Here is a 72,089-nt window from a genome sequence, read left to right as displayed (position 1 = left end):
GGCCATCGCTCTCTCACAGGGTCTACTGCTTGAGCAACGCATTTTTGGAAAAGACTAGGGCTGTTGGCCATACCTTGGGGAAGAACATTCTATTGAAATCTCTGCATAGGGCCCTGAAAATTAATGAGAGGGAGACAAAAGGCAAAATAGGATCTATCCTCAGGATGTAAAGGAATGGAAAAAAAGCAATCTTTTAAGTCAATAACCATTTTACAATAGTTTTTGGGAATAGCCATGGTGTGAGAATGCCTGGCTGTAGTGCTCCCATCGGGCACATAACTTTATTAATGGCACACATATTGTAATAGGCGGCACTTGCCTGCTTTTTTCTTGATAACAAAAATAGGAGTGTTCCATGGTGAGGTTGAGGGCTCTACATAGCCAGCTGCCAGCTGTTCCTGCAATAACATGGAGGCAGCCTCTAATTTTTCTTGTATAAGCGGCCAATGATCCATCCACAAAACAGTCTTAATCTCCCAAATAACTCTATCTCCATGGGGTACAGGAGATCAGGGACTGACACTAAAAATCAGAATACCCAAGACCATATGTATTTGCTTTTTGTATGGTTTGTATATACTCAACCAGTCCTTGTCTCAGTCTCAAAAGACCTGTACCAGGGACAAAATTCATATGAAGCATTTGATGAGTCACCATGGAATTGGGACTGGCAAGAATAACTTCCATTTGACTCAAAATATCTCAGCCCTGTAGGTTAACAGGGAGGTCAGGAACAACAAAAGGAGTGACAGTTCCCTTATTACCCTCTTTATCAGTCCAGCTAAGAGCCCTAGAGCTGACCAGAAGATTTTTGACCTTCCTAACCCTTTAAGGTCAGTCAAGGGTGGGGTGAGGGTCCAACCTGATGGCCAGTATTTTTGAGAAATTATTGTGCATCAGCTCCAGTATATAGAATTCCTTGAAATTCCTTTCCTTCAATAAATAAGGTAAGGGTGTGTCTATTGTGAGAAATGGGCTGAACCCAATATACATCAGAAGAGCCCAAGGAGGCAATTCCTGCCGTAGGTTTGGGTGGTGGAAGTGCCTGCTGAACCCAAGGGAAGGATTATTTATTATGCAAGTCTTGTTCCTTCTTGGATGGCCATAACTCAATTAATATCTGTGGCCAGGATTTTTATTTCTCCAGTGAAATCATTATCATTAATGCCAGGGAAGACCTGAACACCTTGTAAGGTAGTAGAGGTTCTTCCAAGAATAAGGGCACTCGTATGAGATGGAGGGGGACCCATAATTCCAGTGGGTATTATCTGGGGCCCTTGAAATGAGTCTCATAATGTATTGGTGGCAGCACAAAGGTCGAATCCTGCGCTGCCTGGGGTTGCTATTTGAGGGGAGGCAATTGTGGAGAAGGATTTTGAGGTAGGTTGGGAGTTTGGTAGGGAATAAACGTTATTGCCCCTGGGTTTGTCCTGGGGGAGGTCGTAGCCAGGGGCTGTCCCCACAGGAATTTTCCTGAGAAGTAGGAAGAAATAGGCTGTCCCAGTGCATTTGTCTTAGATCTACACTCACTGACCCAGTGATGACCTTTACCACATCTAGGGCAAAGTGTAGCTCGGGGAAGTTTAGTCCCAGTTTGAGGAGATGCTATTCCTAGGCTTTGTTTGCCTGTAGGACACTTGCGTGCAAAATAGCCAGGTTTTTTTTACAAGTAAAGCAAGTATGTGAGCCAGGATTGTGAAAGGCCTTGGTAAAGGCGACACCTAAAGCGAGACGCATTGCATGGGCTGCACCTACCCCTGGACAGAGTCTAATAAAGTCAGAATGTTTCACTTTATCCTTGTGTGGTCGAAGAACATCCTGACATGCCGAGTTGGCGTTTTCAAAGGCAAGATGTTTTACAAAGGTGCTTTCGCTTTCGCTTGGTCCAAGCAAGCATTCTGCAGATAGGTTAAGCCGGGGAACAAAGTCCCTATAAGGCTCGTCAGGCTCTTGTCGAATTTTTGCCAGGGAAGTAGTAGTGGAGGCCTTTTGAGGGAGGCGTCTCCAAGAATGTAAGCCAGCCACCTGAATCTGCACCAAAAGTCCAGCATGGAAAAGTGCCTGTTTAGTTTTAGTGTCAAAAGGCGCATTGCCCACTAGCTTAACATAAGTCCAGGATTTAGAGTAGGCCTTAGTTAAATTTTTATGAGCAGTTTCCTGACAGTGCTCTTGAAATCTGCATTCCATAACAGGAAGTCTCCAGCACGGAGTGTACCTTGGGCTAGAAATTTCCAATCATTGGGAGTAAGCCATTGTGTGCTGTGGCTTTCTACTAAGGCCAATGTGTAGGGCTCAGTGGGTCCATAGTGAGCACAAGCCTTTTTAAGTTTTTCAAGAAAACACAGGCTTAATTTTTTGTAGACACTTTGGGTTCCTTCCTTCAGAGGGGTGAACTCCTCATCCTATGAGTCCTGATCTCCTCGATCCATTTCCCCGGCTTCCTCCTCTTGATCCTTGTCTAAGTCTTTGACCTCAGCCTGGGCAGTCTTATCTATCTGACTGCGGGTGACTGAGAAGGCGAGAACAGGCCAATGGAGCAGCTTAGCCTTTGTATTAGACCACCTTGGGCAAGCTCGCGTTGACTCCATGCCTAAGGCAAATGAACAGAGCTCAGAGTCAAGGGATCTTAGTTATTTTAAAAGTTGGATCTGTTGCCGTCTATGTTGGAGAGACTCTCGCAAGGGAGCCAGGTTAGGCAAGGGAGGTGGGGAAAAAATATCTTGGGGGGGGGGCATTTGGCCCCTGAAGGGCCAGACCACAAAAGGCAGAAGGGATATAGGAAAGAGGTGGATGTGTGTGTCCTATAGGCTGTGGCAGGGTCCTGAGAGGTGCTGGGTCATCTGAGTGGTAGCGAGCTGCTTCCTTCTCCAAGTAGCCTCCTCCCCAGGGGTCAATGTGTCTCTGGGATTTAAAACTGGATAAAGGCAGTTGGTAACCATTGGAGCCTTATTTATTAGGGTGGTATTTTGAGGGGGACCAGGAAGTTTCCCAGGGTCCTGTGGAGAATGAGAAGGGTCTATGTCTATACTAACTAATGGGCATGCCGAGGGGGGACGAGAGGTCTTTTACATAGTCTCTTCCCCAATTCTGACAAGTTTTAAGGTACCATTGTCAAAGACTGAACTTTTACGAATTTCATTAATTAAGTTTCAGTAAGAAAAGTTGGGAACAGGCACTTTTTCTGGGCCAAAGAATTCATTAAAATCTTTTAAACAATCTCCTACTCTAAACCATCTTTTTCCATTTATGGTCCCTTCAAGGGGATACCATGGACACAATTCTCCATGTATGACAAGAAAAATTTTAAGTCCTTTTTCTTAACAGGCTCTCCCCATGTCTTGAAGTACTCCTTGAGGCCTGACAAAAACAAATCATGTGATGAAACTGCTTGTCCTGTGGTGGGTCACTCACCATGCATCATTGCCACTCTCCTCCTGGATCTGTCACTTGGTGGTATCTGCTGAGGCAATCGCGAGCTCCGCTTGACCAAGATTTCCAAAAGGACGAGGTTCCCAATCAGTCAAAAGCTCGAGCCCCAGTCGGTGGGCGACAGATGTCCCGGCCGGCAGGACACATCAACGTGGGCAGCGAACATAGATGGGGAGGAATTCAGGGACATGAGACACGAGAGATGACAGCAAGACAGCAGTTCTAATCAAGCTGCAAACTTTTATTGTTCACACAGGGGAATTTATATGCTGGAGATGGGAAACCTCTCTTATTGGCTGTTCCTGAATGTCTTCACAAGGTGAGATAACCTCAGGATGTTTCAAGAAGACAGATGGCCATAGGATGTCTCAGGGACACAGATGGAAACAGCATGTCTCCCAGACAGGATGTCTCCTTGGGGGCTGTTTCTTGTACGTGTCAGACTATTCTTTGAAGGAGAATTCCTTCTACCCCTGACAGTCAGGGATTCAGTATTTCAAATGGAAAATTGGAAAATGAATCCAATGTGTATGCAAATATGTGCTACCCAAAAATCTTCCCACTCTCATTCAGAACAATGCCTTGACATTACCTTCACCAGAAGTAAGACACAATTAGAGGGGAAGAGTTAGAAATTCTGTGAATACACATCTGGAATGAAAAATGCTCAGGAGTTCACAAACTTGGAGGTGGTAGAGGAGTTTCCAAAAGTAAGGTACATGGTAAAAACTCCACAAACATGGAGCTCTGCCAGTCTAAAGACTTCTTGAGAAACTGCCTCAGAGGTTGGGCACTTGAAATAAATGTTGTTGTCAGGAGCTTTAGCTTCCTTTGTAGTGACACCATCAAAGCTGGGTCTGCATCTATGTGACCTGGAAGACATGGTTTCTTATTTTCCAGTGAACATGAGGTAGCAGTGGTGAATTCTCTCTTTGTAGGTAAACTGTTTCCACTGGGGTCTAAGTGTCTCCCAGTACGGACTGTGAAGCCATTTAATCATCCTCCACTTTTTGTGGTGTTTCTTGCAGCTGCACTGGGAGTTTGGTATTTGCTTCAAGAAATACAAGGAGTTCAACTGGGACAAAGTGCTGGAGGGAGTTCTGTCATGTGTGGTGGGTAAGGGTCTACAGAAGAATGCACCAACCAGTCTTCTATCTCACATAGATTGACCCCTAGACCATAATAATCTGATTCTAAACATTTCACTGAAACCTCTCCATATAACAAGATGCCTTTACATAGAAGGGACTGGGGGCTGCCCCATGTCAGTCAGAAACCATTTGAAAGCTAATGGAAGATCCATATGACCCCACCACAGATGTTTTAACACACATTTCAAACCACTACTCTAATCTGACTACTCAGCAAGCTCCAAATTACAGGCCTCTCTGTTCTACACCATTTTCATGAAACCCAGTCAATCAAGGCACTGTCTGTTACACTCATGATCATCAATAGGACATCAAACGGTTCTCCAGTGCCACCTGTTCATGGGAATTTCAAAAATTTAATAGTATTTATCTAGAGATTTTTCAAGGATGAAGTTGGAGGCACTGTGAGTTTCAATTTATTCAGGAACCATTAAATGGAGAGGAAGCTCATTTCAATGAAAGCTCTGGAGAACACTAACAGGCAAGGTTTTCCAAAGACAGGCCAAAAGGTCACATGAAGCCAGGCCCATTGAGGTCTACAATGTGAGGTCCATGTGTGCTTTGACTTGCAAATATGGCTGCCAAGTCTTTTAAATAAAATCATGTGATATCCTGTCTGAGATTCCCAATGTTCTGTGAAAAGCCACCCTGGGCCTAGATCTCATTTTCCAAGCGTGACTCTCATGCATGGACTCCTAAAATCCCAACTCAATACAAAGCAATACTTCTTTGAGGACAGTTCCAGAACACAGTCTCTAGGGGAATCACACCAGTGTTCAAGCCCAGGTGGACCCAGTTATCTCTTCCTACAGCCACAAAAATGACCACAATTAAAACCAAAACACTCCCACATGGCCCTAATCTTCTTCCATATAGACACTCATTATATCCTCAGGCTGTAGCTTTTCATGAGGGGCACAGCCAAAACAGTGTCGAAAATAATCTCCCTTGCCCCATTTGCCTAAAGTCAGTGTGGCCAGGACACCCTTCCTGTGAACCAGGAGTGATCAAAGAGGCCTGCCATTAATACTGCTCTGATTCTCCATTTTGAGGCCTACCGACTGTGGGGTTTAAAATCTTTATGTTAATTGGAGTCATGAGAAAACCCAAGCATCTATGGCCTACTCCCTGCAGGGCTTTGAAGAACTCATTTAACCCAAAGGATCTCTATTCTCAATGATGGAGGTCAGGAACCTTACAGAGGAAGGTGAGACTTCATCCACAATAACTGCTCTTTTGGCTAATTTGGTTTTGGATGTACACATGGGATTTTTCTTTAGATCCATCTGGTGCTGAGAATCTAAGCCACTTCCTCACACAGGGCCAAAAGGCTGATTAAGACACATCCCTTTCCAAAGAAATTAAGCAAAGAGCCACAGGTAATGCCCATACGTTTCCATTTGAAAACTGTTTTCTTAATGCTTCACAAAGGGGTGGCCTGAGGCAAAGACCTTCCTGACATTCAGGGCAACAGAAGAATTGGTAAGCAAAAGGCCCAAAGCAGGGTTTCTCCACTGAGACTTTCCTGGTCACACTGATATCTGAGTTTTCTCAGATGCTCACCATTCTCTTCAGCTATCCAGTACATGGCCATGTCACAGAGCTTGGAGGTGGTACATAACATGGAAACAAAACCATGATACTATTCTAGAGATTGGCCAGAATTCAGGAAGAAAACAGGAACTTAGGAAGATATTAGGTGTTGCCCATCCATAAGGCAAGCCGCAGACCATTCATAAATTGGGCAGGATAAATGCTGGGAAGATTTCTACTAGACAGGACACGTGTATTGGTGCATTCTCTTTTCTAATGTCTACAACCACTAACACAGTGGAATACACAGACATAGAAACCCTCGCCTTGTCAAACAACTTACAAGAAACAATTCACACCAAACCAAACAAACCGACTTTCCTACCTACTCTCAGAATATGAGACAAAACCACAAACCCACACCCACACCCACACAGACCCCCAAGTAGGTTTGTGACAATACGGAGTGTCCATTGACTGGTGGGCCATAATATATTCCACAATAATGGGCTGTGCTGGTTCAGATCTGGTCTCCGTGGCCAACTCTGTGAAGCTGTCAGAGGCTAGCGGTGAGCCTCCACCTGCTTTCTCAGGAAAGGCCCCTCTTCAGACGTTCCTGGCATTTGGCCAGCCTCACATCAGTAGGTACCAAGAAAGACTGACTCTGTCCTTGGTAAACCCAAACAAGTTTGACCACTGGAACTTGGACTGGGACTGGCTCTGGGTGCCTGGCTTCCTGGATTCCAAGTTCAGAGAGTTCCATCACCAAGGAAGTGAGGTGAGGTCACTTCCTTCAGGAACTGAATGAGGTCACTACCTTGGCAACCACTATGTCCTAACAGTTGCTTCCAAGGGTCCAATGAGATGGCGACTGCACCTACTTGCTCTGATATTTTCACAATTTAGAATGGTATATCAACCATAGGCACCTGGGAACAGCTCTCCACACAGGCCTGGTTTGGTCCATCTTCTCTACATTAAGAATATAGAGGCTGATTCAGACACAACCCTTCATCCTCACCAGGTTGCTTTCCATGGAAGATGACTTTTGCTCTCTCAGGTCCTTCATAGCTGCCTACATTTTCTCCAGGGATCATTTCTGCATGGACCTTTGAGGTTCTCAGCAGGTGGAAGATCCCCTACATTCCTGTATTGTAAGACCAGCTCTGTCCCTGCTCTTCTGTAAAGTTAGGTTGAGGGAAGAGTGTATGGTAAGGGTTAATAACATGTTCAATTTGTGTTACGAATCATTCTGCTGAATGAATAATGGTATTGGGACATTGTGATATTTAGAAGAATATATAGGTGAAATATATGTATGAAAACAGAAATTTAAGATTTGAAGCCCAGAAGGGCATTAGGCCCTTCGTTGGAATACTTAGTGTTGAATATCATTCTGCACAGATGTCTCAGATAAATCCATACACAGTGGCATAGGACCTTGAAAATTGGATGATTGAATGTGGAAAGGAATATCCAGTCAGAAAGGGAGAGTTGGTAGGATTAGGAAGATAGTCGGTAGGTTTAGGAAGAAGAGTTAATATAGGATTTGGACCAAATTTCTTTAGCAAAAGGTTTTCGGTTAGAGAGTGAATGTAAATGTCAGAACATATGAAGATTTAGTCACAATGATGAACTTTGAAAAATATGTAGGAAAGCAGATAATAATAGAGACATTACAAAATCAGGCAAAGTATAAAGTGAGTTATACGATTAGACATTTTGAACAAGGATGAGTTTGAATCTATAATCTTTGGAAGAAACAAATATGTAGTCACAAATATGTTTGACATTTGAGAACATTAGCCAACCTGGACATGGATGTATTTAGTAATCCATGCTCACTTTCCTTTTAGGCTTTGGTACAATCTTAAGTGTGATCGTTGTATTTGGTGTCCAGAATATTACTGTGATAAAATGTATATGTAGATCAGGTGACATGAGTATTTCTTCCAGCATTTCCGAGAGCAATGTTTTGAAGTCCAATAAATTAGTATTGGGGGTACAAAGAGATGTATTCTGAGTCTATGAATATAGAGATAATGCATAAAGAGACCACATTGTGAATAAATAATATAACTGGTCTCACTTTAAATAATGGATTGAATTGATATCTGAAAATATATAAGAAATCGTATATTGATATACCATCATTAATTCCAACCAACAATACATCTAATGGTGTTATTAGGGTTATTGTTTTTCATGAATTGTGTGTGAGTTTTGCTTCAATAGTGATGATGGAAATCGAAAATAATGTGTTTGGAAAGAAGTCTCATGAAAAGACCAGTCAAGAAAATGGAGGAATACATGTGTTCTGAAGAATAAAATGACTGAAAGTGAAACAATAGCCTATAAATTTGCGAATTTGTGGATGAAATATATATCTTATGATGTGCAAAAAATGAAGGAATAGTAATGTTCCTGTGTTGATTAAAAATTAAGTCAAAATTCATATCATGTCCCATAGGAATCTACTTGCATTGATGTTAAACTGGGTCAGTTACTTTAGAAATATTAGGATTTGTATGCACCATTCACTGAAGTTACTTTTCAGTACTAGGATACAAATATGTATTTCAGGTGAATGAATATTTTTGAGAATACTCTTGTGAAAATTTATTTATAAATCCACATACATGAATCTGAATGAGTTTAGAGGGTGTATAATAAGACACATATTTCATATTTTGAAAAATCTGGAGACTGTATATATATATATATATATATATATATATATATATATATATATATATATATATATATATACAAACACACAGACATTAAAAATAACATAATATATGTCAATTGAAATTCATCATGAAATGTATATCATCCACAGATCCAAAAATATTTATATTATTGAACATGGATTTATGTATATTGTTGTTCAACAAGGAAACTAACTCATAGGTTGAATTTTCAGTTAAAACAGCATTTAGGCGGAGTGATCTCTTAAAATTTGTATCTGCCAAGTGAGTCACCTCATAAGAATGTACGTGGGGTATCAGGTAAAATTCTATAATTACATGTAAAAATACATGTGCTGAATAGGCTACAGAGAAAGGGAGACAGGAATTCACATATTTGTTAACTTTAAAACACACGGAGAACTATTTCAACAAATAATTGACTAGATTTATAACTCCTACCCTTTATACTGCAAAAGGCAATTCCAACTATACACCATGCCTCCTCTGAACTGCTTGTATTTCTATTCTTTTTGGGTTATTTTTCTCCATCTTATTAGAATTAGAGGTCAGAGTCTAGTAGGGTAGGTGTTAGTGTCAGCTATTCAGTATTTTGAATGGAAAATTGGAAAATGAATCCAATGTGTATGCAAATATGTGGTATACAAAATTCTTTAAACTGTCATTCAGAACACTGCCTTGAAATTACAATCTCCCACAGTAAGACACAATTAGAGGAGAAGAGTTAGAAAATCTGTGAATAAATATCTGGTATAGAATATGCTCAGGAGTCACAACTTTGCAGTTGGTAGAGGAGATTCCAAAAGTAAGGGACAGGGTAAACACTCTACAAACATGGAGCTCTGCTGGCCTTATGACAACTTGAAAAACTGCCTCTGAGGTTGGGCAGTTGAAATATATGTTGTTGTCGGGAGCTTTAGCTTCCTTTGTAGTGAGACCATCAAAGCTGGGTCTCCATTTATGTGACCTGGAGGACATGGTTTCTTATTTTCCACTGAATATGAGGCAGAAGTGCTGAATTCTCTCTTTGTAGGTAAACTGTGGACACGGGGGGCTAAGTTTATCCAAATGTGGACCATGAAGCCATTCGGTCATCCTTCACTTTTCGTGGTGTTTCTTGTTGCTGCACTGGGATTTTGGTATTTGTTTCATGAAATAAAAAGAATTCAACTGTTACCTGGTGCATGACTGAGTTCTGTCACGTGTGGTAGGTCAGGGTCTGCAGGAGAATCCACCAACCAGGCTGATATCCCACATAGCTTGCCCCCTTGACCATAGCAACCTGATTCTAAACATTGCCCTGAAACCTCTCCATGTAACAAGATGCCTTTACATATAAGGGTCTGCTGGCTGTACCATGTCAGTCACAAACCATTTGGAAGCCAATGGGAGATTCACATTGCCCCACTACAGATGTTTTATCACTCACCTCCCCACCACTCCTCTAGGCCCACTCCTCAGCAGGCTCCAACTTTCTGGCTTCTCTCTTCTGCACCATTTTCATGAAAACCACTCAATCAAGGCACTGTCTGATATACTCATGATCAGCCACAGGAAATCCAAAGATTCCACACTGCCACCTGGTCATGGGAATTTTAAAAATTTCATGGCATTTATCTACCCATTTTTCAAGGATGAAATTGGAAGCACTATGGGTTTCAATTCATTCTGGAACCATTAAATGGTGAGGAAGCTCATTTCAATGAAATCTGTGGAGAACTCTCACAGGCAAGGCTTCCAAAATAGTGGCCAAAAGATCACATGAGTCCAGGCAAATTGAGGTCTACAATGTGATTTCCATGTGTGTTTTGACTCTCAACTATGGCTGCCAAGTCTTTCAGAATAAAATCATGTGATATCCTGGCTGAGATTCCCAGTGCTCTGTGAAAAGCCACCCTGGGCCTAGATCTCAGTTTCCAAGGGCGACTCTCATGCGCAGCCTCCTAAAATCCCAACACAATTCTTGACAATACTTCTCTGAGGTCAGTTCCAGAGCTCTGTCTCTAAGGGAAATCACACCAGAGTTTAAGCCCAGGTGGACCTAGTCATCTCTTCCAACCGCCACACAAATGAACACAATTAAAACCAAAACACTCCCACATAGCCCTCATCGTCTTCCATATAGACACTCAACATAACCTCTGGCTGGAGGTTTCCATGAGGGCTGCAGCCAAAGACAGTGTCCAAAATAACCTCCGTTGCCCCTCATTTGCCTAAAGTCACGGTGGCCTGGACACCTGTCGGGGCAACAAGGAGTGATCAAATAGGCCTTCTGTTAATACTGCTCTGCTTCTCCAATTTGAGGCCTACTGACTCTCAGGTATAGATTCTTTATGTGATTTGGATTCTGGAGAAAACATAAGCACCTATGGGCTAGACTCTTCAGGGCTTTGAAGAACTCATTTGAACCAAATGTTCCTATTCTCACTTGATGGAGGTCAAGAACCTTACAGAGGAAGGCGAGAGACTTCTTCCACAATGACTGCTCTTTTGGCCTATTTAGTTTTGGATGCACACATGGGATCTTTCTTTACATCCATCATGTGCTGAGAATCTAAGCCACAGTCTCACACAGGACCTAGAGCCTGATTCAGACACATCCCTTTCCAAAGCAATTAAGCAAAGAGCCACAGGTGATGCCCATTCATTTCTATTTGAAAACTGTTTTCTTCAGGCTTTCCAAAGTGTGGCCTGAGGCAAAGACCTTTCTGACATTCAGGGCAACAGAACAATAGGTAAGCAAACAACCCAAAACAGTGTTTCTCCACTGAGACTTACCTGATCACACTTATATCTGAGTTTTCTGAGATGCTCGCCATTCCCTTCAGCTATCCAGTACATGGCCACGTCACAGACCTTGGAGATGGTACATATCTTGGAAACAAAACCTTGAGCCTGTTCTGGAGATTGGCCAGAATTCACAAAGACAACAAGAACTCAGGAAGATATCAGGGGTTGCCCATCGATAAGGCAAGCCGCAGTCCATTCATAAAATGGGAAGTATGAATGCTGGGAAGCTTTCTGCTAGACAGGACACATTCATTGAAGCATTCTCTTTTCTAATATCTACAACCACAAACACAGTGGGATACACAGACCTAGAAACACTCGCCTTGTCAAATGACTTACTAGAATCACTTCACTCCAAACCAAACAATCCGCCTTTCTTACCTATTCTCAGAACATGAGACAAAACCAAAAACCCACACCCACACCCACAAAGGCACCTCCTTACCCCAAGCAGGTCTGTAACTATCCAGAGTGTCCTCTGACAGGTGGGCCATACTATGTTCCCCTGAAATGGCCTGTCCTGTCTCAGATCTGCTTTCCTTGTCCAACTCTGTCAAGTTGACACGAGCCAGCAGTGAGCCACTACCTGGTTTCTCAGGAAAGGCCCCTCTTCAGAGCTTGTCTGGCATTTGGCCATCCTCACATCAGTAGGTACCAAGAAAGACTGACTCTGTACTTGGTAAACCCAAACAAGTGTGACCACTGGGACTGGGACTGGGACTGGCTCTGGGTGCCTCTCTTTCTGGGTCCCATGTTCCATCACCAAGGAAGTGACGTGAGGTCACTTCCTTCAGGAACTGAATGAGGTCACTGCCTTGGCAACCACATTTTCCTGACAGTTGCTTCCAAGGTTTCCATGAGATGGAGGCTGCCCTTACTTCCTGTGACACTTTCAGAAGTTAGAATGCTACATCAACCATAGGCACTCGGGAACAGCTCTCCACACAGGCATGCTTTGGTCCATCTTCTCTACATTAAGAAGAGAGAGGCTGATTCAGACACAACCTTTCATCGTGACAAGGTTTTTTGCCATGGAAAATGACTCTTACTCTCTCAGGTGCTTCATAGCTGCCTACATATTCTACAGGGATCATTTCTGCATGTACTTTTGAAGTTCTCATCAGGTGGAAGATCCCCTACATTCCTCTGTTGTAAGACCAACTCTTTCCCTGCTCTTATGTAAAGTTAGATTGAGGGAACAGTATATGGTTATGGTTAATAACATGTTTGATTTGGGTTAGTAATCATCTGCTGGATGAATAATGGTATTGGGAATCTGTGATATTTATAAGACTATAGAGGTGAAATTTAAGTATGAAAACAGAAATCTAGGAACGATTGGAATCCCAGAAGGTCATTGGGAACTTGATTTTTATACTTAGCTTCGAATAAGTTTCTGCACAGATGTTTCAAATAAATAGATAACCAAGGGCATAGGACCTTGTACCTTGGATCATTGAATGTAGAAGAGAACACCTACTCAAACAGGGATAATCAGTAGGATTAGGAAGATAGGTGGTAGGTTTCAAAAGAAGAGTGAGTAAAGCATTTGGACCCAAAGTTCTTTAGCAATGTTGATTCAGTTAGAGAGTGAATGTCAATGTCAGCACATGTGAAGAGTCATTCACAATGATTAACTGGAGAAAAGGAGTAGGAAACCAGATATCAATAGAGACAATTTGAAATCAGGCAAAGTACAAAGTGTGTGATAGGAAAAGACATTTTAACAGGGTTGAGGTTGAATTCATAATCTTAGGAAGAAACAAATATTTACTCACCAATATGAATGATATTTGAGAGCATTAGGTAACCAGAACATGGATGTTGTTAGTAATACATGGTCACATTCAATTTAGGCTTTGGTACAATCATAAGTGTGACCCTTGTATTTTGTGTCAGGAATATTACTTAGATGAAATGTATATGTATATCAGGTGAGTGGAAAATTCATCATGAAATATATATCATCCACAGATCCAAAAATATTCATTTTACTTAAGATGGATAAATAGGTCAAATATAATTATGAAAACAGAAGCCTAGGTAAGATATGAAACTCAGAAGAACATCATGCCCTTGATTGTGATACTTAGATTTGAATTATGTTCTGCAGAGGTGTCTCAGATAAATCAATATACAATGGCACAGGACCTTACACCTTGGATGGTGGAATTTCAAAGAGAACATCCAGTCAAAAAGGAATACTATGTAGGATTAGGAAAATAGTCGGTAGGATTAGAAAGAAGAATGAGTAAAGGATTTGGACAACAAGTTTGCTTCTCAATTTGAGGCCTACTGTCATGCATGGGCGATGCTCATGCGTGGCCTCCTAATATCCCAACACAATTCATGGCAATACTTTTCTGAGGTCATTTCCAAAACTCAGTATCTTCGGGGGATCACACCAGAGTTCAACCCCACGTGGTCCCAGTCATCTTTTCCAACTACCAAACAAATAACCACAATTAAAACCAAAACACTCCCACATGGCCCTCATCTTCTTCCATATAGACACTCATTATAATCTCTAGCTGGAGTTTTCCATGAGGGGCTCAGCGCAAACAGTTTCCAAAACAAGCTCCCTTGTCCCTCATTGCCCAATGTCAAGGTGGCCTGGACACCCTTCCTGTGAACCAGGTGTGATCAAATAGGCCTGCCATTAATACTGCTCTACTTCTCCAATTTGAGGCCTACTGACTGTGGGGTTTAGATTCTTTATGTGAATTGGAGTCATGAGAAAACCCAAGCACCTATGGGCAACCTTTTGCAGGGCTTGGAACAACCCATTTGAGTGATTCTATTAGTTGGACAAAAAGTTCTTTAGAAAAAGGGTTTTGGTAAGAGATTGAATGTAAATGTCAGCACATGAGAAGAATCATTCACAATGATGAACTGGAGAAAAGGTGTAGGAAAGCAGATATCAATAGAGACATTAGGAAATCAGGCAAAGTATAAAGTGTGTGATAGGAAAAGACATTTTTAACAGGGTTGAGGTTGAATACATAATCATAGGAAGAAACAAATATGTAGTCACCAATAGGAATGATATTTGAGAGCATTATGAAACAAGGACATGTATGTTTTTAGTAATACATGGTCACATTCAATTTAGGTTTTGGTTCAATCATAAGTGTGACCCTTGCATTTTGTGTCAAGAATATTACTGAAATGAAATGTATATGTATATCACGTGAGTAGAGTGTTTATTCCATCGTTTTTGAAGCAATATTTTGAAGACTTATAAATTAGTATTGCGGATACAAGTGGTGTACCCTGTGTCTATGAATATAGAGATGATGCCTTTATAGAAAGTACTGTAAATAAATAACAGAACTGGTTCCAAATTTAAAAAATGGATTGTATTGATATTTGAAAATATATAGGAAATCTTATATTGATATAAATACATTCATTCCAATCAGTTATACATCGAATTTTGACATTAGCGTTACGTTTTATCATGAAGAGTGGGTAAGTTTGGCTTCAAACGTCATTATGGAAATCGAAAATCATGTGTTTGGAACGAAGTCTCATGAATAGACCACTCAAGAAACATGGAGGAATACATGTGTTCTGAAGCACGAAGTGATTGAAAGTGAACCAAATGCCTATAAATTTTTGAACTTGTGGATGAAAGGATATATCCTATGATGTCCATAAACTGAAGAAATAGTAATGTACAAGTGTTGAATAAAAGTGACGTTCAGATATACATCATGTCCCATAGGAATGTACTTGCATTGATGTTAAACTGGGTCAGTTACTGTAGAAATATTAGGATTTGTAAGCACCATTCACCGAAGTTAGTTTTCAGTACTAGGAAATAAATATGTATTTCAGGTGGATGAATATTTCTGAGAATAATCTTGTGAAATGTTGATTATAAATCCACATATAGAAACATGAGTGAATTTAGGAAGTGTATAATAAGACACATATTTCATATTTTGAAAAATCTGGAGAATATATATATATATATATATATATATATATATATATATATATATATACAAAGACAATAAAATGTAGCAATATATGACAATCGAAATTCATCATGAAATATATATCATCCACATATCCAAAAATATTCATTTTACTGAACATGGATTTATGTATAATGTTGTTCATCTAGGATATTCACCCATAGGTTGAATTCCAGTACCATCAGTATTTAGGGGGAGTGATCTCTTTTCACAATTTGTATCTTCCAAAATCAGCGAGCTCACAAGAATATACGTGTGATACCAGGTAGGATTCTAAATATGCATAAAGTAATACATGTGCTGAATAGGCTACAGAGAAAGGGAGACAGGAATTTAGATATGTGTTAACATTGAAAACTCATGGAGAAGTATACAATGAAAAATTGACTAGATTTATAACACATACCCTTGATAAAGCAGAAGGAAAGTCACAGTATACACCAGGCTTCCTATAAATGGCCTGTATTCCTATTCTGTTAGGTTTCTTTTTGTCCATCAAATTAGGATTTGTAGTCAGAGTCTAGTAGGGTATGGGTTAGTGTCAGGGATTCAGTATTCCAAATGGAAAATAGCAAAATGAATCTAATGTGTATGCAAATATGTGCTACACAAAAATATTCCCACTCTTATCCAGAACAATGCCTTGACTATACCTTGGCCCCAAGTAAGACACAAGTAGAGGAGAAGAGTTAGACTCTGTGAATACATATGTGGAAAGGAAAATGCTCAGGATTTCACAAACTTGGAGGTGGTAGAACAGTTTCCAAAAGTAAGGGACAGGGTAAACACTACCCAAACATGGAGCTCTCCTGGCCTAATGACTTTTTGATAAACTGCTCTGAGGTTGGGCCCTTGAAATATATGTTGTTGTCAGGAGATTCAGGTTCCTTGCTAGTGAGACCATCAAAGCTGGGTCTGCATCTATGTGACCTGGAGGACATGCTTCCTTATTTTCTAATGAACATGAGGCAACAGTTCTGAATTTTCTCTTTTTAGTAAACTGTGGCCACTGGTGTCTAAGTGTCTACCCGTGTAGTCTGTGAAGCCATTTGGTCATCCTCCACTTTTCGTGGTGTTTCTTACTGCTGCACTGGGAGTTTGGTATTGACTTCATGAAATACAAGGAGTTCAACAGGGACACAGTGCTGGAGGAAGTACTCTCACGTGTGGTGGGTCAGGGTCTGCAGGAGAATGCACCAACCACGCTTCTATCCCACATAGCTTGCCACTTTGAACATAGAAACCTGATTCTGAACATTGCTCTGAAACTTCTACATATAACAAGATGCCTTTACATATAAGGGTCTGCTGGCTGCAGGGGAAGGCAAAAGAATTCATGAACAATGAATGCACTTTGGCCATTTTGGTTTTGGATGCACTCATGGGATCTTTCTTTGTTTTTAATTTTTATTGTTGGTTGTTCAAAACATTACATAGTTCTTGATATGACATATTTCCCACTTTGATTCAAGTGGGTTATGAACTAATATTTTTACCTTGTATACAAAACTCACACACCCGTCATGATAAACCATAACAATAATATTATCATTAGATGAATAACTGGTTGGAATGAATGATTATATATCAATATAAGATATTTTATATATTTTCAAACATCCATTCAATCCATTATTTAAAGCGGAACCAGTTATATTATTTATTCACAATATGGTCCATTCATGCATTACTTCTATATTCAAAGACATAGGGCACACCTCTTTGTAGCCCTAATACTAATTAATATGTCTTCAAAATATTGCTCCCAGAAATGGGGGAAGAATTACTCATGTCACGTGATCTACATATACATTTTATCACAGTAATATTCTGGACACAAAATGCAAAGTTCACACTTATGATTGTACCAAAGCCTAAATGGAAAGTGATCATGGATTAGTAAAGGGTATAGATTCTTTCTGTGAATTGGAGTCATAAGAAAACCCAAGCACCTATGTGCTTGCCTCTGCAGGTCTTTGAAGAACTCATTTGACCCAAAGGATCACTATTCTCACTTGATGGAGGTCAGAAAACTTACAGAGGAAGGCGAGAGTCTTCATACACACTGACTGATCTTTTTGGCATTTTGGTTTTGGATGCACACATGGGATCTTTCTTAGATCCATCAGGTTTTGACAATCTAAGCCACAGCCTCAAACAGGGCCAAGAGGCTGATTCTGACACATCCCTTTCCAAAACAATTAAGCAAAGAGCAACAGGTGAGGCCCATACATTTCCACTTAAAAACTGTTTTCTTCAGGCTTCACAAAGGGTTGGCCTGAGGCAAAGACCTTCCTGACATTCAGGGCAACAGAAGAATAGGTAAGCAAAATGCCCAAAGCAGGGTTTCTCCACTGAGACTTTCCTGGTCACACTGATATCTGAGTTTTCTGAGATGCTCACCATTCCCTTCAGCTATCCATTATATGGCCATGTCACAGAGCTTGGAGGCAGTGCATATCTTGGACACAAAACCATGGGCCTATTCTGGAGAGTGCCCAGAATTTAGGAAAAAAGCAGGAACTTAGGATGAAGGTAGGTGTTGCCCATGGATAAGGCAAGCCACAGTCCATTCATCAATTGGGTAGGATGAATGCTGGGAAGCTTTCTACTAAAGAGGACACACACATTGAGGCATACTTTTTTCTAATGTCTACAACCACAGAGACAGTGAGATATACAGACATAGAAACACTCGCATTGTCAAACGACTCACTAGAATCAGTCCACTCCAAACCAAACAAACCACCTGTTTTACCTTTTCTCAGAACATGAGAAAAAAACCACAAACTGTCGTCCACACACACCAAGGCACCTCCTTCCCCAAGTAGGTCTGTGACTATCCAGAGTGTCCTCTGACTGGTAGGCCATACAATGTTTCACAAAAATGTCCTTTCCTGTCACAGATTACATCTCCTTGACCAATGCTGTGAAGTTGGAAGGAGGCAGTGGTGAGCCACTATATACTTTCTCAGGAAAGGCCCCTCTTCTGAGCTTTCTTGGCATTTACCCACCCTCACATCAGTAGGTACCAAGAAAGACTGACTCTGTCCTTGGTAAATCAAAACAAGTGAGCCCACTAGGACTGTGACTGGGACTGGCTCTGGGTTCTTGGCTTCCTGGATACCAAATTCAGAGAGTTCCATCACCAAGGAAGTGAGGTGAGGTCACTTTCTTCAGGAACTGAATGAGGTCACTGCCTTGTCCACCACTTTGTCCTAAATGGTGTTTCCTAGGGTCCCATGAGATGGGACCTACTTCCTGTGACACTTTCACAGGTTAGAATAGAATACAAACTATAGGCACTTGGGAACAACTCTCCACAGAGGCCTGGTTTGGTCCATCTTCTCTATATTAAGAAGAGAGAGGCTGATTCAGACACACCCTTCATCCTGACCTGGTTGTTTGCCATGTAAGATGACTTTTGCTCTCTCAGGTCCTTTGTAACTGCCTACATCTTCTCTAGGGATTATTTCTGCATGGACTTTAGAGTTTCTCAGCAGGTGGAAGATCCCCTAACTTACATTATTGTAAGATCAACTGTGTCCCTGCTCTTCTGTAAAGTGAGATTGAGGGAAGAGTGTATGGTTAGGGTTAATAGGATGTTCGATTTGGGTTAGGAATCATTCTGCTGGATGATAATGGCATTGGGAACCTGCGATATTTATAAGAATATAGACGTGAAATATAAGTATGGAAACAGAAATCTAGGAAAGATTTGAAGCCCAGAAGGGCATTGAGCCCTTGATTGGGATACTTAGCTTGAATTATGTTCTGCACCATGGTCTCAGATAAATTGATATACAATGGCATAGGACCCTGTACCTTGGATGATTGAATGTAGAAGAGAACATCCAGTCAAAAAGGGATACTCCGTATGATTAGGAAGTTAGACAGTAGGTTATGGAAGAAGAGTGAGTCTAGGAGTTGGACCAAATGTTCTTTAGCAATAGGGTTTCGGTTAGAGAGTCAATGTAAATGTCAGCACATGTGAAGAGTCAGTCACAATGATGAACTGGGGAAAATATGTAGGAAAGCAGATATCAATAGAGACATTAGAAAATCAGGCAAAGTATAAAGTGAGTGATTGGATTAGACATTTCAACTGGCTTGAGGTTGAATATATAATCTTAGAATAAACAAATATGTAGTCACTAATAGGATTGACATTTGAGACATTTAGGCAACATGGACATGGATATTTTCAGTAATCCATGCTCACTTTCCATTTAGGATTTGGTACAATCATTAGTGTGACCTTTGAATTTTGTGTCGAGAATATTACTGTGATAAAATGTATATGTAGATCAGGAGACATGAGTATTTCTTCCACCATTTCTGGGAGAAATATTTTGAAGATGTATAAATTAGTATTGGGGGTACAAATAGGTTTACACTGTTTCTATGAATTTAGAGATAATGCATGAATAGACCATACTGTTAATAAATAATATAAATGGTTCCCACATTAAATAATGGATTGAATTGATATCTGAAAATATACAGGAAACCTTATATTGATATACATACATTCATTCCAAACATCTAATGGTAATAATAGGATTATCGTTTATTATGAAGAGTGTGTGAGTTTTGCTTCAAATTGGTTATGGAAATAGAAAATAATGTGTTTGGAAAGAAGTCTCATGAAAAGACCAGTAAAGAAAAATGGAGGAATACATGTGTTCTAAAGTAGGAAGTGATTGAGAGTGAAACAAATGCCTATAAATTCGTGAACTTGTGGATGAAATATATATCCTATTATGTGCATAATCTGAAGAAATAATTATGTACCAGTTTTGAATAAAAATGAACGTCAAAAAACACATAATTTCCCATAGGAATATACTTGCATTGATGTTAAACTGGGTCAATTACTGTAGAAATATTAGGATTTGTAAGCACCATTCAATGAAGTTAGTTTTCAGTACTAGGAAACAAATATGTATCAGGTGGATGAATATTTTTGAGAATAATCTTGTGATAAGTTGAATATTAATCCACATACATGAACATGAATGAATTTAGGGAGTGCATATAAGACATATATATTTCATATTTTGAAACATCTGAAGGGTGTAAAAAAAATATATATATATATACACACACACACACACACACACACAACACACAGAGAGACATTAAATAGTAGCAATATATATGCCAATCGAAATTCATCATGAAAAATATATCATCCACTGATGCAAAAATGTCTATTTTACTGAACATCGATTTATGTATAATGTAAGCATTTAGGAGGAGTGATCTCTTTTCACAATTTGTATCTGCCAAGTCAACCACCTCAAAACAATATACGTGTGATACCAGGTAGGATTCTATACATGCATATAAAAACACACCTGCAAATAGGCTACAGAAAAAGGGAGACAGGAATTCACATATTTGTTAACTTTAAAAACACATGGAGAACTATTTTATTTAAAAATTGACTAGATTTATAACACCTACCCTTTATAATGCAAAAGGCAAGTCCAACTATACACCATGCCTCCTCTGAACTGCTTGTATTTCTATTCTGTTTGGGTTATTTTTCTCCATCATATTAGGATTAGTAGTCAGAGAATAGTAGGGTATGGGTTATTGTCAGGTGTCCCGGCTGGCAGTACACATCATCGTGGGTGGCGAACCTATTTGGGGAGGAATGAAGGGGCAAGAGACACGTGAGATGACAGCAAGACAGGAGTTCTGATTAAGCTGCAAACTTTTATTGTTCACTCAGAGGTATTTATATGCTAGGGATGGGAAAGCTCTCTTACTGGAAATTGCTGGATGTCTTCACAAGGTGAGATAACCTCAGGATGTTTCAGGAAGACAGATGGCCGCAGGATGTCTCAGGGAGATAGATGGCTGCAAGATGTCTCCCAGGCCGGATATCTCCCAGGGGGCTCTTTCATGTAAGTGTCAGGGTATTCTTTGAAGGAGAACTTCCTTGTAGGCCCTGACCTCTCCCACTTTCTTGTATAAAATATTTGACCATACATTACTGCCCATGTTTTTAGGGGGTGATAGAGGCTCTGTTCCTCTAGGAGGCCTTAGAATATCTCCTGATCCGAGTGAGTGTCTTCACTAGGAGACTTCGCGGTGGCCTTGGCATGTTTTTGGAGGAGACGATTTTGAGGCAAAACATGCCAACTGCCATGCACCAGAGGGTGTCACTCAGAGGTCTTGGGTTTTGTGGTCCGTGCATCCATCCTCCTGCAGTCCTTCCTGCACCCCCCGTTATTATGGCCTAACGTCATCACTCCATGGGTGCGTCCTTCCCCAAACAGAGGGGCCCATGGAGGAGTGAATCCTTATGGTAAGGGCAGAAGATGGTTGGTGAGAGCTTTTACTCATACTTTTATATAAGAAAGAGAGATCTGTGGGGATTTAAACTTAAGAAATAAGCCTAGGAGAAGGGTAGAACATCCTTTTAAATGTTGGCAGTGTGGTCTTCCATCTCCAGATGATGATAGTGGACCTCTATGGGCTTAGAGGCCAAAATATTAATCTGTACTTTAATAAATTTTACCAGCTTGTTTATAATGCAAGGTCCTATGGACACCATTAAAAGTAAACCCAACAAAGGGCCTAATAGGGGAAGAAGGTAGGGTAGAAATCCATTAAGCCCAGTCCAGAGGGGATTTTCAAAAAGTTCCCTTCAACTCTTTTCTAGATCTTCTTGAAGATGCTTAATTTTAGTGCATACTATGCCTGACTTATTGGCATTAAAGCAGCATCGTTTCCCTAAGGCCAAGCAAATAACACTCTGGTTAGCTGTCAGCAAATCTAAGCCTTGACTGTTTTGAAGGAACACTTCTGACAGGGAGACTATTTGGTCCTGCAAATCTTTAATGGTTCCTGATAGAGTTTGTACATCATTTATAAGTTGTTGAGACAGGCGATGGTAAGAGTGTATAGCCGTGCCTAAGCCAGCTGTACCTGTTTCCACAGCAGCTGTTATTCCAAAGCTGGCAAGGAGTGGTAAGCTCTGTATTGCTCACCTTTGTCTTTTGACTAAGGTTTCTAGGCTACGAATGGGTAGAGGTTCGTCTCCTGGGACAATAGTTATATCAGGGAGTAATAAGGCAAGAACACAGCCACTGGGCCAATTCGCTGGAAGCCTGGGGAAGGCAAAGATTCCTCCACACATAAAAACTGTGCCATTGGGGGAAAAAAGAGATGGGGTGGGTGAGGAATAATTTTATACTGTTGAGCAATTTCCAAAGGAAGTAACTCCAACATCAATATCATAGGTATTATTCTGCATCGCGCCTAAAAGACATAATGTAAAAGTGCCTATAGGCTGTACTTTAAAAGAAAATCCGGGTTGACATGTATTATCATTGTCCATGATAGAATTAATAGGAACTGCGATAAGCATGACTGCCCTGTTGTCATGCAGAGCCAGCATTCACCAGCAAGAGTGGGGTTGGATTTATTAAGCAAATAGAAGGTAGTTTCCAAAATATCTAATGTGTTGGTATCTAAACCTGGGAGCTGGGATTTAGGCTACACTAAGGGATGATATGTAAGCTCAGGAATTTGGGGTAGCAAAAGTTTGATTATCTGAGGATGCTTGACAGCATCAGTGGGTCCTCCACTATCAGAGACCCCTGAAGGGGCCTTAATGGGCCAGCAAAAAGGTTTACCAACAGTGCCTTGGCACCCGCTGACTGTAGCTTGTTGTATTTGTGTTCTTCTCCCTGGTCAAAGAGAATGGGGGTATAATGAATAGTGGTCCCCCCTGCTGCACGAGTTTTAGTTAGGGAGGCTTCAAAAAATTATTCTCCCTGCTTGTTAACACAAATGGAGGCCGACGCATAACAAGAGACATGCATCGCTTGGATATGTGTACAAGTTGCAGAACAATTTTGGAGTGCTTTACTTGAACTAGGGGGAATAATCTTTGGCTTGCTAACCCATTCCCATTTAGGCTGATGAACTCCTCCGAGTTTATGGTCAACTTCGGCACGGAGGTAAGCGACCTTAGTAATGCAGTAAGCAGTCTGGGTCCAACTAGTGGGACCCTGAGTCTAAGATCCTCCCTTGCATTCGCAGGGGGGGCCAAAAAGGTACTCCATGATGTTGGAAGGTGGAGGGCCATGGCCTCCGTGTACAAACCTGTTTAGCAGAAACACCTTAAGCAGGATCCTTACACAGATTATTGGCTGCATAAAAAAAAAAAAAAGGAAAATTTGTCCTCAGGGGGAGGGCCTCTGGCCCTGGGTTGAGGTAAGTCATTAACCTGTTTAACCAGGCGTTTTGGTAACCATCTTGGGGATGCTTGCTCTTGGTCCAAAACACAAGCTGAGCCTTATCCCCAGATAAGAACAGGATCTGGGCCTTTCCATTTATTTGTAAAGGTAAGAAAATTAAGGGCACAAAATGCATGGTTAAGGTGATCCCTGGGATTGGTAAATACAAGGGCGGAAGCCTTAAGGCGGGTTACCCAAGTCTTTAAGGTTAGGTGCACACCTTCCACAATGCCTTGACCCTGAGGATTGTATGGAATTCCAGTAGTATGACAAATTTGCAACGTAGCACAAAACTGTTTAAACTTGCCACTGATATAAGAAGGAGAATTATCTGTTTTAATATGTATTGGTTTACACTTTATGGAAAATGCTGAAACAAGATGAGAAAGGACATCTTTGGTAGCCTCTCCAGAATGTGGTGATGCAAAAATAAAGCCACTGAAGGTATCTATAGAAACGTGTATATATTTGGTTTTTCCAAATTCAGGAAAATGAGTAACATCCATTTGCCAAACCTGATTGGGCAGTAATCCTCGGAGGTTAACTCCCAAGTGTTGAATGGGGAGGGAGACAGCACAACCAGGGCATGCTTTTACTATCTCTCGTACCTGTTGCCTGGTAATTTCACAAAGTAATCGAAGCTCTGGGAATTTAGATGGTGAAGATTGTGTAACTCCGTGGCCTTTTGAATGGAGCCAACAAAAATTGGAAAGATGGAACGAGTTGCTGCATCAGCTTGGGCATTACCTTGTGTTAGAGGGCTGGGAAGATCAGAGTGTGCCCTGATGTGTCCTAATAAAAATGGGTGTTGTCTGGTCTGAATTAGCTGCTAAAGCTGGTGAAACAGAAAGGCCGCATTGGAAGAAGCCTTAATGGCGGGTGAAATCTCCAGCAGGGGCACAGAATGAGCAATGTAGGCACTGTCTGTATAAATATTAACAGGATTATCAAAAAATATTATAAAAACTTGTGTTATGGCAAACAATTCCACAAGCTGTGCTTACTGATAGACAGTATCAAAGGTGGTAGGCTGGTTACTGACAACAAGGACTGCATGGCCAGTACTGGAATTGTCTGTAAAGACAATAAGGGTTTGAGGAATGGGAGCCTTTTGAGTAATTTTGGGAAAAATAAATGGATGTAATTGGGCAAAATGTAAAAGGGGTCATTGGGGAGGTCGTTATCAATTGTTCCCAAAAAACCAGATAGGGCAATACCCCATTCATCTCCTGTCTGTTGTAAAAATTGGATTTGGTTCTTAGTATATGGAATTAAAATATTATCAAGGTCTTTGCCAAAATGTTGTCGAGAAAGCAAGGGACATTTTATAGTTATAGAAGCTACCTAAGCAGGATTAACAGCAATAAACTTGGAGGATGTGGTGGGTAAATGGACCAAAAGCAAGGGGCAGCCTTTATTTTTAAACTGTGGATCACGCTGCCAAAATATTCCTGTGGGTGTATGAGGAGTGTGTAAAATAACCAGAACCAGAGGAAGGTTATAAGAAGTTTGTGTAACAAACTGTTGTGCAATGGCTTCTGTGACTTGATTTAATGCCTATCATGCCTCAGGAGTAAGCTTTCGAGGGGAAGAAGGGTGCGAAACACCTCTCAAAATACCTTTAAAGGGCAACAGTACACAAGTGGGTAATTTTAAATATGGTCTTAGCCATTGAATATCCCCCCAGTTTTTTTTGAAAATCATTAAGGGTGTGAAGATGGTCCACAAGTAGTTTTATTTTAGGAATTTGGATCTGATTATCTTGAAGTTTAAGGCTCAAATAGGTATAAGGTTCCTGTGTTTGAAACTTATCAGGAGCTATCTGTAGTCCCAAGATAGTGAGTGTTTTGTAAAGGTCCAGGTAACAATTATTAAGGTCATGGGTATTAGGTGCAGCAATTAACAAATCATCCATAAAATGTAAAATATAAATTTGTGGCCATCACTCTCTCACAGGGTCTACTGCTTGAGCAATGTAGTTTTGGCAAAGACTAGGGATGTTGTCCATACCTTGGGGAAGAAACTTCTTCTGAAATCTCTGCATAGGGCCCTGAAAATTAATGCGAGGGAGACTAAAGGCAAAATATGGTCTATCCTCAGGATGTAAAGGAATGGTTAAAAAGCAACCTTTAAAGTCAACAAACATTTTACAATAGTTTTTGGGAATAGCCACTGGTGTGGGAATGCCTGGCTATAGTGCTCCCATCAGGCACGTAACAATATTAATGGCACGCCAATCTTGTAAATGGTGTCACTTGCCTGATATTTTCATGATAACAAAAATAGGAGTATTCCATGGTGAGGTTGAGGGCTCTACATAGCTGGCTGTCAGCTGTTCCTGCACTAACATGGAGGAAGCCTCCAATTTTTCTTGCATAAGAGGCCACTGATCCACCCACACAGGAGTCTGAGACTCCCAAATAATTTTATCTGCATGGGGTACAGGAGGGTCAGGGACCAACACTAAAAATCCGAATACCCATGCCCATATGTATTTGTTTTCTGTATGCGTTGTATATGCTCAACCAGTCCTTGTCTCAGTTTCACAAAGCTTGTACCAGGGACAAAATTTATACAAAGCATTTCATGAGTCACCATGGAATTGGGACTGGCAAGAATAACTTCCATTTGACTCAAAATATCTCTGCCCCATAGGTTAACAGGGAGGTCAGAAAAAACGAAAGGAGTGAAAATTCCCTTATTACCCTCTTTATCAGTCCAGCTAAGAGACCTAGAGCTAACCAGAGAATTTTATGACTGTCCTATCCCTTTAAGGTCAGTCAAGGATGGTATGAGGTTCCAAACTGATGGCCAGTATTTTTGAAAAATAATTGTGGCATCAGCTCCAGAATCCAGAATTCCTTGGAATCCCTTTTATTCAATAAGTAAGGTAAGAGTGGGTCTATTGTGAGAAATGTGCTGAACCCAATACACATCAGAGGAGCCCAAGGAGGCAGTCCCCCACGGTAGGGAATGGGTGGTGGAAGTGCCTTCTGAATCTAAGGGAAGGAGTATTAATTGTGCAAGTCTTGTTCCTGCAGGGATCGCCACAACTCCATTAATAGCTGTGGCCATTATTTTTATTTCTCCAGTGAAATAATTATCATTAATGCCAGGGAAGACCTGAAGACGTTGAAAGGTAGTAGAGGCTCTTCAAAGAATAAGGACACATATATGAGATGGAAGGCTACCCATAATTCCAGTGGGTATTATCTGGGGCCCTTTCATTGAGTCTAATATTGTATCAGTGGTGGTACAGAGGTCCAATCCTGCGCTGCCTAGGGTGGCTCGTTGGAGGAATGCAATTGTGGAGAAGAATTTTGTGGTAGGTTGGGAATTTAGGAGGGAACAAACCTTATTGCCCCTGGGTTTGTCGTGGGGGAGGTAGGGGCCAGGGACTGGCCCCACAGGGAGTTTCCCGAGAAGCAGGAAGAAGTAGGCTGTCCCAGGGCATTTTTCTTAGATCTACACTCACTGGCCCAGTGATGACCTTTACCACATGTAGGGCAAAGGGTGGCTGGGGACGGTTTAGTTCCACTTTGAGGAGACGCTACCACTAGACTTTGTTTGCCTGTTGGACACTCGGGTGAAACATGGCCAGGTGGTTTACAAGTAAAGCAAGTGTGTGAGCCAGGATTTAGAAAGGCCTTGGTAAAGGCTGCACCTATGGCTAGATCAATGGCATGGCCTGCACCCACCCCGGCACAATGTCTAATAAAGTCAGAAATTTCCCCTTTATCCTTATGTGGTCAAAGAACATCCTGACATGCTGTGTTGGCGTTTTCAAATGCAAGATGTTTTACAAAGGTGCTTTCGCTTTCGCTAGGTCCGAGCAAGTATTCCGCGGCTACGTTAAGCCGGGCAACAAAGTTACTATAAGGCTCGTGGGGCCCTTGTCGAATTTTTGCCAGGGAGTGGTAGCTGAGCCCTTTTGAGGGAGTCGTCTCCAGGCATGTAAGCCAGCCATCTGAATCTGTGCCAAAAATCCAGCAGGGTAACATGTCTGTTTAGGGTTTGTGTCAAAAGGCGCATTGCCCACTAGCTTAACATAAGTCCAGTATTTAGAGGAGGCCTTAGTTAATTTTTTTTGAGCAGTTGACCCACAGTGCTCTTTGAAATCTGCATTCCACAACAGGAAGACTCTGGCACTGAGGGTAGCTCGGGTTAAAATTTTCCAATCATTGGGAGTAAGCCATTGTGCACTGTGGCTTTCTAATATAACCAACGTGTAGGGTGCAGTGGGGCCATAGTGAGCATAAGCCTTTTTAAGTTTTTCAAGAAAATGCAGGCTTAATTTTTTGTAGACACTCTGGGTTCCTTTCTCCCTACGGGTGAACTCCTCATCCTCTGAGTCCTGATCTTCCTCTTGCCATTCCCCTGATTTGTCCCCTTGATACGTTTCCCCCGCTTCCTCCTATTGATCCTCATCTAAGTCTTTGTCCTCACCCTGGGCGGGCTTATCTATCTGACTGAGGGTGACTGGAAAGGAAAGAACAGGCCGAGGGAGGAGCTTAGCCTTTGTATTAGACCACTGTGGGCCAGCTCTGTTGACTCCATGCCTAAGGCTAATGAGCAGAGCTCAGAGTCATGGGATCTTAATTCTTTTAAAATTTGGATCTGTTCCCCTCTATGTTGGAGAGACTCTCAAAAGGGAGCCAGGTTAGGCAAGGGAAGTGGGAAAAAAATATCTGGGGCAGCAGTTGGCCTCTGAAGGGTCAGAGCACAAAAGGCAGGAGGGATATATGAGGGAGGTGGATGTGTAATCCTATTGGCTGTGGCAGGGTCCTGAGAGGTGCTGGGTATTCTGAATGGTAGCAAGCTGCTTCCTTCTCCAAGGTAGCCTCCTCCCCAGGGGTCAATGTGTCTCTGGGATTTAAAACTGGATAAAGGCGGTTGGTAACCTGGAAGCCTTATTCATTAGTGTGGGTTTTTTGAGGGGGACCAGGAAGGTTCCCAGGGTCCTGGGGCGACTGAGAAGTGTCTTTGTCTCTACTATCTGAAGGGCATGCCGAGGGGGGTACGAGAGGTATTTGCATAGGCTCTTTCCCAATCCTGACATGTTTTAAGGTACCATTGTCAAAAGGTGAACTATTAAGACTTTTATTAATTAACTTCCAGTATGAAAATGTGGGAACAGGTCCCTTTTCTGTGCAAAAGGATTCATAATAATCTTTTAAACAGTCTCCTACTCTAAGCCATTATTTACCATCAATGGTCCCTTCAAGGGGAAACCATGGACAGAATTTTCCTGTGTATGAAAAGAATAATTTTAAGTTCTTTTTCTTAACACGCAAACACAATTTCTTCAGGGACTCCTTGAGGCTTGAAAAAAATGATCGCAAGCTCCGCTTGGCCAAGTCTTCCCAGAGGATGGCGTTCCCCCTCAGTCAAAGGCTCGAGCCCCAGTAGGAGGGTTCCAGATGTCCCGGCCGGCAGGACACATCAACGTGGGCGGCGAACCTAGGTGGGGAGGAATGATGGGACAAGAGACACGAGAGATGACAGCAAGATAGGAGTTCTGATCAATCTGCAAACTTTTATTGTTCACACAGGGGTATTTATATGCTGGGAATGGGAAAGCTCTCTTACCGGCAGTTGCTGGATATCTTCAGAAGGTGACATAAAGTCAGGATGTTTCAGGAAGACAGATGGCTGCAGGATGTCTCAGGGAGATAGATGGCTACAGGATGTCTCTTAGGCAGGATGTCTTCCAGGGGGCTGTTTCTTGTAAGTGTCAGGCTATTCTTTGAAGGAGAACTTCCTTCTAGCCCCGGACAGTCAGGGACTGAGTATTTGGAATGAAAAATTGGAAAATGATTCCAAAGTGTATGCAAATATGTGCTACACAAAAATCTTCTCACTCTCATTCAGAACAATGCCTTGACATTACCTTGGCACGAATTGAGACACAATTAGAGGAGAAGAGTTAAAAAATCTGTGAATACATATCCGGAATTGAAAATGCTCAGGTGTTCACAACCTTGGAAGTGGTAGAGGAGTTTCAAAAAGTAAGGAACAGGGTAAAAACTCCACAAACATGGAGCTCTGCCGGCCTAAAGACTTCTGGAGAAACAACCTCTGAGGTTTGGCACTTGAAATACATGTTGATGTTAGGAGTTTTAGGTTCCTTTCTAGTGAGACCATCAAAGCTCGGCCTGCATCTATGTGATCTGGAGGACATGGTTTCTTATTTTCCAATGAACATGAGGCAGCAGTGCTGAATTCTCTCTTTGTAGGTAAACTGTTCCCACTGGGGTATAAGTGTCTCTCCATGTGGACTGTGAAGCCATTTGGTCATCATCCAATTTTCATGGGGTTTCTTGATGCTGCACTGAGAATTTGGTATTTGCTTCATGAAATACAAGGAGTTCAACTGGGACACAGTACTGGTGAGAGTTCTGTCACGTGTGGTGGGTCAGGGTCTGCAGGAGAATGCACCAACCAGGCTTCTATCCTACATAGATTTCCCCATTGACCATAGCAACATATATCTGAACATTGCCCTGAACCTCTCATATAACAAGATGCCTTTACATACAAGGTTCTGCTTGGTGCACCATGTCAGTCACAAGCCATTTGGAAGACAATGGCAGATCCACATGACCCCACCACAGATGTATTATCACACACCTGCACACCACTGCTCTATGCCCATTACTCAGCAGGCTCCAACTTACTGGCATCTCTGTTCTACACCATTTTCATGAATCCCAGTCAATCAAGGCACTGTCTGGTACACACATGATCAGCAACAGGACATCCAAAGTTTCTCCAGTGCCACCTGGTCATGGAAATTTCAAAAATGTCATGGTATTATTCTAGCCATTTTTCAAGGATGAAGTTGGAGGCACTGTGAGTTTCAATTTATTCAGGAACCATTAAATGGTGAGGAAGCTCATTTCAATGAAAGCTCTAAAGAACCCTCACAGGCAAGACTTCCCAAAGAGTGGCCAAAATTCACATGAAGCCAGGCACATTGAGGTCTACAAGGTGAGTTCCATGTGTGTTTTGACTCTCAACTATTGCTGCCAAGTCTTTCAGAAGCCGCAGTTCATTCATAAATTAGGCAGGATGAATGCTGGGAAGCTTTCTTCTAGACAGGATTCCTCCATTAATGCATTCTATTTTTTAATGTCTACAACCATGGACACAGTGGGATACTAGACATAGAAACACTCGCCTTGTCAAACGACTTACAAGAAACAGTCCACTTGAAACCAAATAAACTGCCATTGCTACCTATTCTCAGAACACTAGACAAAATCAACAACTCACACCCACACCTACAAAGGCACCTCCTTCCCCCAAGTAGGTCTGTGATTATCCAGAGTGTCCTCTGGCTGGTGGGCCATACTATATTTCCACAAAATGGCTTGTCCTGTCTTAGATCTTGTCTCCTTGGCCAACGCTGTGAAGCTGTCAGGAGCCAGTGGTGAGCCAATACGTGCTTTCTGAGAAAAGGCCCCTCTTCAAAGCTCTCCTGGCATTTGGCCATTCTCACATCAGTAGGTACCAAGAAAGGCTGACTCTGTCCTTGGTAAAACCAAACAAGTTTGCCCACTGGGACTGGAACCAGGACAGGTTCTGGGTGCCTGGATTCCTGGATCCCAAGTTGAGAGAGTTCCATCTCCAATGAAGTGAGGTAAGTCATTTCCTTCCAGAACTGAATGAGGTCACTGCCTGGCAACCACTTTGTCCTAACAGTTGCTTCCAAGGATTCCATGAGATGGAGGCTGCCCCTACTTCCTGTTATATTTTCACAAGTTAGAATGCTATATGAACCATAGGAACCTGGGAACAGCTCTACACCCAGTTTGGTTTTGTCCTTCTTCCATACATTAAGAAGAGCGAGACTGATTCAGAATAATTCTTACATCCTGACCGGGTTGTATGCGATGGAAGATGACTTTTGCTCTCTCAGGTCCTTCATTGCTGCCCATGTCTTCTCCAGGGATCATTTCTTTATGTACCTTTGAGGTTCTCAGTTGGTGGAAGATCCCCTACATTCCTGTGTTGTAAGACCAACACCGTCCCTGCTCTTCTGTTAAGTTAAATTGAGGAAACAGTGTATAGTTAGGGTTAATAACAGGTTCGATTTGGGTTAGAAATCATTCTGCGAGATGAATAATGGCATTGGGAACCTGTGATAATTCCAATAATATAGAGGTGAAATAAAAGTATGAAAACAGAAATCTAGGTAAGATTTGAAGCCCAGAAGGGCATTGGCCTTTTCTTTGGGATACTTAGCTTTGAATTATGTTCTGTACAGATGTCTCAGATAAATCGATACACAATGGCATAGGACTTTGTACCTTGGAGGATAGAATGTTGAAGAGAACATCCAGGCAAAAGGGATAGTCGGTAGGATTAGGAAGATAGTTGGTAGCGTTTAGAAAGAGGAGTGAGTATAGGATTTGGACCAAAAGATTTTTAGCAATAGTGTTTCATGTATAGCGTGAATGTAAATGTCAGCAGATGTGAAGAGTCAGTCACGATGATGAACTGGGGAAAATAAGTAGGAAAGCAGATATCAATAGAGATATTACAAAATCAGGCAAAGTATAAAGTGACTGATAGCATTAGACATATTCAACAGGCTTCAGTTTGAACACATAATCTTAGGAAGAAACAAATATGTACTCACCAATAGGATTGACATTTGAGAGCATTAGGCAACCTGGACATGGATGTATTTAGTAATCCATGCTCACATTCCATTTATTGTTTGGTACAATCATAAGTGAGATATTTGCTTTTGGTGTCCACAATATTACTGTAATAAAATGTATTTGTGGATCAGGAGACATGAGTTTTTTATCCACCATTTCTGGGAACAATATTTTGAAGATGTATAAATTAGTATTGGGAGTACAAATAGGTGTACCTGTGTCTATGAATATAGAGATAATGTATGAATAGACCATACTGTGATAAGACAAAGATGTTTTATCACACACCTGCCCACCAGTGCTCTAGGCCCACTACTCAGAAGACTCCAACTTACTAACATCTCTGTTATACACCATTTGCATGAAACCCAGTCAATCAAGGCACTGTCTGGTAGACTCATTATCTGCAACATGACAACCAACGGTACTCCAGTGACATCTTTTCATGGAATTTTCAAAAATTTCATGGTATTTATCTAGCCATTTTTCAAGGATGAAGTTGGAGGCACTGTGGTTTTTAATTCATTCAGGAAACATTAAATGGTTAGGAAGCTCATTTCAAAGAAAGTTCTGGAAAACACTCACAGGCAACGCTTCCCAAAGAGTGGACAAAAGGTCACATGAATCCAGGCCCATTGATGTCTACAATGTGAAGTCCATGTGTGTTTTGACTCTCAACTATGGCTGTTAAGTCTTTCAGAATAAAATAATGTGATATCCTTCCTGAGATTCCCATTGTTCTGTGGAAAGCCACCCTGGGCCTAGATCTCAGTTTCCAAGTGTGACTCTCATGTGTGGCCTCCTAAAATCCCAACACAATTCATGGCAATACTTCTATGAGGTCACTTTGAGGACTCAGTCTCTAACTGGAATCACACCAGAGTTCAAGCCCGATTGGACCCAGTCATCTCTTCCAACTGCCACACAAATGACCACAATTAAAACCAAAATACTTCCCCATGACCCTCATCTTCGTCCATATAAACACTCATCATAACCTCTGGTTGGAGGTTTCCATGAGGGGCGCAGCCCAAGACAGTGTCTAATATAAGCTACCTTGCCCCTCATTTGCCTAAAGTCAGGTTTACCTCAAGATCCTTTCTGTGAACCAGGAGTGATCCAAGAGTCCTGCCATTAATACTGCTCCCCTTCTCAAATTTAGGCCTACTGACAGTCTGATATAGATTCTTTATGTGAATTGGAGTCATTAAAAACGCAAGCAGCTATGGACTAGCCTCTGCAGGGCTTTGAAGAACTCATTTGACCCAAAGGATCCCTATTCTCACTTGATGGACGTCAGGAACCTTACAGAAAAAGGCAAGAGACTTCATCTACAATGACATCTCTTTTGGCCATTTTGGTTTTGTATGCACAAATGGGATCTTTCTTTAGATCCATCAGGTGCTGAGAATCTAAGTCACAGCCTCACAAAGGGAACAGAGTTTTGATTCAAACACATCACTTTTCAAAGCAATGAAGCAAAGAGCCACAGGTGATGCCCATTCTTTTACATCTGAAAACTGTTTCCTTCAGGCTTCACAAAGGGGTGACCTGAGGCAAAGACCTTCTTGACATTCATGGCAACAGAACAATACGTAAGCAAAAGGTCCAAAGCAGGTTTTCTCCACTGAGGCTGTACTGGTCACACTGATACCTGAGTTTTCTGAGTTTCTCACCATTTGATTCAGCTATCCAGTAAATGACCATGTCACAGAGCTTGGAGGTGGTACATATCTTTGACACAAAACCATGAGCCTTTTCTGGAGATTGGCCAGAATTTAGGAAGAAAACAGGAACTTAGGAAGATAGCAGGTGTACCCGATTGATAAGGCAAGCTGCAGTCCATTCATAAATAGTGCAGGATGAATGCTGGGAAGATTTCCACTAGAAGGCACACATCCATTGATGCATTCTCTTTTCTAATGTCTACAACCACGGACCCAGTGGGATACACAGACATAGAAACACTCTCCTTCTCAGATGACTAACTAGAAACAGTTCACTTCAAACCAAACAAACAACATTTCCTACCATTTCTCAGAACATGAGACAAAACCGCAAACCCACACCCACACCCACAAAGGCACCTCCTTCACTCAAGTAGGTCTGTGACTATCTGGAGGGTCCTCTCACTGGTGGGCCACACAATTTCCCTCGAGATGATGTACCCTGTCTCAGATCTGGTCTCCTTGGCCAACTCTGTGAAGTTGCAGGTGCCAGCCATGAACCACTACCTGCTTTCTCAGGAAAGACCACTCTTCAGAGCTCTTCTGGCATTTGGCCATCCTCACATCAGTAGGTACCAAGAAAGACTCACTCTGTCCTTGGTAAATCCAAACAAGTGAGACCACTGGGACTGGGACTGCGACTGGCTTTGTGTGCCTGTATACCTGGATCCCAAGTTCAGAGAGTTCCATCGCCAAGGAAGTGAGGTGAGGTCACTTCCTTCAGGAACTGAATGAGGTCACTGCCTTGGCAACCACTTTGTCCTAACAGTTGCTTCTAAGAGTCGCATGAGATGGAGGCTGCCCCTACTTCCTGTGACACTTTCACAAGTTAGAATGGTATATCCACCATAGGCTCCTGGGAACAACTCTCCACACAGGCCTGTTTTGGTCCATCTTCTCTATATTAAGAAGAGAGTGGCTGATTCAGAGACATCTCTTCATCCTGACCAGGTTGTTTGCCATGGAAGTTGAATTATCTCTGTCAGATCCTTCATATCTGCCTACATCTCCTCCATGGATCATTTCTGCATGGACCTTTGAGGTTCTCAGCAGGTGGAAGATCCCCTACTTTCCTGTATTGTAAGACCAACTCTGTTTGTGCTCTTCTGTAAAGTTAGATTGAGGGAACAGTGTATGGTTAGGGTTAATAACATGTTCGATTTGGGTTAGGAATCTTTCTGCTGGATGAATAATGGTATTGGGAACCTGTGTTATGTATAAGAATATATAGGTGAAATATATGTAAGAAAACAGAAATCTAAGTAAGATTTGAATCCCATAAGAGCATTGGGCCCTTGATTGGGATATTTATCATTGAATTACATTCTGTACAGATGTCTCAGATAAATTGATATACAATGGCATAGGACCTTGTACTTTGGAAGATTGAATGTAGATGAGAACATCCAGTTAAAAATGTATAGTCGGTAGTGAATGGTTAATAAAATTAGGTACTTGTTACTTCCTGTTTTTCTGTATGCTTAACAAAACACTGTTGAAATCTTGAGAACTGTTTGCTAATCTTGTTCCCAGAATGTGTTGTCCCAACTTCCAAACTGCAGAATTTACTCACTCACCTGGTTGAACACAAACTGCCCACTCGCCCTGACCCATCAATAAACTTCCCTCCTTGCCCTCTCCAAGAAAAGTATATAAGCTCTGGTCAAGCTCTTCTCAGGGCCCCCTGCTGTATTCAAGTAAACTCTGAGCACCAGCATGGTCGACCCCCAATAAACCCTTTGCTGTTGCATGAGTCAGTTTCTTGGTGGTCTCTTCCTCTGCCTCTTTCTGGTTTCAGGTTTCAGGTTAGGACTTGGCAAAATGGCTGTCAATGAAGAGTGTGAGCTCTCTGAGACGGTGGCTGACAGACGTGTCACAGACCCACAGGCCAAGTCCCTGGGGGACGCCACAGAGGACTTGGGAAATTGAGTTACAATAGTCTCCTCGCCTCAGTGATATTTTGTTTCGGATTTGGTATCGCCAGCGCATTGGGTTTTGCCAGCTACTCAGTCCTGTTCTCAGTGTTGGATGTCCATTGCCTGTCTTTATTGTCTTGTCTTGTCTGTGTCGTGTGTTTTTGCTTTCACTGTTTGTGTATCTTTCATTATGGGACAGAGCACTTCAATGCTAAATCTCAGTTTAAAGGGCGACTCTTATGTGTGGTCTCCTAAAATCCCAACACAATTCATGGCAATACTTCTCTGAGGTCAGTTCCAGAACTCAGTCTCTAAGGGGAATCACACCAGAATTCAAGCCCAGGTGGTCCCAGTCATCTGATTTTGAACATAGCCATGAATCCTCTTCATATATCAAGATGCCTTTACATATAAGGGTCTGTTGGTTGCACCATGTCAGTCACAAGCCATTTGGAAGACAATGGCAGATCCACATGGCCACACCACAGATGTTTTATCACACACCTGCACACCACTGCTCTAGGCCCAGAACTCAGCAGGCTCCAACTTGCTGGCATCTGTGTTGTACACCATTTTCATGAAGCCCTGCCAATCAATGCATTTTCTGGTTCACTCCTGCTCAGCAAATGGACATCCAATCCAAAGGTTCTCCAGTACCACCTGGTCATGGGATTTTAAAAAATTCCTTGGTATTTATCTAGCCAATTTTCAAGGATGTAGTTTGAGGAACTGTGGGTTTCAATTCATTCAGGAACCATTAAATGGTGAGAAAGCTCATTTCAAATAAAGTTCTGGAAAACTCTCACAAGCAAGGATTCCCAAAGAGTGGCCAAATGGTCACATGAAGCCAGGCCCATTGAGGTCTACTATGTGAGGTCCATGTGTCTTTTGACTCTCAATATGGTTACCAAGACTTTCAGAATAAAATCATGTGATATCCTGGCTGATATTACCAGTGCACTGTGGAAAGAGAACCTGAGCCAAGATCTCAATTTCCAAGGGCGACTCTCATGTGTGGCCTTCTAAAATCCCAACACAATTCATGGCAATACTTCTCTGAGGTCAGTTCCAGAATTCAGTCTCTAAGGGCAATCACAGCAGAGTTTAAGCCCAGGTGGACCCAGTCATCTTTTCCAACTGCCACACAAATGACCACAATTAAAACCAAAACACTCCCACATGGCCCTCATCTTCTTCCATATAGACACTCCTCATAACCTCTGGTTGGATGTTTCCATTAGGGGCGGAGACCAAGACAGTGTCCAAAATAAGCTCCCTTGCCCCTCATTTGCCTAAACTCAGGGTGGCCTGGACACCCTTCCTGTGAACAAGGAGTGATCAAATAGGCCTGCCATAAATACTGCTCTTTTTCTGCAATTTGAGGCCTACTGACTGTCAGGTATAGATTCTTTATGTGATTTGGAGTCATAAGAAAACCCAAGCACATCTACTGTGCTATGAAAAACTCATTTGAGTTCTTCATAGCACAGTAGGATCCCTATTCTCACTTGATGGACGTCAGGAAACTAACAGAGAAAGGCGAGAGACATCACCCACAATGACTGCACTTCTTGCCATTTTGGTTTGGATTCACACATGGGATATTTCTTTAGATCTATCAGGTGCTGAGAATCTAAGCCACAGCCTCAAACAGGGCCTAGAGGCTGATTCAGACACATCCCTTTTCAAAGCAATTAAGCAAAGAGCCACAGGTGATGCCCATTCATTTACATCTGGAAACTGTTTTCTTCAGCCTTCACAAAGGTGTGGCCTGAGACAAAGACCTTCTTGACATTCGTGGCAAAAGAACAATAGGTAAGCAATGGTCCAAAGCAGGGTTTCTCCACTGAGACTGTACTGGTCACATTGATATCTGGGTTTTCTGAGATACTCACCATTTGGTTCAGCTATCCAGTACATGACCATGTCACAGAGCTTGGAGGTGGTGCATATCTTGGACACAAAACCATGAGCCTGCTCTGGAGATTGGCCAGAATTCAGGAAGAAAACAGGAACTTAGGAAGATAGCAGGTGTTGCCCATCCATAAGACAAGTCGCAGTCCATTTATAAATTGGGCAGGATGAATGCTGGGAAGCTTTCCACTAGGCCGCACACATCCATTGATGCATTCTCTTTTCTAATATCTACAACCACGGACCCAGTGGGAACACAGACATAGAAACACTCTCCTTGTCAGATGACTTACTAGGAACAGTTCACTCCAAAGCAAACAAACCATTTTTCCTACCTATTCTCAGAACATGAGACAAAACCACAAGCTCACACCCACACGCACAAAGGCACCTCCTTCTCTCAAGTAGGATTGTGACTATCCAGAGTGTCCTCTGACTGGTGGGCCATACAATTTCCCCTGAGATGGTGTACCCTGTCTCAGATCTGGTTTCCTTGGCCAACTCTGTGAAGTTGCAGGAGCTAGCCATCAACCACTACCTACTTTCTCAGAAAAGGCCACTCTTCAGAGCTCTCCTGTCATTTGGCCATCTTCACATCAGTAGGTACCAAGAAAGACTGACTATGACCTTGGTAAATCCATACAAGTTTTCCCAATGGGACTGTGACTGGGACTGGATCTGGGTGCCTGGCTTTCTGGATCCAATGTTCTTAGAGTTCTATCACCAAGGAAGTGAGGTAAGTCACTTCCTTCAGGACCTAAATGAGGTCAGTGCCTTGGCAACCACTTTTTTCTAACAGTTGCTTCCAAGGGTCCCATGAGATGGAGGCTGCCCCTACTTCCTGTGACACTTTCACAAGTTAGAATGGTATATCAACCATAGTCATCTGGAATAGCTCTCCACACTGGCCTGGTTTGGTCCATCTTCTCTGCATTAAGGAGACAGAGGCTGATCAGACACAACCCTTAATCCTGACTAGGTTGTTTGCCATGGAAGTTGACTTTTGGTCTCTCAGGTCCTTCATAGATGCCTACATCTTCTATAGGGATAATTTCTGCATGGACCTTTGAGGTTCTCAGCAGGTGGAAGATCTACTACATTCCTGTATTGTAAGACCAACTCTGTCCCTGCTCTTCTGTCAAGGTAGATTGAGGTAACAGTGTGTGGTTAGGGTTAATAACAGGTTTCATTTGGGTTAGGAATCATTCTTCGGGATAAATATTGGTATTGGGAAACTGCAATATTTACAAGAATATATAGGTGAAATATATGTATGAAAAGAGAAATCTAAGTAAGAGTTGAAGCCCAGAAGAGCATTGGGCCCTTAATTGGGATACTTAGTGTTGCATGATGTTCTGCACAATTGTCTCAGATAAATCTATACACAATGGCATAGGACCTTGTACCTTGGATGATTGAATGTAGAAGAGAAAATCCAGTCAAAAAGGGATAGTCAGTACGATTAGGAAGATACTCAGTAGGTTTAGGAAGAAGAATGAGTGTATGATTTGGAACAAAAATTCTTTAGCAATAGGGTTTCATTTAGAGAGTGAATGTAAATGTCAGCACATGTGATTAGTCAGTCACAATAATGAACTGGGGAAAATGTGTGCGAAAGCAGGTATCAACAGTGACATTACGAAATCAGATAATTATAGAATGAGTGATAGGATTAGACATTTTCAACAGTGTTGAGGTTGAATATATAATCTTAGGAAGAAACAAATATGTAGTCACCAATAGGATTGACATATGAGAGCATTAGGCAACCAGGACATGGATTTTTTTAGTTATCCATGTTCACTTTCCTATTAGGCTTTGGTACAATCATAAGTGTGACCTTTGCATTTTTTGTCGAGAATATTACTGTGATAAAATATACATGTAGATCAGGTGACATGAGTATTTCTTCGACCATTTCTGGGAACAATATTTTGAAGCCCTATACATTAGTATTAGGGGTGAAAAGAGGTGTACCTTGTGTCTATGAATATAGAGATAATTCATGAATGGAACATATAGTGAATAAATAATATAACTGGTTCCACTTTAAATAATGGATTGAATTGATATCTGAAAATATATAAGAAATCTTATATTGTTATACAATCATTCATTCCAACCAGTTATACATCTAATGGTAATATTAGGATTATGGTTTATCATGAAGGGTGTTTGAGTTTTGCTTCATAATGACTATGAAAAACGAAAATAATGTGTTTGGAAAGAAGTCTTATGAAAGACCTGTCAAGAAACATGGATGAATACATGTGTTCTGAAGCAGGAAGTGATTGATAGTGAAGCAAATGCCTATATATTTGCTAGCTTGTGTATGAAATATATATCCTATGGTCTGCATAAACTGATGAAATAGTAAAGTACCAGTGTTAAAGAAAAATGATCCTCAAAATACACATCATGTCCCATAGGAATCTACTTGCATTGATGTTAACCTGGGTCAGTTACTTTAGAAATATCAGGGTTTGTATGCACCATTAATGAAGTTAGTTTTCAGTACTTGGAAACAAATATGTATTTCAGGTGGATGAATATTTCTGAGAATAATCTTGTGGAAAATTGATTATAAATCCACATACATGAATATGAATGAATTTAGGGAGTGTATAATAAGACAGATATTATTCATATTTTAAAAAATCTGGAGAGTATGTATATATATATACACACACACGCACAGGCACACACAATAAAATGTAGCAATATAAGAGATCCAACATGGCGGCGGGCATAGAGAGATCAAGTCTCTGACCTCTTCAGCTGTGCAGGTATATGGAGTGTTAAACTGTCTAAATGCTGTTTGCTCAGAATCACTAGTCAATGATGACGTGACGTGAATATAGGGAAAACAGTCTGGGCCCCTCAGAACACACACAGAGCACGGATCGGCTGCATTCAAGCTCAGATTCGCCTGCTTCTCGTGACTCAGCACTAACAATCCCACTGAAATAACGGGTATGCTCTTCTGTATTTACAGTTAAAAGCCAAGAGAGCCTTCATAGGCAGTGGTCACAGGATTGAAATGAAGCTTGGGAGAGACTGTCAGGACCACCCGTTGCATTGGTCACTCAGCAAAGGGAACGAACATTCACCATTTGCATGGCATACCACCATGGCAGAGAACTGACGTCACGGGCGGAGGAGATAACTTAACTGACACCAGCACGACAGGTGTGTAATCCCCTAGCCATCTCTCTCCACACAGCGGGGAAACCTTAAGAGCCCCTCCCAGCTCTCCCGTAAGGGCCCCTCCCAGCTCTCCCATGAGCATGATAGCCAGACCAAGAAAGTCAGGAGTTTCGCGGGACTTGCAGCGCAGAACCGCTGGCTACCGCTCCCACCAGTGCTGACAACTGAGGTCTCTTGCACCAGCTACCGGGGGCATAGCTACCGGAGGGCAAGCAAATTCGCTGGGGGTTCTCAGCCCCAAGCTCTACAAACTTAGGGTCTCAGGGAGGCAAACAGGAAGAGTGGGCCGAGGCATTCATGAAAACAGGGCTCCCAGGAGCAGCAGACCTGGCGTGTAGCCTGTATTGTGGTGAGTGTCACAGGTGAGTGGGGCCTGGCTTGAGGAAACAGAAGAGAAGGCCCTAGGCACTCAGGATTGGAGAGTTGCCCAGTCTGGGAGGAAGAGCTGCTGCACAGTGATTGGTTCCCACCTATTGAGAGGAGAAGCTTGGCCCAGTGCGCACAGCTCCACCTACTGGAAGAGAAGTTAATTGAACTCTATGACTGCATGTATTATTATTTTTTTAATTTTTATTTTTTTCTTTTTCTTTCATTTTCATTTTTTTTGTTGTTCTTCTTTAACTTTTTTAATGTTTCTAATTTTTCATTTTATTATTATTATTATTATTTTAAATTTTAATTTTCATTTTTTATTATCATTTTTTAAAATTTTTTCTTTCTTTATTTATTTTCTATATTTTTCTTTGTCTTTTCAATTTTCTTATTCCTCCTTCTTTAATCTACCTGCCTACGCTCATTCTCTTTAGTGACTTCTTCCCTTCCCTTCTAATATCTTTCCTCCCAAGCATCAAATAAATTTATAAGAGTAAGCAGTAACTCAGCAGTCAAACAGAACAAGAAGTAACATGAGCAGCATAAGAAAGCAAAAAATAAAAGGAGTACAAACAATGAAGGACAGTCTAAATATTCAGGAGGACCTAGAGTCATGAGAAAAATGGTCATATAAAGAACTCAAGGAATACCTTAGACAGATGGAATGGAACCTTAAAGAGGATACGAGACAGCAAATCCAAACAGTGAAAGAACACATTGAAAATGAATTACATAAACAGATAAAAGAAGAAGTTAAGCATCTTTATCAGGAGATAGAGATTATAAAAAAAATCAAACAATAATTCTAGAAATGAAGGAAGTGATAAACCAAATTAAAAACTCAATTAAGAGTATCACTAACAGAGTGGAGCAAGTAGAAGCTAGAACATCAGATAATGAAGACAAAATATATCATCTTGAAAAGGGTCTAGCCAACTCAGAAAGGCTGGTAAGAAATCATGAGAAAAACATCCAAGAGATATGAGATAACATAAAAAAAACAAACTTATGAGTCATCTGGATAGAGGAAGGTACAGAGATTCAAACCAAGGGAATGAGTAACCTGCTGAATAAAATAATTACAGAAAACTTTCCAGAAATAAAAAAGGAAACGGATATACAAATTGTAGATGCATACAGGACATCGAGCACACAAAATCACAGTAGAGCAATGGCAAGACACATTGTTATGAAGATATCCAAAATACAGAACAAAGAGAAAATATTAAAAGGTACATGAGAAAGGAGGCAGATGACATTCTGGGGTAAACCAATAAGGTTAAGAACAGATTTTTCATCAGAGACACTGAAAGCGAAAAGATCCTGGAACAACATATTTCAAATACTGAAAGACAATGGATGCCAAACAAGAATTCTATTTCCAGCAAAATTAAGCTTCAGGTATGACAACGATATAAAAATATTTCATGATAAACAAAAGCTAAAAAAATTTGTAGGCAGAAAACCAGTATTGCAAAGTTTCTTGAGCAAAACACTACATGAGGAAGAAATAAAAAACAACAACCAAAACCATCACTGGGAAGTGCCTCAGTAATGACAGAGGGTGGGGGAAAAGCTAATCATGAAGACTAACTAAATTAAAAAATAAACATAAATAATCAAACATTGCTGGCAGTACAAACCATATATCAATAGTAACTCTAGACATTAATGGCTTAAACTCTCCAATAAAGTGATATAGGCTGGTACCTTGGATTAAAAAAAAAAAAAAAACAAATCCAACAATATGTTGCCTGCATGAGACACATCTCAATGGAAAAGACATACACAGGTTGAAGGTGAAAGGTTGGAAAAAAAATATACCATGCACATGGTCCTCATAAGCAACCAGGGGTGGCCATCCTCACATCCAATAAAATCGACTTCAAGACTCAGTTAATCAAAAGGGATAAGGAAGGATATTATATACTGTTAAACGGAATCATTCACAAACAAGACATAAAAATTATCAATATATATGCACCAAATAATGGTGCTGCGATGTTCATTAAACAAATTCTCCTCAAGTTCAAGAATCAAATAGACAACAACACAATAATTATGGGTGACTTCAACACACCTCTCTCACCATTGGACAGATCCTCCAAACAAACTTGAATAAAGAAACTATAGAACTCAATATCACAATCAATAACCTAGACTTAACTGACATATATAGAATATATCAACCATCATCAATGGATATACTTTTTTCTCAGCAGCACATGGATCTTTCTCAAAAATAGACCATATATTATGTCATAGGTCAACCCTCAGTAAATATAAAGGGGTAGAGATAATATCATGCATTTTATCTGACCATAATGGAATGAAACTGTAAATCAATGATAAAAGAAGGAAGGAAAAATCCTACATCACATGGAAAATGAACAATATGTTACTGAATGGTCAATGGGTTACAGAAGACATAAAGGAGGAAATCAAAAAATTCTTAGAGATAAATGAAAATACAGAAAAAACATATCGGAATGTATGGGAAACTATGAAAGCAGGTTTAAGAGGGAAATTTATTGACTGGAGGTCATTCCTCAAAAAAAGGTAAAACAAACAAATAAATGAGCTCACACTTCATCTCAGAGTCCTAGAAAAGGAAGAGCAAAACAACAGCAAATGTAGCAGAAGGCAAGAAATAATTAAAATCAGAGCGGAAATCAACGAAATTGAAACAAAAGAAACTATTGAAAAAATTAACAACACTAAAAGTTGGTTCTTCAAAAAAATCAATAAGAACAATAGACCCTTAGCCATGCTAAAGAATAGAAGAAGAGAGAACTCAAATTACTGATATATGTGATGAAAAAGGCAATATCACAACAGATGCTACAGAAATACAGAAGACAATTAGAAATTATTTTGAAAACCTATATTCCAATAAAATTGAAAATAGTGAAGATATCGAAAAATTTCTAAAGTCATATGATTTGCCCAGACTGAGTCAGGAGGATACACACATTTTAAACAGACCAATTTCAATGGATGAAATAGAAGAAGCAATCAAAAGACCACCAACCAAGAAAAGCCCAGGACCGGCTGGGTATACAGCGCAGTTTTACAGAACCTTTAAAGAAGAATTAATACCAATAACTTTCAAGTTATTTCAGGAAACAGAAAAAGAGGGTGCTCTGCCAAATTAATTGTATGTGGCCAACATCACCCTGATTCCGAAACCAGACAAAGACACCACAAAGAAAGAAAACTACAGACCAATATCTCTGATGAATCTAGATGCAAAAATCCTCAATAAAATTCTGGCGAATCGGATACAAAGGCACATCATAAAAATTGTGCACCATGATCATTAGAATTCATCCCTGGGATGCAAGAATGTTTCAATATACGGAAATCAATTAATATTATTCACCACATCGATAGACTTAAAGATAAGAAGCATATGATCATCTTGATAGACGCATAAAAAGCATTAGAAAATTTAGAGCATCACTTTATGTTCAAAACATTAGAAAAACTAGGGATAACAGGAACTTACCTCGACATTGTAAAAGCTATCTGTGTTAAGCCTCAGGCTAGCATCATTCTGAATTGAGAAAAATTGAAGGCATTTTTTCTAAAATCTGGAACAAGACAGGGATGTCCTCTATCACCACTTCTCTTCATATAGTTCTCGAAACACTGGCCAGAGCAATTAGACAGATGAAAGAAATTATAGGCATAAAAATAGGAAAAGAATAACTTAAATTATCACTATTTGCCAGTGACATAATTCTATACATAGAAGACCCAAAAGCGTCTACAAAAAAATAAAAAGTACTAGAACTAATAAATGAATTCAGCAATGTGGCAGGATATAAAAAGAACACGCATAAATCAAAGGCATTTCTGTATATCAGTGACAAAACTTTTGAAATGGAAATGAGGAAAAACACTCCATTCATGATATCCTCAAAAAATAAAAATAAAATACTTGGGAATCAACCTAACAAAAGAGGTGAAAGATTTATACAATGCAAACTATAGAACCCTAAAAAGAGAAGTAGAATAAGATCTTAGAAGATGGAAAAATATACCCTGTTCATGGATAGGCAGAACTAACATCATCAATATGGCGATATTACCAAAAGTTCTCTGTAGGCATAATGCAATGCCAATCAAAATCCCAATGGTATTTCTTGTAGAAATAGAGAAAGCAATCATGAAATTTTTAAGGAAAAATAAAAGACCCAGAATAGCAAAAGCAATTCTAAGCAGGAAGCGTGAATCAGGCGGTATAGCGACAGCAGATTTCAAACTATATTACAGAGCAATAGTAAAAACAACAGCATGGTGCTGGTACCAAAATAGGCAGGTGGACCAATGGTACAGAATAGAGGACACAGAGACTAATCCAAAAAGTGACAACTATCTTATATTTGATAAAGGAGCTAAAAGCATGCAATAGAGGAAGGATAGCATCTTCAACAAATGGTGTTGGGAAAACAGGAAATCCATATGCAACAAAATAAAACTGAATCCCCTCCTCTCGCCATGCACAAAGAAGATCAAGGAGCTAGATATCAAATCAGAGACTCTGCGTCTGATAGAAGAAAATGTTGGCTCTGATGTACATATTGTGAGGTTGGGCTCCGAATTCCTTAATAGGACACCCATAGCACAAGAGTTAATAACAAGAATCAACAAATGGGACTTATTTAAACTGAAAATTTTTTTCTCAGCAAGAGAAACAATTAGAGAGGTAAATAGGAGACCTACATCCTGGGAACAAATTTTTACTCCTCACACTTCAGATAGACCTCTAATATCCAGAATATATAAAGAACTCAAAAAATTAGACAATAAGATATCAAATAACCCAATCAACAATGGGCCAAGGACCTGAACAGACACTTCTCAGAGGAGGACATACAATCAATCAACAAGTACATAAAAAATGCTCACTATTTCTAGCAGTCAGAGAAATGCAAATGTAAACCACCCTAAGATACCATCTCACTCCAGTAAGATTGGTAGTCATTATGAAGTCAAACAACAACAAGTGCTGGTGAGGATGTGGGGAAAAGGGTACTCTTGTACATTGCCGGTGGGACTGCAAACTGGTGCGGCCAATTTGGAAAGCAGTATAGAGATTCCTGGGAAAGCTGGGAATGGAACCACCCTTTGAGCCAGCTATTGCCCTTCTTGGACTATTCCCTGAAGTCCTTAAAAAGCATACTACAGGGATACTGCCACATCGATGTTCATTGCAGCACAATTCACAATTTCTACACTGTGGAACAAACCCAGATGGGCTTCAATAGATGAATGGATAAAAAAAATGTGGCATTTTTACACCATGGAGTGTTACACAGCATTATAAAATGACAAAATCTTGGAATTTGCAGGGAAATGGATGGCACTAGAGCAGATTATGCTTAGTGAAGCTAGCCGATCCCTAAAAAAAAACAAATACCAAATGTCTTCTTTGATATAATGAGAGCATCTAAGAACACAGCAGGGAGGAAGAGCAGGAAAAAAGATTAACATTAAACAGAGACATGAGGTGGCGGGAAATCGAGATAAAAGGGAAATTGCATGGTAATGGAGGGAGAAACTCATTGTTACACAAAATTACATATAAGAGGTTGTGAGGGGAATGGGAAAATAAACAAGGAGAGAAATGAATTACAGTAGATGAGGTAGAGAGAGAAGATGGGAGGGGAGGGGAGGGGGAATAGAAGAGGATAGGAAATGTAGCAGAATACAAAAGTAACTAATAGGTCATTATTTAAAATGTGGATGTGTATCCGATATGATTCTGCAATGTGTATTTGGGGTAAAAATGAGAGTTCATAATCCACTTGAATCTAATGTATGAAATATGATATGTCAAGAGCTTTGTAATGTTTTGAACAACCAATAAAAGAAAAAAAAGTAGCAATATATGCCAATCGGTGGTGGAAGTGCCTCCTGAATCCAAGGGAAGGAGTATTAATTGTGCAAGTCTTCTTCCTGCGGGGATGGCTGCAACTCCATTAATAGCTGTGGCCAGTATTTTTATTTCTCCAGTGAAATCATTATCAATAATGCCAGGGAAGACCTGAACCCCCTATAAGGTAGTAGAGGCTATTCCAAGAATCAGTGCACACATATGAGATGGAGGGGGACATATAATTCCAGTGGGTATTAGCTGGGGCCCTTGGATTGAGTCTAATATTGTATCGGTGGTGGCACAGAGGTCCAATCCTGCGCTGCCTCGGGTGGCTCGTTGAAGGGAGGCAATTGTGTAGAAGGATTTTGAGGTAGGTTGGGAGTTTGGGAGGGAAAAAGCCTCTTGCCCCTGGGTTTGAACTGGGGGAGGTCGCGGCCAGGGGCTGGCCCCACAGGGAGTTTCCTGAGAAGCAGGAAGAAATAGGCTGCCGAGGGCATTTGTCTTAGATCTACACTCACTGGCTCAGTGATAACCTTTACCACATATAGGGCAAAGAGTAGCTGGGGGCGGTTTAACCCCAGTTTGAGGAGACGCTATTCCTAGGCTTTGTTTGCCTGTCAGACAATCGTGTGTAAAATGGCCAGTTTGTTTTCAAGTAAAGCAAGTACATGAGACAGGATTGTGAAAGGCCTTGGTAAAGGTGGCACCTAGGGTGAGACCCATGGCATGGGCTGCACCCACACCTGCACAGAGTCTAATAAAGTCAGAAAGTTTCCCTTTAACCTTATGTGGTCGAAGAACATCCTGACATGCTGGCTTGGCCTTTTCAAAGGCAAGATATTTTACAAAGGTGCTTTTGCTTTCGCTTGGTCCAAGCAAGCATTTCGTGGCTAGGTTAAGCCGGGGAACAAAGTCGTTATAAGGATCGTCGGGCCCTTGTCGAATTTTTGCCAGGGAAGTGGTAGCTGAGGCCTTTTGAGGGACGCGTCTCCAAGCATGTACGCCAGCAGTCTTAATCTGCACCAAAAGTCGAGCAGGGAAACACGCCTGTTTAGGGTTAGTGTCAAAAGGCACATTGCCCGCTAGCTTAACATAAATCCAGGATTTAGAGGAGGCCTTAGTTAAATTTTTTTGAGCAGTTTCCCGACAGTGCTCTTTGAAATCTGCATTCCATAACAGAAAGTCTCCAGCACTGAGGGTACCTCGGGCTAGAAATTTCCAATCATTGGGAGTAAGCCATTTTGCGCTGTGGCTTTCTAATAAAGCCAACGTGTCGGGCACAGTGGGGCCATAGTGAGCACAAGCCTTTTTAAGTTTTTCAAGAAAACATAGGCTTAATTTTTTGTAGACTCTGGGATCCTTCCTGCCTAGGGGTGAACTCCTCATCCTCTGAGTCCTGATCTCCTTGATCCATTTCCCCCGCTTCCCCCTCTTGGTCCTCGTCTAAGCCTTTGACCTCAGCCTGGGCAAGAATATCTATCTGACTGCGGGTGACTGGGAAGGTGAGAACAGGCTGATGTAGCGGCTTAGCATTGACTCCGTGCCTAAGGCTAATGAGCAGAGCTCAGAATCAAGGGATCTTAATTCTTTTAAAAGTTGGATCTGTTCCCACATATGTTGGAGAGACTCTCACAAGGGAGCCACGTTAGGAAAGGGAATTGGGGAAAAAATATCTGGGGTGGGGGAGGCAGTCAGGTTCTGAAGGGCCTGAGCACAAAAGGCAGGAGGAATGGAGGAGGGAGGTGGATGTGTATGTCCTATAGCCTGTGGCAGGTTCCTGAGAGGTGGCGGGTCTTCTGAATGGTAGCGAGCTGCTTCCTTCTCCAAGGTAGCCTCCTTTCCAGGGGTCAATGTGTCTCTGGGATTTAAAACTGGATAAAGGCGGTTGGTATCCATTGGAGCCTTATTCAGTAGGGTGGTATTTTGAGGGGCACCAGGAAGGTTCCCAGGGTCCTGGGGAGACTGAGAAGGGTCTATGTCTATACTAACTGATGGGCATGCCAAGGGGGGACGAAAGGTCATTTGCGTAGTCTCTTCCCCAATCCTGACAAGTATTAAGGTACCATTGTCAAAGAGTGAATTTTAAGAATTTCATTAATGAAGTTCCAGTAAGAAAAGGTGGGAACAGGCACTTTTTCTGGGCCAAAGGATTCATAAAAATCTTTTAAACAATCTCCTACTCTAAGCCATTGCTTACCATCAATGGTCCCTTCAAGGGGAAACAATGGACACAATTCTCCTATGTATGAAAAGAAAAAAATTAAGTCATTTTTCTTAACATGCGCCCCCCATGTATTGAAGGACTCCTTGAGGTCTGACAAAAACAAATCATGTGACGAAACTGCTTGTCCCATGTTGGGTCACTCACTGTGCGTCATCCCCACTCTCCTCCTGGATCTGTCTCTCGGTGGTATCTGCTGAGGCAATCGCGAGCTCCACTAGACCAAGTCTTCAAGGAGAATGGGTTTCCAAGTCTGTCAAAGGCTCGAGCCCCAGTTGGTGGGCGCCAGATGTCCCGGCTGGCAGGACACATCAACGTGGGCAGCGAACATAGATGGGGAGGAATGAAGGGACAAGAGACACTAGAGATGACAGCATGACTGCAGTTCTGATCAAGCTGCAAACTTTTATTGTTCACACAGGGGATTTATATGCTGGAGATGGGAAAGTTCTCTTATCGGCAGTTCCTGAATGTCTTCACAAGGTGAGATAACCTCAGGATGTTTTAGGAAGACAGATGGCTTTAGGAAGTCTCCGAGAGACAGATGGCTACAGGATGTTTCCCAGGCAGGATGTCTCCCAGGGGGCTGTTTCTTGTAAGTGTCAGGCTATTCTATGAAAGAGAATTTCTTCAACCCCTGAATCACAGGGATTCAAATTTTGAAAGGAAAATTGGAAAATGAAACCAATGTGTTTGCAAATATGTGCTACCCAAAAATCTTTCCACTCTCATTCAGAACAATGCTGTGACATTACCTTCACCCCAAGTAAGACACAATTAAAGGAGAAGAGTTAGAAAATCTGTGAACACACATTTGGAATGGAAAATGCTCAATAGTTCAGAACCTTGGAGGTGGGAGAGGAGTTTCCAAAAGTAAGTGACAGGTTAAAACTCCACAAACATGGAGCTCTGCAAGCCTAAAGACTTCTTGAGAAACTGCCTCTGAGTTTGAGCACTTGAAATATATGTTGTTGTCAAGAGCTTTAGCTTCCTTTGTAGTGAGACCATCAAAACTGGGTCTGCATCTATGTGACCCGGAGTACATAGTTTCTTATTTTCCAATGAACATGACACAGCAGTGCTGAATTCTCTCTTTGTAGGTAAACTGTTGCCACTGGGGGCTGAGTGTCTCCAGTTTAGACTGTGAAGCCATTTGGTCATCCTCCACTTTTCGTGGTGTTTCTTGCAGCTGCACTGGGAGTTTAGTTTTGCTTCACAAAATACGAGGAGTTCAACTGGGACAGTGATGGAGGGAGTTCTGTCACATGTGGTGCGTAAGGGTCTGCAGGAGAATTCACAAACCAGGCTTCAATCCCACATAGATTGCCCCCTTGACCATAGCAATCTGATTCTCAATATTGCCATGAAACCTCTCCATATAACAAGATGCCTTTACATACAAAGGTCTGGGGGCTGCACCATGTCAGTCACAAACCATTTGGAAGCCAATGGCAGATCCACATGATCCTACAACAGATATTTTAACACACACCTGCACACCACTGCTCTAGGCCCACTACTCAGCAGGCTCCAAATTACTGGCATCTTTGTTCTACAACATTTTCATGAAACCCAGTCAATCAAGGCACTGTCGGGTACACTCATGATCATAAATAGGACATCCAAAGATTCTCCAGTGCCAAATGGTCATGAGAACTTCAAAAATTTCATGGTATTTATCTAGCCATTTTTCAACGATGAAGTTGGAGGCACTGTGGGTTTCAATTTATTCAGGAACCATTAAATGGAGAGGAAGCTCATTTCAATGAAAGCTCTGGAGAACTCTCACAGGCAAGGTTTCCCAAAGACAGGCCAAAAGGTCACATGAAGTCAGGCGCATTGAGGTCCACAATGTGAGGTCCATGTGTGTTTTGACTTGCAACAATGTCTGCCAAGTCTTTAAGAATAAAATAATGAGATATCCTTCCTGAGATTCCCAGTGCTTTGTGCGAAGCAACAATGAGCCTAGATCTCAGTTTCCAAGGGCGACTCTCATGCGTGCCCTCCTAAAATCCCAACACAATTCATGGCAATACTTCTTTGAGTTCAGTTGCAGAACTCAGTCTCTAAGGGGAATCACACCAGTGTTCAATCCCAGGTGGCCACAGTCATCTCTTCCAACGGCCACACAACTGACCACAATTAAAACCAAAACACTCCCACATGGCCCTCATCTTTTTCCATATAGACACTCATCATAACCTCTGGCTGTAGGTTTCCATGAGGAATGAAGCCAAAGACAGTGTCCAAAATAAGCTCCCTTGCCCCCATTTTCTAAAATCAGTGTGGCAGGGGCAGCCTTCCTGTGAACCAGGAGTGATAAAAGAGGCCTGCCGTTAATACTGCTCTGATTCTCCATTTTGAGGCCTACTGACTCTGGGGTTTAGATTCTTTATGTTAATTGGAGTCATGAGAAAACCCAAGCACCTATAATCTAGTGTCTGCAGGGCTTTGAAGAACTCCTTTGACCCAAAGGATCCCTAATCTCAATGATGGAGGTCAGGAACCTTACTGAGGAAGGAGAGAGACTTCATCCACAATGACTGCTATTTTGGCTATTTTGGTTTTGAATGCACACATGGGATTTTTCTATAGATCCATCAGTTGGTGAGAAGCTAAGCCACAGCCTCACACAGGGCCAAGAGGCTGATTCAGACACATCCCTTTCCAAAGCAATTAAGCAAAGAGCCACAGGTGATGCCCATTCATTTCCATTTGAAAACTGTTTTCTTTAGGCTTCACAAAGGGATGGCCTCAGGCAAAGACCTTCCTGACATTCAGGGCATCAGAAGAATAAACAAGCAAAGGGCCCAAAGCAGGGTTTCTCCACTGAGACTTTCCTGGTCACACTGATATTTGAGTTTTCTGAGATGCTCGCCAGTCCCTTCAGCTATCCAGTACATGGCCATGTCACAGAGCTTGAAGGTGGTACATTTCTTGGACACAAAACCATAAGCCTATTCTTGAGATTGGCTGGAATTCAGGAAGAATACTGGAACTTAGGAAGGTAGTACGTGTTACCCATCCATAAGGCAAGCCGCAGACCATACATAAATTGGGCAGGATGAATGCTGGGAAGCTGTCTATTAGACAGGACACATTTATTGATGCATTCTCTTTTCTAATGTCTACCACCACGGACACAGTGGGGGACACAGAAATGGAAACAATCTCCTTGTCAAACGACTTACTAGAAATAATTCATAGCAAACCAAACAATCCAACTTTCCTACCCATTCTCAGAACATGAGACAAAAACCACATACCCACACGCACACCCACACCCACACAGAACCCCAGGTAGGTCTGTGACTCTCCAGAGTGTCCTCTGACTAGTCGGCCATAATATAGTACCCCATAATGGGCAGTCCTGGCTCAGATCTGGTCTCCTTGGCCAATTCTGTGATGCTGTCATGAGCCAGCGGTGAGCCACTACCTGCTTTCACAGGAAAGGCCCCACTTCAGACCTTCCTCACATTAGTAGTTACCAAGAAAGACTGAGTCTGTTCTTGGTAAATCTAAACAAAGTTTGACCACTGGGACTTGGACTGGGACTGGCTCGGGGTGCCTGGATTCCTGGATCCCAAGTTCAGAGAGTTCCATCATCAAGGAAGTGAGGTGAGGTCACTTCCTTCAGGAACTGAATAAGGTCACTACCTTGGCAACCACTTTGTCCTAACAGTTGCTTCCAAGGGTCTCATGAGATGGAGGCTGCACCTACTTTCTGTGACATTTTAACAAATTAGAATGGTATATCAACCTTAGGCACCCGGGAACAGCTCTCCACACAGGCATGGTTTGGTCCATCTTCTCTACATTAAGAAGAGAGAGGCTGATTCAGACACATCCTTACATCCTGACCGGGTTGTTTGCCATGGAAGATGACTTTTGCTCTCTCAGGTCCTTCATAGCTGCCTACATCTTATCACGGGATTATTTCTACATGGACGTTTGAATTTCTCAGCTGGTGGAAGATCCCCTACCTTCCTATATTGTAATACCAACTCTGTCCCTGCTCTTCTGAAAAGTGAGATTGAGGGAACAGTGTATGGTTAGGGTTAATAGCATGTTCGATTTGGGTTAGGGATCATTCTGCTTTATGAATAATGGTATTGGGAACCTGTGATATTTATAAGAATATAGACCTGAAATATATGTAGGAGAACAGAGATCTAGGAAAGATTTGAATCCCAGAAAGCCATTGGACCCTGGATTGTTATACTTAGCTTGAATTATGTTCTGCACCGAGTTCTCAGATAAATCAATTTACAATGGCATAGGACCGTGTACCTCGGATGATTGAATGTAGAAGAGAACATCCAGTCAAAAAGGGATAGTCCCTATGATTAGGAAGATAGTATGTTTAGGAAGAATAGTGAGTCTAGGAGTTGGTCCAAAAGTTCTTTAGCAATAGAGTTTCGGTTAGAGAGTGAATGTAAATGTCAGCACATGTGAAGAGACAGTCACAATGATGAACTGGGGAAAATATGTAGGAAAGCACATATCAATGGGGACATTAGGAAATCAGGCAAAGTATAAAGTGAGTGATAGGATTAGATATTTTCAACAGGATTGAGGTTGAATATATAATCTTAGGAAGAAACAAATATGTAGTCAACAATAGGATTGACATTTGAGAGCATTAGGCAACCTGGACATGGATGTTTTTAGTAATCTATGCTCACTTTCCATTTAGGCTTTGGTACAATTATATGTGTGACCTTTGCATTTTGTGTCCAGAATACTACTGTGATAAAATGTATATGTAGATCAGGTGACATGAGTACTTCTTCCACCATTACGAGGAGCAATTTTCTGAAAACTTATACATTATTACTGGGGATATAAACAGGTGTACCCTGTTTTGATGATTATAGAGATGATGCATGAATAGACCATATTGTGAATAAAGTATATAACTGGTTCCAACTTTAAATATAGGATATCTTATATATATATATATATATATATATATATATATATATATATATATATACACACATTCATTCCAACCACTTATATATCTAATGGTAATATTTGGGTTTCTGTTCATCATGAAGAGTGTGTGAGTTTTGCATCAAAAATGATGCATGAATAGACCATATTGTGAATAAAGTATATAACTGGTTCCAACTTTAAATATAGGATATCATATATATATATATTTATATTTATATGTTTATATTTATATAATATATATATATATATATTTATATAAAATATATATATATATATATATATATATATATATATATATATATATATATATATATATACACATTCATTCCAACCACTTATATATCTAATGATAATATTAGGGTTTCTGTTCATCATGAAGAGTGTGTGAGTTTTGCATCAAAAATGATTATGGAATCGAAAATAATGTGTTTAGAATGAAGTCTAGTTAAAAGACCAGTAAAGAAACATGGAGGCATACATGTGTTCTGAAGTAGGAAGTAATTGAAAGTGAACCAAATGCCTATAAATTTGTGAACTTGTGCATCAAAAAATGTATCCTATGATGTCCAAAAATTGAAGAAATTGTAATGTACTAGTGTTGAATAAAAATGAACTTCAAAATACACATCATGTCCCTTAGGAATCTACTTGCATTGATGTTAGAATAGGTGAGTTACTGTAGAAATATTATGATTTGTAAGCACTATTCATTGAAGTTAGTTTTCAGTACTAGGAAACCAATATGTATTTCAGGTGGTTGAGTATTTCTGAGAATAATCTTGTGAAATGTTGTTTATAAATACACATGCAGGAACATGAATGAATTTAGGGAGTGTATAATAAGACACATATATTTCATATTTTGGTAAGTCTGGAGAATATATATATATATATATATATATATATATATATATATATATACACACACACACACACACACACACATATTAATATGTAGCAATATACATGCCAATCGAAATTCACCATGAAATATAATTCATCCACATATCCAAAAATATTCATTCTACTGAACATGGATTTATTTATTATGTTTTTTACTAGGAAGCTCACCCATAGGTTGAATTTTCAGTTCCATCAGTATTAAGGAGGAGTCATCTCTTCTCACAATTTTTATATTCCAAAGTCAGTGAGCTCACAAGAATGTACATGTGATACCAGGTAGGATAATATATGCATAAAAAAATACATGTGCTGAACAGGATACAGAGAAAGGGAGACAGGAATTTACATATGTGGTAACTTTAAAAACTCATGGAGAACTATTACAAGGAAAAGTTGACTAGATTTATAGCACATACGTTTGATAAAGCAGAAGGCAAATCCAAGTATACACCATGCTTCCTATTAAAGGCCTGTATTTCTATTCAGTTAGTTTTCTTTTTCTCCATGATATTAGGATTAGTAGTCAGAGTCTAATAGGGTATGGGTTAGTGTCAGGGATTCAGCATTTCAAATGGAAAATAGGAAAATGAATCTAATGTGTATGCAAACCTGTACTAGACAAATACTTCCCACTCTCATCCAGAACAATGCCTTGACATAACCATCGCTCCATGTAAGACACAATTAGAAGAGAGGAGTTAGAAAATCTCTGAATTCATATGTGCAATGGAAAATACTCAGGAGTTCCCAACGCTGGAGGTGGTAGAACAGTTTTCAAAAGTAAGGGAGAGGGTAAACACTCCACAAACATGGAGCTCTGCTGGCCTAAAGACTTCTTGAGAAAATTCCTCTGAGGTTGGGCACATGAAATATATGTAATTGTCAGGAGATTTAGCTTTGTTTGTAGTGACACCATAAAATCTTGGTCCATATATGTGACCTGGACGACATGGATCCTTATTTTCTAATGAACATGAGGCAGTAGTAATGAATTCTCTCTTTGTAGGTAAACTGTGGCCACTGGGAGCTAAGTGTCTCCCTGTGTGTTTTGTGAAGCCATTTTATCATCCTCCACTTTTCGTGGTGTTTCTTACTGCTGCACTGGAAGTTTGGTATTGGCTTCACAAAATAAAAGCAGTTCAACTGGGACACAATGCTTTAGGGAGTTCTGTGACGTGTGGTTGGTCAGGGTCTCCAAGAGAATGTATGAACCAGGCTTCTATCCCACATAGCTTTCCCCCTTGACTATAGCAACCTGATTCTGAACATTGCCTTGAAACTTCTCCATATAAAAATATTCCTTTACATGTAAGGGTCTGCTGCCTGAACCATGTCAGTCACAAATATTTTGGAAGCCAATGGCAGATCCAGGTGGTCCTACCAAAAATATTTATTTACACACCTACAGTCCACTGCTCTACGTCCACGACTTAGCAGGCTCCAGCTTACTGGCATCTCTGTTCTTCACAATTTTCACGAAACCCAGTCAATCAAGGGACTATTTGGTACAATCATGATCAGCAACAGGACATCCAAAGGTTCTCCAGTGCCACCTGGTCACGGGAATTTCAAATAATTCATGGTATTTATCTAGCCATTTTTCAAGGATGAAGTTGGAGGCGCTTCGGGTTTCAATTAATTTATGAACCTTTACGTGGTGAAAAAGCTCATTTCAATGAAATCTCTGGAGAACACTCACAGGCAAACCTTCCCAAAGAGTGGCCAAAATGTCACATGTATCCAGGCCCATTGAGGTGTACAATGTGAGGACCATGTGTGTTTTGACTCTCAACTATGGCTGCAAAGTCTTTAAGAATTAAATAATTTGATATTTTGGCTTAGAATACCCGAGCTCTGTGGAAGCCATCCTGGGCCTAGATCTCAGTTTCCAACAGCGACTCTCATGCGTGGCCTCCTAAAATCACAACACTATTTTATACAATGCTTCTCTGAGGTAAGTTCCAGAACTCAGTCTTTAAGGGGAATTACACTCCCATATGGCCCTCATCTTCTTCCATATAGACGCTCATCATTACCTCTGGCTGGAGGATTCCATGAAGGGCGTAGACCAAGAGAGTGTCCAAAATAAGCTCCCTTGCCCCTCATTTGTCTAAGACAGGGTGGCCTGGACACCCTTCCTGTGAAATTCGAGTGATAAAATAGGCCTGCCATTAATACTGCTCTGCTTCTTCAACTTGAGGCCTACTGACTGTGGGGTTTAGATACTTTATGTGAATTGGAGTCATGAGAATACCCAGGAACCTATGGGCTAGCCTCTGCAGTTTTGAAGAACTCATTTGACCCAAAGGATCCCTATTCTCACTTGATGGAGGTCAGGAACCTTACAGAGGAAGTCTAGAGACTTCATCTCAATGACTGTTCTTTTGTCCATTTTGGTTTTGGATGCACAAATGGGAATTTCTTTAGATCCATCAGGTGCTGAGAATCTAAGCCACAGCCTCACACAAGGCCAAGAGGCTGATTCAGATACATCCCTTTCTAAAGCAATTAAGCAAAGAGCCACAGGTATGCCCAATCATTTCCATTTGAAAACTGTTTTCTTGAGGCTTCACAAAGGGGTGGCCTGAGTCAAAGACCTTCATGACATTCAGGGCATCAGAACAATAGGTAAGCAAAAGGCTCAAAGCAGGGTTTCTCCAATGAGACTTTTCTGCTCACAGAGATATCTGTGTTTTCTGAGATGCTTGCCATTCCCTTCAGCTATCCAGTACATGGCCATGTCACAGAGCTTGGAGGTGGTACATATCTTGGACACAAATCCATGGGCATATTCAGGAGAGTGGCCAGAATTCAGGAAAAAAACCAGGAACTTAGGAAGATAGCAGGTGTTGCCCATCGATAACGCAAGATACAGTCCATTCATAAATGGAGCAATATGAATGCTGAGAAGCTTTCTAGTAGACACGACACATCTATTGAAGCATTCCCTTTTCTAAAGTCTACAACCACGGACACAGTGAGATACCCAGACTTTGAAATATCCGCCATGTCAAACGACTTACTAGAAACAGTCCACTCCAAACCAAACAAACTGACTTTCCTACCTATTCTCAGAAAATGAGAGAAAAACGACAAACCCAAAACCACACCCACAAAGGCACCTCCTTCCCCCAAGTAGGTCTGTGACTATCCGGAGTGTCCTCTGACTTGTGGGGATAATATGTTCCCCCGAAATGCCCTGTCCTGTCTCAGATCTGGTCTCCTTGGCAAACACTGTGAAGTTCTTAGAAGCCAGTGGAGAGCCACTACCTGCTTTCTCAGCAAAAGCCAAGCTTCAGAACTTTCCTGGCATTTGGCCTTCCTCACATCTGTAGGTACCAATAAAGACTGAGTCTGTCCTTGGTAAATCCAAACAAGTTAGAACACTGGGATAGGGACTGTGACTGGATCTCAGTGCCTGGCTTCCTGGATCCCAAGTTCAGAGAGTTCAATCACCTAGAAAGTGAGATGAGGTCAATTCCTTCAGGAACTGAATGAGGTCACTGCCTTGGCAACCACTTTGTCCTAACAGTTGCTTCCAAGGGTCCCATGAAATTTAGGTTGTCCCTACTGCCTGTGACACTTTCACATGTTAGAATGGTATATCAACTCTAGGTACCCAGGAACAGATCTTCACACAAGCCTGTTTTGGTACATCTTCTGTGGCCTAAAGACTTCTAGAGAAACTGCCTCAGGGTGGGCACTTGAAATATATGTTGTGGTCAGCAGCTTTAGCTTACTTTGTAATGAGACCATCAAGCTGGGTCTGCATCCATGTGACCTGGAATTAATGGTATCTTATTTTCCAATGTACCTGAGGCAGCACTGCTGAATTCTCTCTTTGTAGGTAAACTGTGGACACTGGGGGCTAAGGTTATCCCCGGGTGGACTGTGAAGCCATTTGGTCATCCTCTACTTTTCTTGGTTTTTCTTGCTTCTGCACTGCGAGTTTGGTATTTGCTTCACGAAATAAAAGGAGTTCAACTGGGGCACAGTGCTGGAGGTAGTTCTGTCTCATGTGGTGAGTCAGGGTCTGCAAAAGAAAGCACCAACCAGGCTTCTATCCCACATAGCTTGCCCCCTTTACCATAACAACCTGATTCTGAACATTGCCCTGAAACCTCTCCATATAAGAAGATGACTTTACATAGAAGTGTCTGCTGGCTGCACCATGTCAGTCACAAGCCTTTTGGAAGCCAATGGCAGATCCACATGGCTTCACCACAGATGTTTTATCACACTACTGCTCACCAGATCTTTAGGCCCACTACTCAACAGGCTCCAAGTTATTGGCATCTCGGTTCTATACCATTTTCATGAAACTCGGTCAATCAAGGCACTGTCTGGTATACTCATGATCAGCAATAGGACATCCAAAGGTTCTACAGTGCCACCTGGTTATTAAAATTTCAAAAATTTTATTGTATTAATGTAGCCATTTTTCAAGGATGAAGTTGGAGGCACAGTGGGTTTCAATTCACTCAGGAACCATTAAATGCTGAGGAAGGTAATTTCAATGAAAGCTCTGGAGAACTCTCACAGGCAAGGCTTCCAAAAGAGTGGCCAAAGGTCACATGAAACAAGTGCCATTGTGAGGTCCATGTGTGTTCTGACTCTCAACTATGGTTGAAAAGTCTCTAAAAAAAATATGTGATATCCTGGCTGAGATTCGCAGTGCACTATGCAAAGCTACACTGGACCTAGATCTCAGTTTCCAAGGGTGACTCTCATGCGTGGCCTCTTAAATCCCAACACAATTCATGGCAATACTTCTCTGAGGTCAGTTCCAGAACTAAGTCTCTAAAGGGAATCACACCAGAGTTCAAGCCCAGGTGGACCCTGTCATCTCTTCAAACCACCACACAAATATCTACAAATGAAATCAAAACACTTCCACATGGCCCTCATGTTCTTCGATATAGACACTCATCATAAACTCTGGCTGGAGTTTTGCATGAGGGGAGCAGCCCAAGTCAGTGTCCAAAATAAGCTCTCTTGCCCCTCATTTGCCTAAACTCAGAGTGGCATGGACACCCTTCTTGTGAACCAGGAATGATCAAATAGGCCTGCCATTAATACTGCCCTGCTTCTCCAAATTGAGGACTTCTGATTGTGAGGTTTATATTCTTTATGTGAATTGGTGTCCTGAGAAAAATCTAGCCCCTATGGGATAGCCTCTGCTGGGCTTTGAAGAACTCATTTTACCCAAAGATCACTCTTCTCACTTGATGGAGGTCAGGAACCTTACATAGGAAGGCGAGAGACTTCATCCACAATGATTGCTCTTTTGGCCATTTTGGTTTTCGATGCACACATGGGATCTTTCTTTAGATCCATCAGGTGCTGAGAATCTAAGCCATAGCCTCACACAGGGCCAAGAGGCTGATTCAGGCACATCCCTTTCCAAACAATTAAGCAAAGAGTCACAGACAATTCCCATTCATTTCCTTTTGGAAACTGTTTTCTGCAGGCTTCACAAAGGGTTGGACTGAGGCAAAGAACTTTCTGACCTTCAGGGCAACAGAACAATAGGTAACCAGAAGTCCCAAAGCAGGTTTTCTTCACTGAGACTTGTCAGAAGCCAGTGGTGAGCCACTACCTGCTTTCTCATAAAAGGCCCCTCTTCAGAGCTTTCCTGGCATTTGGCCATCCTCACATCTGTAGGTACCAAGAAAGACTGACTCTGTCCTTGCTAAATACAAAAAGTGACACCACTGGGAGTGGGACTGGGACTGGCTCTGTCTGCCTGGCTTCCTGGATCCCAAGTTCAGAGAGTTTCATAACCAAGGAAGTGAGGTGAGGTCATTTCCTTCAGGAACTGAATGAGGTCACTGCCTTGGCAACCACTTTGTAATAACAGTAGCATCCAAGGGTCCCTTGAGATGGAGGCTTCCCCTACTTCCTGTGACACTTTCACAAGTTAGAATGGTATATCAACCATAGGCACCTGGGAACAGCTCTCCACACAGGCCTGGTTTGGTCTATCTTCTCTACATTAAGAAGAGAGAGGCTGATTAAGACACAACCCTTCATCCTGACGAGGTTGTTTGCCATGGAAGATGACTTTTGCTCTCTCAGGTCCTTCATAGCTGCCTACATCTTCTGGAGGGATCCTTTCAGCATTGACCTTTGAGGTTCTCAGCAGGTAGAAGATCCCCTACATTCCAGTATTATAAGACCAACTCTGTCCCTGCTCTTCTGTAAAGTAAGATTCAGGGAGCAGTGTATTGTTAGGGTTAATACCAGGTATGATTTGGGTTAGGAATCAATTTTCTGGATGTATAACGGTATTGGGAATCTGTGATATTTATAAGAATATAGAGGTGAAATGTATGCATGTAAACAGAAATCTAAGTAAGATTTGAAGCCCAGAAGGGCATTGGGCCCTTGATTGTGATACTTAGCATTGAATTATGTTCTGCACAGATGGTTCAAATAAATCGATATACAATGGCATAGGACCTCGTACCTTGGATTATTGAATGTAGAAGAGAACATGCAGTCAAAAAGGGATAGTCGGTAGGATTAGGAAGATAGTAGGTAGGTTTAGGAAGAAGAGTGAGTGTAAGATTTGGAAAAAAAGTTCTTTAGCAATAGGGTTTCGGTTAGAAAATGAATTTAAATGTCAGCACATGTGACGAGTCAGTGAAAATGATGAATTGGGGAAATATGTAGGTAAGTAGATATCAATAGAGGCAGTATGAAATCAGGCAAATTATAAAGTGAGAGATAGGCTTAGACATTTTCAACAGGGTTGAGTTTGAATATATAATCTTAGGAAGAAACAAATATGTAGTCACCAATAAAATTGACTTTTGAGAGCATTAGGCAACTTGGACATGGATGTTTTTAGTAATCCATGTTCATTTTCCATTTAGGCTTTGGTACAATCATAAATCTCAACTTTGAATTTTGTGTCCAGAATATTTCTGTGAATAAATGTATATGTAGATCAGGTGACATGAGTATTTCTTCCACCATTTCTGGGAGAAATATTGACTGACTACTACTGACTGATAGGTATAAATTCTTTATGTGATTTGGAGTCATGAGAAACCCAAGCACCTCTTCAGGGTTTGAAGAACTCATTTGACCAAAAGGATCCAGATTCTCACTTGATGGAGGTCAGGAACCTAACAGAGGAAGGCAAGAGACTATATCCACAATGACTGAACTTTTTGCCATTTTGATTTTGGATGCACACATGGGATCTTTCTTTATATCCATCAGGTGCTGAGAATCTAAGTCACAGCTTCACACAGGCCCAAGAGGCTGATTCAGACACATCTTTTTCCACAGAAATTAAGAAAAGAGCCACAGGTGATTCCCATTAATTTCCATTTGAAAACTGTTTTGTCAGGCTTCACAAAGGGGTGGCCTGTGGCAAAGACCTTCCTGACATTCAGCGACACAGAACAATAGCTAAGCAAAAGGCCCAAAGCAGGGTTTCTCCACTGAGACTTTCCTGGTCACACTGTCCCTGCTCTTCTGTAAAGTTAGATGGAGGGAACAGTGTATGGTTAGGGTTAATAACACGTTCAATTTGGGTTATGAATCATTCTGCAGGATGAATAATGGTATTGGTAACATGCGATATTTACAAGAATATAAAGGTGAAATATAAGTATGAAAACAGAAATCTAGGTAAGATTTGAAGCCCAGAAGGGCATTGACCTCTTGAGTGGGTTGCTTAGCTTTGAATTATGTTCTACACAGATGTCTCAGATAAATCGATATACAATGGCATAGGACCTTGTACCTTGGATGATTGAATGTCGAAGAGAACATCCAGTGAAAAAGGGAAAGTCGGTAGATTAGGAAGATAGTTGCTAGGTCTAGAAACAACAGTGAGTATATGATTTGGACCGAAAGTTCTTTAGCAATACGTTTTCAATAAGAGAGTGAATGTAATTGTCAGCACATGTGAAGAGTCACTCACAATGATGATCTGTGGAAAATATGTAGGAAAGCAGATATCAATAGAGATATTAAGAAATCAGGCAAAGTATAAATTGATGGATTAGATTAGATATTTTCAACAGGCTTGAGGTTGAATATATAATCTTAGTAAGAAACAAATATATAGTCACCAATAGGATTTACATTTGAAAGCATTAGTCAACCTGGACATGGATATTTTTAGTAATCCATGCTCACTTTCCTTTTAGGCTTTGGTACAATCATAAGAGTGACTTTTGCTTTCTGTGTCCAGAATATTACTGTGACAAAATGTATGTGTAAATCAGGTGACATGAGTATTTCTTCCACCATTACTGGGAGCAATATTTTGAAGATATATAAATTCGTATGGGGGAACAAAGAGGTGTACCCTGTGTCAATGAATATAGAAATAATGCATGAATTGACCATACTGTGAATAAATAATATAACTGGTTCCAACTTTAAATAGTGGATTGATTTGATATCTGAAAATATACAGGAAATCTTAAATTGATATACATACATTGATTACAACCAGTTATACATGTAACGGTAACATTAGGGTTATGGTTTATCATGAAGAGTGTGTGAGTTTTGCTTCAAAAATGATTATGGAAATCGAAAATTATGTGTTTGGAAAGAAGTCTCATGAAAAGACCAGTCAAGAAACCTGGAGGAATATATGTGTTCTGAAGCAGGAAGTGATTGAAAATTAAACAAATGCCTATAAATTTGTGAACTTGTGGATGAAATATATATCCTATCATGTGCATAAAATGAAGAAATAGTAATGTACCACTGTTTAATAAAAATGAACCACAAAATACACATCATGTCCCAGAGGAAACTGCTTGCATTGATGTTAAACTGGGTTTTTCTGTAGAAATGTTTGCATTTGTATGCACCATTCACTGAAGTTAGTTTTCAGTACTAGGAAACAAATATGTATTTCAGGTGGATGAATATTTCTGAGAATCATCTTGTGAAAAGTTGATCATAAATCCACATAAATGAATATTAATTATTTTAAGGCGTGTATAATAAGACTCAAATATTTCATGTTTTGAAAAATTTGGAGAGTATATATATATATATATATATATATATATATATATATATATACACACACACACACACACACACACACACACACACACAAACACACACACAGAGACATTAAAAACTAGCAATATATATGCCAATCGAAATTCATCATTAATTATATATCATTCACAGATGCAAAAAACATTTATTTCACTCAAAATGGATTTATGCATAATGTTTTTCTACTAGGAAGCTCACCCATATGTTGAATTTTCAGTTCCAACAGCGTTTTGGAGGAGTGATCTCTTTTCATATCTTGTATCTGCCTAGTCAGCAACCTCACAAAAATGTATGTGTGATAACAGGTAGGATTCTATATGTGCATATAAAAATACATGTGCTGAATAGTCTACAGAGAAAGGAGACAGGAATTTGTTGAGAGCCACAGCTGAAGGGGCCTCAGCAAACTTCCAGCTCCCCGCAAATTTCCAGCTGCCAGATGATTATTGGCTCACATCGGCCCCAGCAACATCCAGCTGATTTTCTCCTCTGTGGTGATGCTCATTTGAGATGCTTATTGAGCTCTTTACCCGCCCTTCCAGACTGCCAGCTGATGATTGTCTCAAAGTTGCCGCAGCAACATCTATCTCATTGGCTCCTCTGCATTGATGCTCATTGGGCTGTTTCCTTGCCCTTTTAGACCACGGAGCTGCTCATTGGGGGACATTTTTGGCTTCGGCCTTTGACCCAGCAAATCATCCTCAAGATTAGGAGTATTGTGGGAGGTGGAGAGGCTTGTGGGTGTGACAGAGACTTTTCAAGGAAGCCAGTGGTGGCAGTTGGGCTCTGAGGGTTTTTCCTGAGGAGCTGTTTTGTTTGGCGTGTGTTGTTCTTAAAATGAACTTTGTTTCTTTTGAAAAGTGGCTCCTGAATCTTGCCCAGCCAGACTGCAGCATTTGATGGCTTGCATGGGGAGCAACTGAGGGTAAGTGATAAGGTAAACTGCTCGCCCCTGAGGGCAGGGCGAGAGGATGGGTAGACATTTTAAGATTCCTCTTTTGTTTTGCTTCACTTTTGTTTTAAGTTGCCTGCCCATGGAGATGAGTGAGATGGAAGAAAAACCGCTCACATCTGAGGGAAAACTATTTACGTCTGAGGAACAGATAGGGAGAAAGGATGGATGCACATGTCAGGAGGATAGAAATGCCATAATGACTTCTTATTGTTCCCTTTTTATTTCATTCTGTCTCGGTTTTGTTTGGCGTCATCTTGTTGGGTTGTATTATAGTAGAAATACGGGATCAGAAATTAGAAAAAAAAAACTGAAAGAGTGTTAAGTAAATTGTTAGAGGAAAGAGGCATCTCAGTAAAATCAAGAACAGTCAGGGCATACGTTGATACAATACAAAAATGTAGCCAATGGCTTTTTAAGGAGGAGTTGTTAAATATATCAAAATTGAAACATCATGGTGAAGATTTAAAAAGAGGAGTAAAGAACAGCCCAGGGACTCTGCCAGTTGGCACATGCCATTGTGGACGTTCATATCTGGTTTGCTTAGTCCAAAGCCTTCAGTTCAGACAAAGATAGAGGAACAAAGCTTAGAGAAGAAAATGCCATCAGGGGGAAAGTTACAAAAGGAGACTGCTACTAACAAATTTCTATCACCAGAGGGTGTAAGTGTCCAACCAACAGTGCCACCTCTACAGAAGACTGTTACTAACACCTTTCTATCACCAGAGGATGTAAATGTCCAAATAACAAGGCCACCTCCATATACTGGGAGGCCCCCAACCCCCACAGTTGATAGTTCGGATCCTGAGAAAGGATCTCAACTATTAACATGCCCTGTGTTTGAGGTAGGAGGGCAGCAAATTCACCATGCTTTAAATTTCAAAATAGTGAAGCAGCTAAAAGAGGCTGTAACAACCTATGGTCCTCAAGCACCCTTCATTTCAAGCTTGGTCAAATCCATTAACAACTTGAATATGACGCCAGCAGATTTGGCTAATATGTGTAAAGCTGTGCTAAATGGAGGTCAATACCTGTTATGGAAGGTTGCCAATGAGGAATTTTGCAAAGATATGGCTAGGCGAAATGCAGCAGCTGGTTATCCTCAGAGAAATCTAGATATGTTGTTAGGAAAGGGACCTTATGAGGATCAGCACCAACAAATTGCATATGATCCTGGCATATACGCACAAATTGCTGCAGAGGTGGTTAGGGCATGGAAGACTTTACTAGGACATGGAAGTTTACAAGGTCAATTATCTAAGGTAATACAAGCAGCTAATGAATCTTAGGCTGAATTTGTAGATAGGCTTATTCAAACAGCTACCAAAGTTTTGGGAAATAAAGAACAAGCAATGCCATTAATAAAACAACTGGCTTATGACAAAGCGAATCGTTGGTGCAGAGATATCATTAGACCATGGAAACATGAATATTTAAACACATATATTAAATTATGTAGAGACATTAATGAATAAGAGCAAGTCGTGGCAGGGTGCAATAAAACAGGCTTTAGATGCCAGAGACATCAATGAACAAGGGAAAATTGTGGCAGCTGCAGTAAAACAGGCTTTAGATGCCAGGCCATGAACATGCTACAATTGTGAATAAACAGGAAATTTTAAAAGGAGTTGCCCAATAGGAGGAGGTTTTAACAAAACTAGGTATCAAAGGAGTAGAATACGGGGTATTTGCCCACGATGCCATAGAGGGAGTCATTGGGCTAATGAATGCCATTCTTAAACCACCATAGAGGGTACTTCATTATCAAAAAATGAACAAGGACCAGGTGTTTATCCACGATACCATGGAGAAAGGCATTGGGCTCCATTGCCAAAAAATGGAGAGGGGGGGCCAATGTTCTGGGGCCAAAAACCACAAATATACGGAGCACTGGAGGAACACAGCAACCCCATCAGGGTAGTTTCCAGGACACATTGTCCATCAGATCCCTCATCAGACAAACCAGAGGGAGCGCAGGGTTGGACATCTGCGCCTCCGCCAGATCAGTACTAACTCCAGAGATGGGGGTTTAAATCATTACCACAGCGGTGAAAGTACCTCTTCCCAAAGGAACTGTAGGCTTATTATTGGGACGCAGCTCTTTTAATCTAAAAGGACTTATGATAAGTTCTTGGGTAATTGATCCCGATTATGAAGGTGAAATAAAAATTATTCTCCAAAGGATATATCAGTAATTTCACCAGGAGATAGAATATCACAGTTACCTATAATACCCAGCCTACATAATAAAGTTTCCAGTCGTGCTGTAGAAAGAGGTTCCAAGGGATTAGGCTCCACAGGTGTAGATTTGGCTATGCTTTCTTTAAATTTATATTCTCGCCCCATGCTAAAACTAAATATTCAAGGACATGAATTTAATGGGCTACTGGATACAGGTGCAGACCTTAGCATCATCTCTCGTCAAGAATGGCCAAAACATTGGCCATTACAACAAGCCACTCAAAAGCTTCAAGACCTAGGAGTGGCAACTAATCCCCATAAAGGTGCAATGGTATTAGATTGGAAGCATTTTGAAGGAAGTGAAGGAACAATACAGCCATATGTATTGGATCATCTTCCCGTAAATTTATGGGGATGAGATGTCCTAGATCAATTAGGTTTGACATTAACAAATAACATCAATCAAAATGCACCCACAATTATGGCTAGACAAGGTTTTAGGAAAGGAAAAAGATTAGAAAAACAAGAACAAGTTATAGCAGCACCAATACAAATAGATCAAGGAACAGACAGACATGGGTTGGATTTTCAGAAAGGGCCACTGAGACAATAAAAATTACTTGGAAATCAGAAAGACCAGTATGAATTCCTCAGTAGTCCCTGACTGAAGAAAAGATACAAGCAGCCCATGACCTGGTGAAACAATAATTAGCAGAAGGACATAAACAACCTTCTGTATCTCCCCATAATACTCCCATTTTTGTCATCAAAAAGAAATCTTGTAAATGTAGATTATTGCAAGATTTAAGAGCCATTAATAATGAGATGGTTATTATGGGACCTGCTCAATCAGGGATTCCTCAATTGTCTGCTTTGCCAAAAACTTGGTATGTTTTAGTTATACATACTAAAGATTGTTTTTTTTTTTCATTTCCAATTCTTCCTGAGGATAGTCCACGTTTTGCATTTACTATTCATGAAGGTCCTTATCAGACGTATGAGTGGAAAGTACTCCCTCAAGGGATGGCTAACAGCCCAACTATGTGTCACATTTATGTTAACAAAGTAATCGAGCCACTTAGAAATGAAAATCCTGAACTACAAATATTTCACTATATGGATGATATATTATTAGCACACAAAGCTAAAAACCTATTGCTAGAATGTTATGCCACACTCACAAACTTATTAAAAAATTATAATCTAGAGATAGCAATTGATAAGGTACAATTAAATTTTCCAATTAATTATTTAGGAGTTCTATTATTCTCAACCGTGGTCAGTCCACCAAATATTCAAATACGAGTAGATCAACTCAAATCAATTAATGACTTTCAAAAGGTATTAGGAGACATAAATTGGATAAGGCCTTATCTAGGTGTACCAACAGGAGAGATGAGACCGTTATTTGATATCCTAAAAGGTCCATCAGATCCAAATTCACCCAGAATGTTAACGCCTGAAGAAAGAAAGGCATTAAAAATCATTGAAACATATATGGATAATATGCATTTGGATAGAGTTGATATAATTTTGCCTTTATTATTTATTGTACTACCAACAAAAATATTCCTATGGGAGTATTGTGGCAAGAAGGTCCATTATTATGGATACATTTATCTTATTCTTCTAACACTATTATTACTAGGTATCCTGAGGCTGAGGGACAATTAATACTCATAGGAATAAAAGCAGCAAAGGGAGTGTTTGGAATTTCTCCCAATAAAATTATTACTCCATACACTATGAATCAAATTGATGAATTAGCTAATGAGTTAAATTCTTGGGCAATAATCATGTGTAAATCTAATGATTCATTTGATAACCACTTACCTTCTAATCTTTTATTGTCTTTTTGGTCATCGCATCCTGTAATTTTTCCAAAAATGACAAGAAAACACCTATCATGAACGCTCCAAATATATTCACTGATGGGTCAAATAATGGCACAGCAGCAGTAGTTACACCTGATCAAACTTTTACATTTTTAGTACCCAAACAATCAGCTCAAAAGGTAGAGCTTAATTCAGAATTACAAGTTTTAGTCATGTTTAAGGATTCTGTATTAAATTTATTTTCTGATAGTAGGTATATAGTTAATGCTATAGTATCCCTTGAAGATGCTGGAAGGATTTCCCCTTCCTCTACTGTTTTCTCTTTGCTTTCCACTATACAATGTCTAATCTGGGACAGAAAAGATCCATTCTTTATAGGACATATCAGGGCACATACAGGATTGCCTGGAGCCCTTAGTTTGTGCAATGATTTAGCAGATGAAACTACACATGACATACATATATATTTTCTCTACACGAGAAGAAGCTATAAATTTTCATAAAGTGTTCCATACCAATGCTAATACTTTACAAAAGCATTTTAATATAACTAAGGAACAAGCTAGACAAATAATAAAACAATGTCAAAATTGTGTGTCTTTTTTACCACAAGGTAATCTTGGAGTCAATTATAGAGGATGGATACCTAACCATATTTGGCACATGGACATCACACAGTTGCCAGAATTTAGAAAAATAAAATATGTGCATGTTACAGTTGATACTTCTTCTGGATTTTTGATGGGCTCCCTTCATGCCGGAGGAAAAACTAAAGATGTTATAGCTCATTGCTTACAAAATTTTGCCACTGTGGGTGTTCCAAAACAGTTAAAAACAGATAATGCCCCTGGTTATACTTCTACCTCCTTTAAACAATTTTGCTCATCATTTGGCATTACTCATATAACAGGAATCCCATACAATCCACAGGGACAAGGCATAGTTGAAAGAGCACATCAAACTATTAAAATATACTTATTAATGTAAGAAGACGGAATTGGGAAGGGGTATAAATTCCCCAAACATAATCTTAAAATAACCCTTTTTACTCTAAACTTTTTAAATTTGGATTCATCAGGACTTAGTGCTGCGGAAATGCATATGTGTCAAAAAAATGTGTATAAGCCCAAGGTACATTGGAAGGATATTTTAAAAGGACAATGGAAAGGCCCTGACCCAGTAATTGTCTAGAGTCGGAGGTCTGTTTGTGGGTTTCCACAGATAGAACAGGGTCCCATGAAATGGAGGCTGCCCCAATTCCTGTGACATTTTCACAAGTTACAATGGTATATCAACCAAAGGCACCCGGGAACAGCTCTGCACACAGGCCTGGTTTACTCCATCTTCTCTACATTAAGTACAGAGAGGCTGATTCAGACACAACACTTCATCCTGACCGGGTTTTTTGCCATGGAAGATTTTGCTCTCTCAGGTCCTTCATACCTGCCTTAGTCTTCCCCAGGGGTCATTTCTGCATGGACCTTTGAGGTTCTCAGCAGGTGGAAGATCCCCTACACTGCTTTATTGTAAGACCAACTCTGTCCCTGCTCTATTGTAAAGTTATATTGAGGGAAGAGTGTATGGTTAGGGTTAATAACAGGTTCAATTTGGGTTAGGAATCATTCTGCCGGATGAATAATGGTATTGGGAACCTGCGATAATTTCAAGAATATATAGATGAAATATAAGTAAGAAAACAGAAATCTAGGTGAGATTTGAAGCCCAGAAGTGCATTGGGCCCTTGATTGGGATACTTAGCTTTGGATTATATTCTGGACAGATGTCTCAGATAAATCGATATACAATGGCATAGGACCTTGTACCTTGGATGGTGGAATGTCAAAAAGAACATCAAATCAAAAGGATAGTTGGTAGGATTAGGAAGATAGTGAGTATGTTTAGAAAGCAGAGTGATTATAGGATTTGGACCAAAAGTTCTTCAGCAGTAGGGTTTCGGGTAGAGAATGAATGTAAATATCAGCACATTTGAAGAGTCAGTCACATTGATGAACTCTGGAAAATATGTAGGCAACCATATATCAATAGAGACATTAGGAAATCAGGCAAAGTATAAAGTGAGGGATAGGATCAGACATTTTCAAAAGGGTTGAGTTTGAATATATAATCTTAGGAAGAAACAAATACGAAGTCACCAATAGGATTGCCATTTGAGAGCATTAGGCAACCTGGACATGGATGTTTTTAGTAATCCATACTCACTTTCCATTTAGACTTTGGTACAATCATAAGTGTGACCTTTGCATTTTGTGCCCAGAATATTACACTGATAAAATGTATCTGTAGATCAGGTTACTTGAGTATTTCTTCCATCATTTCTGGGAGCAATATTTTGAAGACGTATAAATTAGTATTGGAGGTACAAATAGGTGTCCTCTGTGTCCATGAATATAGAGATAATGCATGAATAGAACATACAGTGAATATATAA

The sequence above is a fragment of the Callospermophilus lateralis genome, chromosome 15, assembly GCF_048772815.1.
Source record: "Callospermophilus lateralis isolate mCalLat2 chromosome 15, mCalLat2.hap1, whole genome shotgun sequence".
In the NCBI taxonomy this organism is placed as follows: Eukaryota; Metazoa; Chordata; class Mammalia; order Rodentia; family Sciuridae; genus Callospermophilus; species Callospermophilus lateralis.
This window is presented reverse-complemented; position numbering follows the sequence as displayed.